The sequence below is a fragment of the Maylandia zebra genome, linkage group LG20 (assembly GCF_041146795.1).
Source record: "Maylandia zebra isolate NMK-2024a linkage group LG20, Mzebra_GT3a, whole genome shotgun sequence".
NCBI lineage: Eukaryota > Metazoa > Chordata > Actinopteri > Cichliformes > Cichlidae > Maylandia > Maylandia zebra.
In genome coordinates this window covers 29,523,144-29,593,083 of record NC_135186.1, presented here as the reverse complement: position 1 = coordinate 29,593,083, position 69,940 = coordinate 29,523,144, and the positions used below count along the sequence as shown (strand labels likewise).

General features: G+C 40.1%; 6 protein-coding genes across 6 annotated transcripts; 4 read left to right on the top strand and 2 right to left on the bottom strand.

Annotated features, from left to right (window-relative positions):
* Positions 1 to 5,300: 5,300 nt before the first annotated feature.
* On the top strand, positions 5,301 to 6,182 carry LOC106674848 (trace amine-associated receptor 1-like). The gene has a single exon (XM_014408184.3). It carries the CDS (start codon positions 5,301 to 5,303, stop codon positions 6,180 to 6,182), a length of 882 nt encoding a protein of 293 aa, XP_014263670.3.
* Positions 6,183 to 18,489: 12,307 nt separating this feature from the next.
* LOC101465093 (PAN2-PAN3 deadenylation complex catalytic subunit PAN2-like) lies at positions 18,490 to 25,297 on the top strand. The gene is made up of 23 exons (XM_014412743.3): positions 18,490 to 18,628; positions 18,948 to 19,315; positions 19,409 to 19,578; positions 19,667 to 19,784; positions 19,906 to 19,983; positions 20,061 to 20,316; positions 20,458 to 20,746; positions 20,924 to 21,020; positions 21,146 to 21,256; positions 21,388 to 21,507; positions 21,601 to 21,729; positions 21,843 to 22,042; positions 22,168 to 22,310; positions 22,489 to 22,595; positions 22,692 to 22,790; positions 22,888 to 23,016; positions 23,274 to 23,411; positions 23,499 to 23,558; positions 23,649 to 23,897; positions 24,042 to 24,185; positions 24,284 to 24,463; positions 24,571 to 24,664; positions 24,995 to 25,297. The coding sequence occupies exons 1-23, from the start codon at positions 18,490 to 18,492 to the stop codon at positions 25,177 to 25,179; spliced, it is 3,603 nt and encodes a 1,200-aa protein (XP_014268229.3). The 3' UTR covers positions 25,180 to 25,297.
* A 1,203-nt stretch (positions 25,298 to 26,500) lies between these two features.
* Positions 26,501 to 48,394, bottom strand: spats2 (spermatogenesis associated serine rich 2). Its single transcript, XM_004554502.3, has 13 exons — positions 48,278 to 48,394; positions 45,605 to 45,885; positions 43,183 to 43,262; positions 41,580 to 41,688; positions 41,015 to 41,064; positions 40,495 to 40,717; positions 39,504 to 39,683; positions 39,218 to 39,353; positions 36,714 to 36,772; positions 33,719 to 33,828; positions 33,383 to 33,485; positions 31,236 to 31,384; positions 26,501 to 31,152 (listed from the first exon to the last, which is right to left on the bottom strand). Exons 2-13 carry the CDS (start codon positions 45,627 to 45,629, stop codon positions 30,892 to 30,894), a joined length of 1,485 nt encoding a protein of 494 aa, XP_004554559.1. The 5' UTR covers positions 45,630 to 45,885; positions 48,278 to 48,394; the 3' UTR covers positions 26,501 to 30,891.
* A 1,935-nt stretch (positions 48,395 to 50,329) lies between these two features.
* Positions 50,330 to 53,487, top strand: pym1 (PYM homolog 1, exon junction complex associated factor). Its single transcript, XM_004554503.5, has 3 exons — positions 50,330 to 50,614; positions 52,233 to 52,326; positions 52,447 to 53,487. Exons 1-3 carry the CDS (start codon positions 50,584 to 50,586, stop codon positions 52,955 to 52,957), a joined length of 636 nt encoding a protein of 211 aa, XP_004554560.2. The 5' UTR covers positions 50,330 to 50,583; the 3' UTR covers positions 52,958 to 53,487.
* Positions 53,488 to 57,340: 3,853 nt separating this feature from the next.
* LOC101481755 (matrix metalloproteinase-19) lies at positions 57,341 to 61,145 on the top strand. The gene is made up of 9 exons (XM_004554504.4): positions 57,341 to 57,565; positions 58,001 to 58,089; positions 58,177 to 58,307; positions 58,386 to 58,598; positions 58,688 to 58,933; positions 59,018 to 59,119; positions 59,240 to 59,404; positions 59,518 to 59,645; positions 59,717 to 61,145. Exons 1-9 carry the CDS (start codon positions 57,449 to 57,451, stop codon positions 59,954 to 59,956), a joined length of 1,431 nt encoding a protein of 476 aa, XP_004554561.1. The 5' UTR covers positions 57,341 to 57,448; the 3' UTR covers positions 59,957 to 61,145.
* Positions 61,146 to 62,421: 1,276 nt separating this feature from the next.
* LOC101482041 (transmembrane protein 198) lies at positions 62,422 to 69,723 on the bottom strand. The gene is made up of 5 exons (XM_004554505.4): positions 69,497 to 69,723; positions 67,934 to 68,245; positions 65,189 to 65,764; positions 64,954 to 65,081; positions 62,422 to 63,305 (listed from the first exon to the last, which is right to left on the bottom strand). Exons 2-5 carry the CDS (start codon positions 68,085 to 68,087, stop codon positions 63,156 to 63,158), a joined length of 1,008 nt encoding a protein of 335 aa, XP_004554562.2. The 5' UTR covers positions 68,088 to 68,245; positions 69,497 to 69,723; the 3' UTR covers positions 62,422 to 63,155.
* Between the last annotated feature and the right edge of the window lie 217 nt (positions 69,724 to 69,940).

Here is a 69,940-nt window from a genome sequence, read left to right as displayed (position 1 = left end):
ACAATGCGGTTTTCGTCCTGGTCGTGGAACATTGGATCAGCTCTTTATCCTCTCAACGATACTTGAGGGTGCATGAGAGTTTGCCCAACCAGTCTACATGTGTTTTGTGGACTTGGAGAAGGCATTTGACTGTGTCCCTCGGTGGGTCCTGTGGGGGGTGCTCTGGGAGTATGGGGTTTCTGGCCCGTTGCTACGGGTCATTCAGTCCTTATACAACCGTTGCAAGAGCTTGGTCAGCATAGCTGGCAATAAGTCGGACTCGTTTCTGGTGGGGGATGGGCTCCACCAGGGCTGCCCTTTGTCACCGATCCTGTTCATAATTGTTATGGACAGAATTTCTAGCCATAGCCAAGTGGCGGAAGGCTTTCACTTTGGTGGTCTCAGGATCTCATCTCTGCTTTTTGCAGATGATGTGGTTCTGTTAGCTTCTCCGGGTGATGGCCTCCAGCTCACCTTGGAACGGTTCACAGCCGAGTGTGAAGCAGTGGGAATGAGAATCAGCACCTCCATGATCCTCAGCTAGAAAAGGGTGGAGTGCCCACTCCGGACGAGTTCCTGCCCCAAGTGGAGGAGGTCTCGGGGTTTTGTTCACGAGTGACGGGAGAAGGGAGTGGGAGATCGACAGACCGATTGGTGCAGCGGCTGCAGCGATGCGGATGTTGTACCGGTCTGTTGTGGTGAAGAGAGAGCTGGGTGTAAAAGGGAAGCTCTCAATTTACCGGTCGATCTACGTCCCTACCCTCACCTATGGTCACGAGCTGTGGGTAGCAGTGTTGGTCAAGTTACTTGAAAAAAGTAATCAGTAACTAATTACTGATTACTACTCCAAAAAAGTAATCCTGTTACTTTACTGATTACTTATTTTCAAAAGTAATTAATTACTTAGTTACTTAGTTACTTTTTAAAAACACGATTTGCAACCTGAAGAGGTGATAAAGCGATAGATCTTTCAGCAAAAATTTAAGCAAAAATGTAATCATATGCAACATTCTCTGACTTGAATAAATTAGTTTAACATTTAAACCTATTTTCTACACATTCCAGCACATAAAATAAAATATTTTTTGTGTTTACACTCACTCTTTCAAATAGATGCAAGTAAAACACAGCAGAAAATAAATAAAGTCAAAGACTAGCGGTCCTGTTGCTCTATTTTCACCTGTAAAGCAGGACTGCGGTAGGTTGAGGCTTACCCTGGTGCAGGTGTGCCGCGGTCAGTTGAAGAATCTGCGAGTTTCTCTGTGAATTTCCCCATTACGTCGTTGCGCACTCGGTGCTTGCTTGGAAGTTTAGGGGTTTTTTTCGCTGTAAAAAGAAGTTTTCTTCCCACGCACGATGGACGCTAATGTTTTTGTCACTTTTTATGGAATCAAACTCAGGGCTCTAGACTAACTTTTTGACATGGGCGCACCGGTACGCCTAACTTTAAAAATTTAGGCGTACCGGCACAAAAGTTAGGCGCACTCAAATTTTTCAACCGCATCGCTTAACACCGCAGTTTTACATTTGCACTTTCTTTGGGGGGGGAAGTCCATACAGACAATATTAATTTCTAAATTATTAACTAACAAACTTGTGCTTAAAGTGCTTTGTCAATATTGTAGAAAATGTTAAAAACTTAATCATCATCTTGGCCTCCTCTGACGACCTGTTTGCTGCTGTCTGCTGCTGAAAGGCCGTGGGGAGAGGGGACACTTGGGCAGTGCATTTACTGCAGCATATAATGTGTTTTCTGGATACACTGTGCTTTTTCAGCATTCAAATATTGATGGCACCGTGTCAGAGCATTGGCTATGAATTTCAGACAGATCAGGCCTTAACTTAACAAAAAAGTTATCAATAGTTCTTTTCATCTTTTCTTATTACCCACAGCTACAGTACATCCACTTCTCTCAGGCCTAGGCTGCTCACTAGGGCTGAGTATCATCACTGATTTCTATAATCCATTCAATTCCGGTTCTCAAAGTCCTGATTTGATTCAATTTAGCCTCAGACAGTCAGAAATATTATAATTCTGATCATTTATCAGTACTGATACACATGAGACTTCATCAGAATTGTGAAAATCACAGCAGATGCCTTTGTGTGAAAGTAACTGAGAATAAAACACAGGAAAACATGAAGGAGATTTTCCTGGTCTGGCTTTTTATAGCAGATAACCTTAAAAATATTCTGCAATTTTGCATAATTTTAAGAAATTTAAATTTCTTCAGTATTGAACAGCAGAAATTAGGCTTTCTTGTCCGAGGTCATTTAAGTGAAAAAAGAAAAAGCGCTGTAAACAACGCTAGACTGGTGGGTAATAAGCGAATGAATAATGCAGAAAACAGATTTGAGACGGGAAACTGTTCCTGAAGTACAGAGAGAGAGAGAGCTGTGCAGGAAGTGTGATTTTTATCGTGGTGGAAGCAAAACAGCAAAAGTCAGAGGGAATTCATGACGACATTGATCAAATGTGAAGCGCAGTTTGCTGCTTCTTTTGCTGCAGGCTCGGTGAATTTTGGTTGGAGAGAGGCAAAACCTGCAGCTCAGAATCAGCGCAAAAAGACGTAAACACAGCGCGGACCCGAAGAATCGCTAAGCTCCGACAGCGTGTCCGTGTTCAGGCCGTCGGGTGAGAAAGCCGAGAAAGACGAAGCTGATTCTGATGTGTTGGGTCCGCTCCGTGTTTAGGTCTTTGTGTGGAATCCGTTAATGAATTGATATCGCTTTATTCAAGCTACTCACCTCTCTCTTCCACCTGCACTTTCAACTGGACCACGGCCAATCAGAGAGGTCCCGCCCCTGACTATCTCTGATTGGTTTAGTCCACGATAGGGGCATAATGTGTGTCTGTTGTTGACCACACGGAGAGTTACAGAGATTTTTTTTTGTTACCAGAACAGTTGGTCGCACCTGTGCGACCAAATATTTATTTTTAGTCGCACCACTGAAAAATTTGGTCGCATTTGCGACCAAATTGGTCGCACTCTAGAGCCCTGAAACTCAAAGTAAGGTCAGTACTTCCACGCTTTAAACGCTGCACGCTCATACTGTCTCCCACAATCGATATATGATCCATTGTTGATCTGCAGACAGCTGTTGTCACTAACGGCGCACTCGCTTACGTCACTGTCGTGAGACATTCTCGCAAAAAATCACGGTTTTAGTAACGCAGTAATGCAGCGTTACTACGGGAAAGTAACGGTAATCTAATTACCGTTTTTGCAATAGTAATCCCTTATTTTACTCGTTACTTGAAAAAAGTAATCAGATTACAGTAATGCGTTACAAGTAACGCGTTACTGCCCATCTCTGGTGGGTAGTGACCTAAAGAATGAGATCGCGGATACAAACGGTGGAAATGGGTTTCCTGCGAACCGTGGCTGTCCTCTCCCTTAGAGATCTGCAAGGCTAACTTTATAGTGCTTTTATCTGAGCTCAATCTGTGCTCTCACCTTAGCTAATACTGTAACACAATCTAATCTGTTATTTACAAATTGGCTGATAACATATGTTTAGAAAGTACACTATTCTTTTAGACAGCTCATGAAATGAGGCATCCAAAAGTAAACAGAAAACCAAACAGGGCTGTCAGGAACTAAATTCATAATATGCATGCATTTTGCTCCTGGATCCAGAAACATATTTGCTTCATTTTTTAAAATTTGTGATATTTGCTTCAGATGTCATGCAGTTTTGTTTTGTCCAGTACCCTGAGATTGTATGCTAAGGAAGGTTACATGTTTTTGATATGTAACTGTTAAATTTATTATTTTCTTTGTTGCCTGATTACCAACAATTTAATAAAAATATTATTTTTTTTAAACAGGAGACTTAGTGAAAGATAGGGGCGACTGGGTTTTCTGTTCGACAAAGAGGGTTACCTAGATCTCTGAGACAGTCACCTGAGTAGTGAAGCTGCATGCTGGCAAGTTATCTTCAACAAACTCTGAGTTTCTCTCTGACTCCTCCTGTCCTGCTACAGCTGATCCAGCTGACTGACTTGGTTTCATTTCCTCATTCACACAGCCTTTGATAAAGTATTACTCTGCAGAAATTCCCATCTTTGCAAACATAATAATCTGGTTAGATGTTAGTTTCTTGTTATATTTAACATGACAACTTTTATTATTGGTCACTGGATAGCACTGATTTATTATCAACTCAACCCCACCCATCCCATATATGTCTTAACTTTAGCAATTACAGTTTAAAAAAATCTTTAGGATATGGGGCTCTGATTATTATGTTTTCAACACACCCTTTTTTCACAGGAAATTTTACAAACATTTACATCTGAATTCAAGTGTTATGACTGAATGTTAAATTGAAATATTTACTAATATAAAATTGATATTAAATCTAAATATTTCTTAAATCTAAATACACTGGCACTGATTAGTGATCAGTTATTTAGATATTTCTTTAAGCAACACTGAATTGTGCCCTAACCCTAACCCTAGTTGATGGTTGGTCTGTTTTCATTCAGCACTTCCTGTACCAAAAGAGTACGTAAGGAAGGTGACAAATCAAACTTAAAACCTTTGAGTCCTTAAAGTGAAGGAATTATCCATCAATTATCTACCCTACTACCTTATCCACCAATTTCAGATCAATTGGTGGATAAGGTAGTAGAGTAAGTTCACTTCCCTGGCAAAGAAGAGTCATTACAAAACCAGCATGATGCTCTGGATCTTTCTATATCCAGTGATAAACAGTTTCTATGCAGATGGCCCTGTTTCCATTTACAAAGCTTGAATCTATTGGTGAGTTCTGTGATGAAAATGAAAATAATGTGAATCCTGTGTTATGGCTTTAATATTTAGAAAATATGCCAAAACACCACAATTACCAGAAAATTGCATGAGAGAATGGCTTTTGAATAAATTATGATTCATCCTTCCAGTTCGTTGTTTACACGTTACCTTGTTTTTCATTCATATATTTTTTGTCACCTTTTCTGACAAGAGACTCCTGATTGAGTCCTTCGGGTATTCTGGATGCTCCCAGTTTTGTTTGTTATCCTTTGAGCTTGTGTAATTGACCAAATCTCAATGCTGTTTCCCTCTTTGACAACCTCTTTTAACTCAGTCTGGACTCTCGCTCTTCTTAGCAATCAGTAGTTGACCTGCACTGAAGGACAATCTACATCAAGTCAAGTCCCAGGTTAGTGCAGCAGAAAAAATCATATTGTTGGTTTAAGCTGCTTAATTATGAAACAAAAGGTCAGTATGAACATGACCAACATTGTAAATGATCTACATCCCTGTTATGTAATACAAGACTCCAAATACATGCTGACAAACAGCCCTTCCATTATGTGTGTATTCTTGTATGCATTCCTTGCATTATTGTCTGTTATAACAATATGTGGAAATCTCCTTGTAATAATTTCTGTGATTTACTTCAAACAGCTCCATACTCCTACTAATTCTCTCATCCTCTCTCTTGCTGTGGCTGACCTGCTCGTTGGGATTATAGCATTTCCTCTCAGCATGGCATTCTCTCTCAGCTCATGTCTTTATCATGAGGGTTTGTTTTGCAAAGTGCGAGGGACCTTTGATATTTCACTGAGCACATGTTCCATCCTGAACCTCTGCTGTATTTCTATTGACAGATACCATGCTGTTTGCCAGCCTCTGACATATCAAACTAAAATCAGCCATCGTGTTGTTGTGTTCATGATCCTGATGAGCTGGGGGGTTTCTGGGATAATTGGAATTAGTGTCACCATTGCTGGATTTAATAATGAAAAATGTGAGGAATCATGTTTGATTGACATTCTAATGGAAAGCACTGTTGGACCCATGTTATCATTTTACCTGCCAGTGACCATAATGCTTTGTATCTACCTAAAGATTTTCTTTGTTGCTTTGAGGCAAGCAAGAAGCATCCAGAACACAAAGTGTGGACAAACTGCCAGTATCAAGGAGAGAAAGGCGACCAAAACTCTGGCTATTGTTTTGGGAGTTTTTATATTTTGCTGGAGTCCTTTTTTTCTTTGCATCACATTCCCACCATTTACCAGTGATTCTGTACCAGTTCCTGTAATTGAAACTCTTAACTGGCTTACATTGGCAAATTCAATGCTAAATCCATTTATTTATGCTTTCTTTTATAGCTGGTTCAGGTCAGCCATCAGAATGATTATTTGCGGGAAAATATTCCAAGGGGATTTTACCAACACAAATATGACTTGATAAAATATACACATTTCACAAATCTTACAGTAAAAACAAACATAAAACAGCCACTGAACCCTACCTGAAGCATCACATACATAATGTCTCAATAGCGACTGAAAGAAATAATCTGAGTAGCAAATACGTTTTGTACAAATGTACAAACACATTATTTGATTGTTCAAATAGTTTTGCAAATATTGTCATCGCTTATCGTTATGGAGGGCCAGGAGTGACAAAATGAATGAATGAATAAATATTTTATTAATTAATTTCAAATTAAATTAATTATATTAAATAAATATTTCAATAATTATTGAAATAGCGCTCAAGCTGTTATACCGCCAGCAAAGTGCAGGTCCCGGTACACAACTGTCATAACCCCCGCTGACTGTCACCTCTCACAGGTTGAACACAGACATTTACTGAGAATATATCTATTAGGTCTTTATTTCCTGATTTTCGTATGTGACATACTTTGTTTCAGTTGCCAATTCTGAATTTAAACTAACAATAAGAATATGTTTAAGGGGGAGGAAATAAATAGTCAATAATCAGTGTGCCCTGTGTATTCACGCATAATCTTTATAAAAACAGATAACATTGTTGTTTCCATCATGTAGTAACTGTTAGGTTTAACTATACAAAGCTTGTTAGAAACACATACAGACTTCACGATGTTTGACTAATATTTTCATTGTGAATATTAAGCATGAGGGTAATGTAGAGTCGAGCTGCTGTCTCAGAGCCCTGCATACTACAGAGTGAGATCAGCATATCCAGGATATCTTTCCGTTATCTGGAATCACTGACCCTAACACTGGGAACTGGATAAACAGTCACACAAAGCTGGTTCTCAGCTCTGTTAACCCAGTGTTTCCCAGCATGGTTAAATAAAAGCGTTGGCAGCATCAAACTAATCTAACATCATCTACGAGTCTGATTAATTGGTCATATAAATACTCTTTTACAGAAAATCATCCTTATTAGTGCCAACTATTCCAGAGAAGTGAAAATCTCTGGAATAAAGAAAATAAAGACATACCAGCCAAACACAACACTGTTGTAAAAGAAATGAACGCTTCAGGAATGCATAGTGGAATGAACATGATTGGTTGAACAGGTGTTCCTGCATGTTCTGTGTTATCTGCATTTCCATCAGCATAAAAGACTCAGCAGCAGATTAGAATATAAGTGTTATAAGTATAATGTTATAAGTATAATATCATTTATACATTTAATAAATCACCAAATAATTAACGCATGTTCCTGTGACATGACGAAGGGGATGACCTGCCAATCTCTGGGGGCGAGATCACTGAGGCAGTTAAACAACTCTTTGGTGGCAGAGCCCCTGGGGTGGATGAGGTCTGCCCCGAGTTCCTGAAGGCTCTGGATGTTGTAGGGCTGTCTTGGTTGACATGTCTCTACAATGTTGTGTGGCGATCAGGTTCAGTACCCCTGGACTGGCAGTCCGGGGTGGTGGTCCCCATCTTTAAGAAAGGGGACCAGAGGGTGTGTTCCAACTACAGGGGAATCACACTCCTCAGCCTCCCTGGGAAAGTCTATGCCAGGGTGCTGGAGAGGAGAGTCTGTCCGTTAGTTGAACCTCGGATGCAGGAGGAACAATGCGGTTTTCGTCCTGGTCGTGGAACATTGGATCAGCTCTTTATCCTCTCAACGATACTTGAGGGTGCATGAGAGTTTGCCCAACCAGTCTACATGTGTTTTGTGGACTTGGAGAAGGCATTTGACTGTGTCCCTCGGTGGGTCCTGTGGGGGGTGCTCTGGGAGTATGGGGTTTCTGGCCCGTTGCTACGGGTCATTCAGTCCTTATACAACCGTTGCAAGAGCTTGGTCAGCATAGCTGGCAATAAGTCGGACTCGTTTCTGGTGGGGGATGGGCTCCACCAGGGCTGCCCTTTGTCACCGATCCTGTTCATAATTGTTATGGACAGAATTTCTAGCCATAGCCAAGTGGCGGAAGGCTTTCACTTTGGTGGTCTCAGGATCTCATCTCTGCTTTTTGCAGATGATGTGGTTCTGTTAGCTTCTCCGGGTGATGGCCTCCAGCTCGCCTTGGAACGGTTCACAGCCGAGTGTGAAGCAGTGGGAATGAGAATCAGCACCTCCATGATCCTCAGCTAGAAAAGGGTGGAGTGCCCACTCCGGACGAGTTCCTGCCCCAAGTGGAGGAGGTCTCGGGGTTTTGTTCACGAGTGACGGGAGAAGGGAGTGGGAGATCGACAGACCGATTGGTGCAGCGGCTGCAGCGATGCGGATGTTGTACCGGTCTGTTGTGGTGAAGAGAGAGCTGGGTGTAAAAGTGAAGCTCTCAATTTACCGGTCGATCTACGTCCCTACCCTCACCTATGGTCACGAGCTGTGGGTAGTAACCTAAAGAATGAGATCGCGGATACAAATGGTGGAAATGGGTTTCCTCCGAACCGTGGCTGTCCTCTCCCTTAGAGATAGGGTGAAATGTTCAGCCATTCGGCCTAAGAGTAGAACCGCTGCTCCTGCACATCGAAAGCAGCCAGTTTAGGTGGTTCGGGCATCTGATAAGGATGCCTCCTGGGTGAGGTTTACCAGGCATGTGCCACTGGGAGGAGGCCCCAGGGCAGACTCAAGACATACTGGAAAGATTATATCTCTCGGCTGGCCTGGGAACACCTTGGTGTAGCTGGAGGAGGTGGCTGGGGAGTGGGATGTCTGGGCTTCTCTGCTTGGGCTGCTGCCCCTTCGACCCAGCACCGGATAAGCGGAAGAAAATGGATGGATGTTCCCGTGACAATACCGGGCTTCGTTTCCGCAGTGATTTTAGCACAGTTGTCACGGTTCTGGGTCATTTTGCTATACTGATGTTTTTAAAAGTTATGTTTGACTTTGACTGTATTGTTTCTGTGATGCTTAGAACTCAAATTGCACTGCTGGAAATAGTTTATTTTGATGCACATGCTGTTTTTCTTTTGTTTTGTTTTTTTTGCATATTTGCATTATTCGTTTTTTCCTCCTGTATATAAAAATTGGTGTATCTCAAAAATAAAACTATGAAGACACATAAATTTCCCATGGTTGGAAACTATTTTGTATTTACAGTTTTGAGGGATAAGCCTTTTAAATTTCTCTAACTAGAAATATATGTTTAAAAAAACAAAAACAATTTTCAATTTTTTTGTAGTTTATTGCACTTTTTTGCAATTTATGCAGTTTCTATGGACTTAATGCATACATAGTATTAAAATTTGGGCTATAACGGTTGAATTGATATAATGTATAGTAACTTGAAATGCTCCCACAAATGGTGCTACAGCATGCAAAAATATAATAATAATAATAATAAAAATAATAATGTATTGCATTTACATAGCGCTTTTCGGGGCCCTCAAAGCGCTGTAAAATTCCACTATTCATTTACTCTCACATTCACACACTGGTGGAGGCAAGCTACAGTTGTAGCCACAACTGCCCTGGGGTAGGTACATATCGCGCCATCGGCCCCTCTGGCCATCACCAGTAGGTGATAGGGGAGACAGAGCAACTAAAGAAGACAGAGACATAAACCATGAGACAGAATTCAAAGAAACCAAAAAACTAGAAAATATGAATAATATCATACACTCAAAAACCCTGGGTCAACGACCCAGGCATCCTAACAGTACCCCCCCCTTAAGGGCTGGCTTCCAGACAGCCCAAACCAAAACCTCAAAATAAAAAAAACCAAAAACAACCCAACCAGGGTGGGCGGCGGGGGAAACAGGATGGAGGGCTCGAAACAAATGAAACACATTGAGCCAGAAACAAAAAAAAGTGCAAACACTGGAGCCCGGAAAGCAACAGAACAAAAAACAGGCTCATGACAGGCGCAGGCAGCCAGGAAAAACAGTTCACAAAAAGTTCAGGGGGCCGGCCCGGAGGCTGACAGCACAATAGTCCAAACCCGGGCAGTTCAGGGGGGCGGCCCGGAGGCTGACGGCCCAAGAGCCCAGAAAACAGTTCAGGAGGCCGGCCAGGCGGGAGGCACCGGTGGCGACGGAGCAGATCAGGAGGCCGGCCGGGCGGGAGACACCGGCGGCGACCGAGCAGATCAGGAGGCCGGCCGGGCGGGAGGCACCGACGGCGACGTAGTTCAGGGGGCCGTCCATGACAGCAATGATGTCCAGTCATCGGCCGGAGAGGACGTGCAGGACGAGCAGGCCGGACGGGACGAGCAGGACGTGCAGGACGAGCAGGCCGGACGGGATGAGCAGGACGTGCAGGCCGGACAGGACGTGCAGGACGAGCAGGCCGGACAGGACGAGCAGGCCGGACAGGACGTGCAGGAACAGACAGCATGGAGACCTCTGGAGCAGACGAAGCTGAACACTCGGAGGCTGGACCAGGCGGAGCTGCAGAGGCCGAAGCCGGACCAGGCTGAGGCGAAGCAGGAACAGAGGCTGCTGCAGAGGCTGAGGCCGGACCAGGCGAAGCTGCAGACTCGGAGGCCGGACCAGGCGGAGCTGCAGACTCGGAGGCCGGACCAGGCGTAGCAGAGGCAGAAGCTGGACCAGGCGTTGCAGAGGCAGAAGCTGGACCAGGCGTAGCAGAGGCAGAAGGCTGAACAGGCTCCTCGGGCCCTCCAGCTGACGTGGCACGTGGCTGAACGGGCTCCTCGGGCCCTCCAGCTGACGTGGCACGTGGCTGAACGGGCTCCTCGGGCCCTCCAGCTGACGAGACAGGTGGCTGAACGGGCTCCTCGGGCCCTCCAGCTGACGAGACAGGTGGCTGAACGGGCTCCTCGGGCCCTCCAGCTGACGAGACAGGTGGCTGAACGGGCTCCTCGGGCCCTCCAGCTGACGTGGCAGAAGGCTGAACGGGCTCCTCGGGCCCTCCAGCTGACGTGGCAGAAGGCTGAACGGGCTCCTTGGGCCCTCCAGCTGATGAGACAGGTGGCCGAACGGGCTCCTCGGGCCCTCCAGCGGAGACAGGTGGCCGAACGGGCTCCTCGGGCCCTCCAGCGGAGACAGGTGGCCGAACGGGCTCCTCGGGCCCTCCAGCGGAGACAGGTGGCCGAACGGGCCCCTCGGAGCCTCCAGCGGAAACAGGTGGCCGAACGGGCCCCTCGGAGCCTCCAGCAGAGACAGGTGGCTGAACGGGCCCCCCCTCGGACCCTCCAGCGGAGACAGGAGGCTGAACGGGCCCCTCGGACCCTCCAGCGGAGACAGGAGGCTGAACGGGCCCCTCGGAGCCTCCAGCAGAGACAGGAGGCTGAACGGGCCCCCCCTCGGGCCCTCCAGCGGAGACAGGAGGCTGAACGGGCTCCTCGGGCCCTCCAGCGGAGGCAGAAGGCTGAACGGGCTCCTCGGGCCCTCCAGCTGACGTGGCAGAAGGCTGAACGGGCTCCTCGGGCCCTCCAGCTGACGTGGCAGAAGGCTGAACGGATGACAGAGGAGAGGAGTGACGATGGCGTCGCTTCCTTCTAGATGAGGGAAGTGAAACTGGTGGAGATACGGAGACCTCCTCCTCATCCGACCACATGGCCGCCAGGAAAAAGGCAGGCGAACAAGGTCCTGGCTGGTGTGAGGAAGGAGAGGCAGTCTGAGGTAGCGACGAGGCAGGTGGTGAGTGTGTGTTGTCCTGGGGCGGCGGTGAAGAAGTGGAAGTGAAGGTAGAGAGAGCAAGCTCGCCAGCCCTGACTTGCTCCCTCCAGGCCGCTATGGAGCTGCCCAGCACTGTGTCCATAGAAAACTGAGTAAGCCGAGGGTTGCTCCGAATGATGGCATCCACAGCACTTAGCCCAACTGCCATGGTCCTCAAATCATTGGCCTGAGCAATGCGGTCAAGCAGGCGCACCAGCCGCTCCATCTCGCCGTTGAACTCAAAGGAAAAAGAGTCTGCAGGGTCCATGTTCTGGTCGCGATCTTCTGTTAGGTGGGGCTGTGTGCAGGCAGGAATAGGACCCAAGGTGCAGACTCCGGAGACAGACGTGAACTCAAAAAAGGCTTTAATTCTGAACGCAACATGACATAACTTGAAAAAACTCAAAATAAACTTACACCGGTGGACAGACAAAACACACAGCAAAATAAACGGTAGATCGCGACACGGACACAGAGAAACACAGGGCTTAAATACACAGAGGGAGCAATCAGGGAATGAGTAACAGGAGGGAAACACAGCTGGGACAAATCAGAACTGACGAGACCAAAGAAGCGTAACCTGAACACACTGAGAAAAGACAGAGACCTTCAAAGTAAAACAGGAAACACATAACACAGACTGAACAAAGACACAGCCTCACATGTAGGCACTACAGAGGGAACAGAGACGTGGGACCAGGGCAGACACAAACACTGAGTGGACACGGGGATATAGGAACTAAGGATACACATAGACGCGAACTAGACAAGGGGATGCAGGTGATAGGGGAGACAGAGCAACTAAAGAAGACAGAGACATAAACCATGAGACAGAACTCAAAGAAACCAAAAAACTAGAAAATATGAATAATATCATACACTCAAAAACCCTGGGTCAACGACCCAGGCATCCTAACAACATTTGCGTGGAAACCTTTGACTTGTTTAAAAAAAATAATCTTTAGTATATTACACAGGAAATCTGAATAATTTGGAACCAGCCATGTGGTCTCGCAACACAATCTTCATACCTTTAACCCCAATTTTTGTAGATAAGGAAATACCTTTACTGCAGAAAAAGTGTTGATGAAATTGAAGGAGAAAAACCTGCACTGCTAAGGCAAGAGGAGAAAGTGAATAACATTGTCTGAAGGAAGCCAGGAGACGTGCAGCTTTTTGAAACTCTCTCTTTAAGTTACCCTCTCACTAATTCGGCATAAGTGCCCTTCAGATATCAGCTCAGGATACTCAGTTCACGGCTCTCAGTTATCACACAATGACTCTCAAACCTTCCCAAATCATGTCTATTTATTCTGAATGTAACGGTTCCCTCTACCTGATGTTTCTGGTACTGCATGGAGATGTCATTTATCTGTTTGCCATCCGTTCTGTCCATATTTACCAACAAAGGAGTAGGGAACATTATTCTTCAACTTTTGTCACTCTTGTAGATTTAATGGTACATATTTAAGGGATTAACAGCTTGTAGCATGTGAAGGGTGTTAGATGTACACCATGATATCCTTGGGTATGGTTTTTTCTTTTTCTTATGAAGTCATGAAATCTAAGCCACAAGGTCCTGGTCTGGTTAGACAGAGTAATGGAAAACTCTATAATGCAACTCTATAAATTAAAAAAAACAAAAAAACAAAACAAAGCATACACACTCAGTATTGCAAACTGTTTATTTGTAGTAAATGGAAAGTGTGCCATTCAGTGAGAGAGGGAGAAAGAGGGCTGGGTAGTTGGGGACGGTTGATGTCTTTGGTCCATACTCTGGTGGAGGGGACTTTGATAAATCAGTGGGAAAAGAGAAAAAGGCACTTGAGTTTACAGTTGTCTCAGAAAGGTTTTTGAGAAGATGGACAAAGGGTTTACTGGAAGAAATTAATGAACTTTATGTTTTAACCTCCATTAGGCCTAATATGAATATCACATACAAAATGCCCTATGTGAGCACAAATTATATACCTACATATATGTATATACAGTAAGGAAACAAATAAAGGATTGAAAAAAAAAGAATGTGAATTGTTTGATTTATCCCAGTGGGAATTCTTTACAGGCAGAGGAAAAGAAGGAAAAAAAAACAGGCAGAAAAGTTGCACAGGACGATAGTTTCTTTGGCGATAACTTAATATCCCTACAGTTAGGAATGTAAAACAAAGGGTGGTTGAAGGAAGGCAGACAACTTTGCAGATGAGATAATTAATGAATTGTTTAGCATTTGTCCTGCAGCTTTAAATCACTACATACCGCAGCCTGTCGATGATGAGCTGGCTCAGATTTTGGTACAACTTCAGTCTATACAGATCTTTGTGATGATATAACCCCCCTACCAGCTGTGCATGCACTTAAAAGGAAACATTTTGGGAAATGCGCTCGCCGTCTTATGGAGTGTCCAGCAAGTTTGGATGAGAAGAGCAATTGCCTATCTGAACAGGGTTAGCTTTGCATAGCATAGGCCAGTCTGGCTTTATCCAGCTGTAACACAATGCACCTAATCAGCACATCCGACGCCCATAAATCACATTAAATGTTTTGAAGATTTTTTTTTTTTAAATTTACATGTGACTATTTTGCAGGGTCAGGCTGCGTGCCAGAGAACCATATTCAAAAGGGGTGAATTTGTTCCCGAATTAAAGATTTACAAAATTTGTAAAAAACAATAACTTTAGATTCATAACTTTACTGCATTTAACGATTCTAGTTTGTTACTTTACACAGCTGCAATAGGATAGCTCACAAGCAGTGTGACAGATGCATCCAGTGACTCTGTTATTGCAGCTCTATGCAGCTGTGACTTCTGTTATTGAGGTGCTTAGCAGACAATTTAGTTACACTGGAAATGAATTTGTATCATATTTTACAGTTATTTGCTTTGAGTCAGTGACTCAGTTGTTTTTATCATATCTAAATGTAAGCTTTTTATATCAGAGAGGTTTGGGGGGGGGGGGGGGGGGGAGTGATCATTCAAAATATGAATTTGAAGCTTTTTTTTTTTTTTAAAGAAAAAGACAAAATTGTTGCATGTAAATGAAGTCATCCTGAGCACTGTAAAATGTTTGTTGTTTGATACCAGGAAGTGGAGAATGTGCATGAATCCATGCAAATCTTGATTAAAACAGATTCCAACCACAATGAATTTAGTTAGTTTTTTTTCCGCCAGATTCTGTGAAATCTGTTGCACTGTTCATTTTCCAGCTGGATTTTTGTAGCTTTCTCAGAATTCAGATCAACGTAAAGTTTTTCAAAAGCTGTTATTTCTCTTCTATAAATGACACATTTAGCAAGTTTGAAAAAATTGTCCTCAATATTTCACCTCGACATCTTTAAAATGCTCTAACTGGTAAGGACTGTGCTTCAAGTGCAGCATTTACAGCCACCACCAAAAGTAGTAACTATACTTTAATAGACATGCTTCATTTAATAAAGCTTTAAGTCACATTTGAACGATTTTTTGATATAATGGTGCCCTCTGCTGGATGATCTGCACACTCTTACCGTTTCCACACAGTTGTTTCTAAACGTTTTTGACATTATTTTCATTGTTTTTCGGCTTGTTTTGTTTTGGGAACCATAAAATGAAATTGTTCGAGCTCCTTGTCTGGTCTTACCAACAACTCTACAAGTAAAACTCAACATACAGTTAGTAATGATCCAGTAGATATGTTAAAAAACTACACAACACAGTTATTTCAATGTTCCACGAAAGAATGTGTAAATCTACACAGAGTATAGTAATCCTGTTCAGCTGGATATGTGGAGGTCAGGGATGAATGTGTTGTGTAGTCTCAATAATATTAAAGCAATAGTGTGATCACAATACTGATAACTGGGAGGCTTAAAAACGAGCTATTACAGTCTCAGAGATATTGTAATATCGATAATAATACTAAAATAAATCAGTACGAATATTGTTGTCAATATGTGGCGAGTAAGACAGTCAAGGCCTTTGAACCAGTTCAAGGCTCCGAAATCAACAGATTCTGTGAGAGAGAGGAAGCATTTTTTCAGGGGTATAAAAGTCCAAAGAAAGCCGTAACCTTTTCCGTGCCAGAGTATTGTTTAAACTTAAAAGTCAGTCAGAAGTCACCAAACACTCAGGACTCTTCAGAAGATCGTGAAGTAGACTTATAACACTACGAATGGCTGGTGTGAAGCTGATATCCAGGTCCAGATTTAGTATCAGTCCGGGCAACGCAAAAACCTCTTTAAGCTGCTTTCGTGGTTACCCGAAGAGGTGCAATGTTAGTTTTATGATGAATTTACCCGTGTGAGTGGAAATTTCTTTGGGTGATGTACAGTGCGCTAATTCATGTGATTCATATACAAAGATGTAAACATTTAATTTCAGCAATTCCCAGCCAAACGCAGCGCAAAGCAGCGGCGTACACACACAAGAGTGTAAGAAGTTTTATAAAAGATTCTCTCTGAAAACAGTGTGACAGTTCAGATAAATCAGAGGATGCTGCAGGAGAATCAACACGGTTTTCTATAAGGATGAGCTCGTCTGTTAGAAATGGTTGGGACTGACGCCAAATCACCAACTTAAGTTGCGCGTGTAGCAATGTACCTGCGCGAATGGATCTTGTTTTTATTATAATAATAATAATAATAATAATTATTATTATTATTATTATTATTATTATTATTATTATAGCTTTTTCGATCTTTATTATTTATTTTATTTTATTTTAAATTACTACAATCTAAACAGACAGGACCGGTGGACAAGGAAGAGAAAGACGAGAGAAGTTGGGAAGAGGCTCCACAAAGGAGAATGGAAAGAAAATAGATGGAACAGAGAGAAAAGACACTAAAATTAACTGGATCACCTGCCAGGGGAAAAACATGCAAGAAGAGAACAACAAAGCAGGGAAACTACAGCAACAACCAACATAACCGTACATTACAGTGAATGCAAGACCGACAAGTTCAGCTCAGTTTTGCTGTTCCATAACTGATCAGAATTATTCCTGATGAGCAGAAACAGAGAGACAGAGCGGGAGCGCAACCTTTCGATCATTATTATTTCGATCCCTCTCTCATATTCAAAACATCAATGAAAGAATATCTGATTGGGACCTGATTGAAAAGCTGAGTAAAATGAGAAATGTATAAACAATTTGTTTCATTGTGCATATGGATGAAATATAATGTAGATAAATGGGATAAAGGTTGAACTGAATGTTAACATTCATCAGATCACAGCTCAGGTTGTGTCAAACCAGCAAGTAAAAACATTTTTGAGACACTAGAGGATGTTACCCTTCAGAGGTCCTAAATGTACTAAATGTAATTGATAAATATAAGTTATTAGCCAGTAAATTACTTGGCAATGTTCATGTAATACAAATATATGTATTATATTTTTCCTGGAGGGCAGTCATTTTTAAAAACAAGATGGCAGCTGCAGTGTAAGTCAGATAAAAGATCAGAGAAGACTTAAACAGTATTTAAATATTCAGGATTTTTCAACATTTAGAAAAATTGTGTTTGAAATTCAAACTAATCTGCTGCACACTTTCTCTAACTCTGCTGCCACAAGGAAAGATACAGGAAGTCGCTCAAACCACATGAAACTAATCTTTATAGTATTTGTTTTATTTTACTCCAGGAGCAAAAGATGTTTTCCAAAAATGGGACAAACTGTTGTTTAATTTTATGGTTGGTGTGGTCCTGAGAGTCGTTGAGCTTGTCTTTGTTTTTTAGGGTCACAGGTTTCAAGCTGGTATCAAGGTGTGAATCATAAATGAGCCCCGCCTGGTCTCCAACAAGCCTGCCCCATAAAAGACTTTTTCTTTTGTTTCGGCCCAAATCATGTCTGTGGATCTTTTCTTTGTTAGTAACACTAAACATGTTAAAAGCTGAATTAAGGCTACACAGGGTTTATTTCCTCGCCCGATGAGTTAAATTCTTTGCTAAAAAAGTTAAAAAGCTTAAATTTTCATGTTCTATTGCTGTGACACAGGTGAGTGGGTCAAACATGAAACAGGAAGTTGACCCAGAAAAGCACAGGCTGAGGAAAATGACTTAAGTGTCTTTATTGTAAGATCATAAACTTGTTATAGCTAGTTTGTTGAATAAACTGATGGAAACAGGAACATGATGAAATCAATAAAAATGCTAATTTTTGTGTTTTTGAATGTTGGTTGTCATTTATTTTATTCACACAAATGCAGTTTGGATAAGTGCTGATGGTCCTTTGTTAATTAAAACCAAACAATCACCATTCCAAGATTAATCAATACCACTGAAACAGATAACAGACAATAGCTGAAACTATCTTTAATCAACAGTCAACTATCAGCTTCAATTGAACTGACTCAACCAATGAGAGCATCAAATTTGGATTATATGGTTTCAGCTAGGACTAAACCAAAAGTTGTATTTTTCATTAATTGGATGAGAAAATAAAACCTGTAAAGTTTAAAACTTTAATTTTATTTAATCAATGTTGAACTCTGAGATTAATCCAGTAAATTTTTATTTTAATTGTTACTGAAATGTTGAATTCACCACTGATGATAATCTTTTTCATCTATATGGATCCATTTCCACAACTTTTTGATCACCACTTCAGAACAACAACTACCTGGATACACAGGATCAAGACTGAACTCTGACATTAATCCAGTGAATTTTAACAACAGTCACGCTAAAGGACCACTTAATTGATTAAATCATGGTTAGTTTGTTACAATATGTGTAACATAACTGTCGTCCGACATGCAGCAGATTTGTTGGAGAAGCTCAGAAGAATCAAACTCAACATCTGGTGCATCTCGGACACCAAGGAATTTGGTGCTTTTGACGACATGTTGACGACGGCTGTTAATCAAGGTGTGGATTAAGCGTGCTAAACGAGGTCCTCCCAGTCTGATCAAACTCATTATCTTGGTACAATTCAGAAACAACACGCTCAGGCAAAAACTGGGTCGACCCCCCTCTGACACCTTAATGTGGGCTTAATGATGATATGATGCCCACGTCTCCCAAAGAATTCACACCTGTATTCATGTAAACTCAGCCACACCCACCTTGATTCAGACCCTGAAACCTGTGAGCCTAACGTTGAATACAGGGACAGTCAACGACTCTTAGGACCGCCTTGAATCCCAGTGGAGGTTAAATACCCGGCTCTCTCCACTACTATTTACAGAAGTTCCAGTTCCTCTGCAGGCTGATTTAGCTGAACTCAAGAAGATTTTTGAAGCTCTCAGCACAAGATTAGGTGAATACTGGGCCAACCATCACAGGACTATGAACTCTCCTCACTGGACTCCTCACTGCTCTCCTCGGTGGACTCCTGGGGGACTGGAACCCTCCATGAACTCATATCTGAATCCAAACCTCCACCAAGACGTGGGAGTGTACACACAGGAGCTGGCTGTGACCGTTCCTAAACCTGTGCACGTAAGGAAGGGGATTTTTTCTGAGCTGCACAGTAAAGTTTCAGAAGCTGGCATCCCCGTCACTGCAACACATTTTGACCAGCAGCAGGAAATGCTCTGGATGGGAAACTACACGGTAAGAGCCAAAATGATGCTTCAGCAGAGTTTGTTTCTTCTACATTCACCTTAAATGTTGCACTCTGTAATAATATTTGTGCTCTTCTCTTAGGGTCATGTAAAATCCTTCCTTGGACCTACGATGGCACACTATTCTTCTTTCCAAGTGCACGCAACTGATGCCATCAGACACATACAGAGTTTGGAAACAGGCGTGCTGTTCCTTTCTGAGTGCAACCTCAGATGTTACACTCGTGGAGGCCTCGTCATGTTTGATTATCGGTAAGTGTTACATTGACTGTTGATGACCTGAAGCTGTGAAATTATTCCTTATGTTATTGAATTAATGGCCATTTTTGGTGCTTTGCAGGATGGAGAAAGGAGCTGATATGCACAGTCTCCTCATGACTGATAACATGCTGCTCATGGGGGGATTACAAAACTATGTGGTTGAAATTGACATGAACACACTTCAAGAAACTCAAAAAGTAAGACACCAGGCTTATGTTTATCAAAATCCACAACTATCTATGCTTACACCACTGGCACATCATACAACTGACTTCACAGCGAGTGTCTGACTGTCTGCTGTCTTGATTGTCCTTCCAGTTCACAGTGGAGGCACCTGGAGTGACACTAATGCGTCAGACCAATCATTTCTTCGTCTTTGGGCACCCTTCTGGCAAAGTAAGTATCCCCTGATTGGATCAGTTTGATGAGGTTTGGTTTATATCTCTCTAACACTGACCCTCTGCTGATAACAGGTGACCCTTCGAGACTTACGCACATTTAGGACACAAAAGTTTGACGCATTTCCTGGCGGCCTGTCAGACTTTGATGTTCACGGAAACCTTTTGGCTGTGAGTGGGTTCTCCAGCCGAGGGCTGAATGAACGTTTCCTGATGGTGTATGACCTCCGCATGATGCGAGCTGCAACCCCCCTTTGGGTGCATGTGGATCCATTCTTTGTGCGCTTCCTTCCTACCTACACGTCACGGCTCGCAATCATCTCACAGACAGGTATGAAGCTGGCTTCAGGATTCTTTAGTCCAGTTTTCTGTAGCATAGTCTTACTATGTTTGGCCAATAAATGTGACACACAATTTCTTTGTGTGATTTGTGGCTTTGCTATAACTGCCTGCATTCTGTGTCTTTTTCCAGGTGAGTGTCAGTTCTGTGAGCCCACTGGCCTCGCCAACATGGCGGATATTTTCCACGTCAACACAAACGGCCACTGTCTCACAAGTTTTGAGGTCTCATCCAGCAAACAAGCCTTAGCCTTTGGAGATTCGGGGGGATGTGTGCGTCTCTGGTCCGATACTCGGGACGTTATGTTTAACGTCTACTCCAGAGAGCCCTGCGTTGTAGATGCACAGCCTCAGCTGGCCTGGAATCATAACCTGCAGCCCTGCTCTCCCATCCCCACTGCCCAGGCTACACCCAGCTCAAGGTAACACAATCACTAACGAGACTGAAGAGTTTGCATTAGAGCGTTCATACATATTGTTTTCAGATTCAATAAAAGTTTGTAAGATAATGTCGAGTCTTCCCCAGTTGATATAAATGGTTAGAGTCTCACGTAGTTCCCATTAAAGGTTTCCATCTAAAACATGTTTCTTTTCAACAGGTGGGCTCCTGGGATGGACCCAGAAATCCCACAAACTATTGAAACTGTTGGCTTCAACAGTTATGTGGAAAATCCTTCTGCCTGCCCCTGTAACCAGGTATGTAAAAAACTTTTTCTCTTTTAAACTGTCATTTTTACAATATTGTAATAAATTTACAAAAAAAGTTAAACCCATCTCCACGTGGTGTATTTTAAGTTTTTTTTCCTGTTTGTTGTTTGCAGGTCCCTGCAAATAAAGAAGGGTCACCTGTTTATTACAACCACATCCCTGAATCTCCAACAGAGAGTGATGAAGAGCCGCTCCTTCACATTGTTCCCGAAAAGTACAGAAAGGTTGGACTTGCTACGTTTCACCCTGGTGTTCATAGAGATACAGTTAATTTTAAGATGTAACAATTTCTAGAGTGTTGCTACAAGCTTTGATTTCCCAAACATGTGACGAAGATGTGTTTGTTGTGCTTCAGGTGACAATTAAATACTCTAAACGTGGACGGGAAGATTTTGACTTCAAACATTACAACAGGACGTTGTTTGCTGGCCTGGAGCCGCAGATTCCCAACGCCTACTGTAACTGCATGATCCAGGTAAGAAGCTGAAGGTTCACAATGTGTACATTTAATTTTTAATATGAGACAATTTGTCAAATGTTCCATGGGTCTTTTATGTTTGCATCTTAGGTGTTATACTTCCTGGAGCCAGTTCGCTGCCTTGTTCAGAATCATTTGTGCCACAAGGAGTTTTGTTTGGCTTGTGAACTCGGCTTCCTCTTCCACATGTTGGATTTGTCACAAGGAGATCCATGTCAGGTAAGTTTCTTTCTTTCTTTGTTTTCAATCTGTTGGGGATTACAAGGCTCTTACTTTGAAATCTCATTTTGTTGTGACTGCCCAAAGTAACCTCTAATGTCTTCTTCCTTAAGGCCAGCAACTTCCTCAGAGCACTTCGAAACGTCCCTGAAGCCAAAGAGATGGGCCTGATCCTCTCAAACTATGAGGAGACGACAGGAACAGTCAAGCTAGGTCGCTTAATCCAGAGATGGAATCACTTCATCCTCTACCAGCTCTTCCAGGAGACACAGGAGCAGGAGGATCCACGGGCCTACAGGACGACCAGGAGCAGGTAAAACACATCGTTGTTGACCTGCATTCTTACTGGACACTGTCCCAGTCTTATCATTATGTTTGTTTATAAATGCAGAGTTTTCCTTCTGGTTTCTGAAACTGTGATTTGTGTTTGTGTTGCAGTTCTCTGGGCTCCCCTGGCGACTCTGTCATTAGAGAGCTGTTTTGTTCTGAAGTTGAGAACCGCAGCCCGTGTCTCTGTGGCATAGAAACAGTCTACTCCTCCCTCATGTTGCTGTTCAACATGCATTACCCCAACTCTCAAGGTGAGTCTGAGAGCACTGAGAGCATGGATATCTGTGACTGTGAATTACTCTGTCTTTGAAACTTGAACTATTAATGATTACATAATGGTTTGAATGAATTTAGTTTTTGAATGAGCAGAGGGAAATATCTGCTTGATTTGATGTATACACTGATATTCATTGTACTTTGACACTTCAGGAGAAAGAATAAAGGAGCACGACTTTGCTGAGATCCTGAAGAAAAGCATCTGCCTGCAGCAGAGATCTCACACATGGTGTGGAAACTGTGACAAGTATCAGCCCACAGTGAGTTACAGCTTTCATTCACTCATAATGACAATTCATTTATGGTTGGTTGTTACCTGTTGTGCAGGGTAATCATTTCTTTGTGTTACACTGTAGGTGCAGACACGCAACATTCGACGTCTCCCAGATGTTTTGGTGATAAACTGTGAGGTGAACAGCAGCAAAGAGGCTGAATTCTGGAAGGTTCAGGCCGAGGTAAGCCACTGATTCACCGTGTTTAAATACAGTTAAAAGAAAGTAATGATTTATCTGTTCATTATTTACATGATTGCCCATGTTTCTGTTTTTATAGTACGCCTTCAACAAATCCATGCAGAAGACAGATCAGGATCAGCGTCACGTGTGGATCCCCGCCACTCTCAAGATGTCCCTCAGCAAAAGTCAGAGACTGGAGATCAGCAGCTGGCCTGAGGGCGAGGAGGTGAGGACTTTAGATTTTCAGCTGATCTTTGCACTTGAAGAAATAATTGAGTAACTTTTCATCACCAAGTTAAAATTTCACTTCAAGATTAAAACCATATTTCCAGGAGCAATATTTTTAAAACATTATTACACTAATCTGTAGATATTGAACTATAGGTTGGTTTTAGTGTTTTTGTTTCTGTAACAACATGAATTTCTCAACTGTTGTGAAATAAAAAAGTTTATCTTACAGTTATTTGCACTTTCTGTTACTAGTTAAGTGCTGCTGAACAGGCGGAGGGAGCTTCTCTGTATGACTTGGTGGCCACGGTGCCGCACATCCTGGACGCTGGCGCGGGTGGTAATCTGGTCGCACACATCAAAGTGGGTGAGACCTACCATCAAAGAAAAGAGGTGAGTGATGCTTAGATAAGAAAATTTGACATCTGCTGACTACAAAAAGTTTCATTTTTAACATTCAAAATGATTTTATTATTTCAGGGAGTCTCTCGCCAGCAGTGGTACCTCTTCAATGACTTCCTCATTGAGCCGATTGAGCAGGTAAGGATCCTAGATAAGATTCCTGCTTGTTTATTCATGCTAACTTTAATGTGTGCAGTCATTTAAAAATGTTTCTCCTTTTGTTTTCAGACTGAGGCTGCACAGTTTGATGTGAGCTGGAAAGTGCCAGCCATCCTGTGTTACGCCAAGAGAAACTACCACACCAAATACGACCTCCGCAGTGAGTGTCAGCACAATCAGTCTGAAGTCAAATCCGACTTATATCGGACTCAGAAGCAGAGCAAGACAGACGCCACTTTCATCCCACTCACAGTCAGTGAGATGCCGCAGGCTGGTGACCTGGTGGGGCTGGACGCTGAGTTTGTAAAGCTCAGTGAGGTAAGTCTGGCTATGATACCATCATTAATTATAATATAGGATCAAAAACAATTTTAAATATTCCTAATACATATTTTCAGTAGTTCAGCTAATCTGACTCAAGTATTTAAAACAAAATTGACCCCTGAATGTGTGCGTTTGCAGGAGGAAGCAGTGCTGCATAGCGACGGCACCAAATCGACCATCACGCCCAGTCAGATGTCTGTGGCCAGGATCACCTGTGTGAGGGGTCAGGGACCCAACGAGGGGGTCCCCTTCATCGATGACTACATCTCCACTCAGGAGCAGGTGAGAAGCTGCAGAGAGAAAAGACCACGATGACCTAAAAGAATGAATATATAATGTTTCAAGGATCCACCCGCTAACTTGTCAATTTGTTCTTCCAGGTGGTCGACTATTTGACAAAATACTCTGGAATCGAACCTGGAGACCTGGATGCCACAGTATCCTCTAAGCACGTGACCACGCTGAAGTCGACCTACCTGAAGCTACGCTTCCTCATCAATGCAGGAGTTCGCTTCGTCGGCCACGGCCTGCAGAATGACTTTCGTGTCATTAATTTAGTGGTACGTTATTTCATCTGTTATATATTTCAAATTAGTTCATATAGTTTAGAGATGTTTTTTTATAGATGTGCTTTGATTTTAATGTTTTTTATTTTCTGTTTCTTAAGGTTCCCAAAGATCAAGTTATCGACACCGTCGACCTCTTCCGATTGCCCTACAAGAGGATGATTTCTCTGAAATTCCTTGCTTGGTATTTTCTTGGTAAGTTAGTAGAAACAAAAAAAACAAAATCAAATCCAAATAATCCAAATATGAGTCTTTAATCGAATTAAATCACATTATTACAGTGAGAGGGATTAGGATCCAAATATGTAAACTGAATAATCCGCTCATGTTACCGAAGTCAGTATAGTTCATGATGTTTTAGTTGTCATCAAACTCATCTTGGAATTAAATCTGAACAACAAAGTATTAGAGGCTTTTTTGAGTTCATGCACTAAAGCGTACGTGTCAATTCCTCATATCCACACTGTAATCTGAAGCTGAACACTTTCATTTTAATCATTCCTGACCTTTTTTTCATGTCCACAGGCCTCAACATCCAGGGAGAAACCCACGACAGCACGGAGGACTCATGCACGGCCCTGAAGCTTTACAGGAAGTACCTGGAGCTGTATCAGGAAGGAGGGAATCATTACGTGACGAAAGTGCTCTACGAAGTCTACGACAAAGGCTTCCAGTTGAACTGGAAAGTCCCAGATTCGGACATGAGATAGTCCGTCTGAGTGGACTGAATGCACTCTCCTTCCATCCACGGGTGCTGCTGTGCTTCCCTCTGTGATGGGACTGTGAGCAACACCATGACCTGAAGATGCTCGGGCTGCTTATTTTGTATCATATTTTATAGTTATTTGCTTTGAGTCAGTGACTCAGTTGTTTTTATCATATCTAAATGTAAGCTTTTTATATCAGAGAGGTTTACAGGGGGGAAAGTGATCATTCAAAATATGAATTTGAAGCATTTTTGTTTAAAAAAAAAAAAAGAAGGAAAAAGTCAAAATTGTTGCATGTAGATGAAGTCATCCTGAGCACTGTAAAATGTTTGTTGTTTGATACCAGGAAGTGGAGAATGTGCACGAATCCATGAAAATCTTGATTAAAATAGATTGAAACTATAATCCATGGATGTTCAGAGAATCATTTAAATTTAACAATTAATTTAGTTTGTTCTTTTCACCATCCACCTTTGAATCTGTTGCAATGCGTATACCATTTCTGGCATTATGCTATCGTTGCTACTGCATGTCTCATTCACTACTACAATATTTTTATTTCACTTACATTTGCATGGAAACCTTTGACTTGTTTAAAAAAAATAATCTTTAGTATATCACACAGGAAATCTGAATAATTTGGAACCAGCCATGTGGTCTCGCAACACAATCTTCATACCTTTAACCCCAATTTTTGTAGATAAGGAAATACCTTTACTGCAGAAAAAGTGTTGATGAAATTGAAGGAGAAAAACCTGCACTGCTAAGGCAAGAGGAGAAAGTGAATAACATTGAAGGAAGCCAGGAGACGTGCAGCTTTTTAAAACTCTCTCTTTAAGTTACCCTCTCACTAATTCGGCATAAGTGCCCTTCAGATATCAGCTCAGGATACTCAGTTCACGGCTCTCAGTTATCACACAATGACTCTCAAACCTTCCCAAATCATGTCTATTTATTCTGAATGTAACGGTTCCCTCTACCTGATGTTTCTGGTACTGCATGGAGATGTCATTTATCTGTTTGCCATCCGTTCTGTCCATATTTACCAACAAAGGAGTAGGGAACATTATTCTTCAACTTTTGTCACTCTTGTAGATTTAATGGTACATATTTAAGGGATTAACAGCTTGTAGCATGTGAAAGGTGTTAGATGTACACCATGATATCCTTGGGTATGGTTTTTTCTTTTTCTTATGAAGTCATGAAATCTAAGCCACAAGGTCCTGGTCTGGTTAGACAGAGTAATGGAAAACTATAATGCAACTCTATAAATTAAAAAAAAACAAAAACAAAAACAAAAAAAAAACAAAGCATACACACTCAGTATTGCAAACTGTTTATTTGTAGTAAATGGAAAGTGTGCCATTCAGTGAGAGAGGGAGAAAGAGGGCTGGGTAGTTGGGGACGGTTGATGTCTTTGGTCCATACTCTGGTGGAGGGGACTTTGATAAATCAGTGGGAAAAGAGAAAAAGGCACTTGAGTTTACAGTTGTCTCAGAAAGGTTTTTGAGAAGATGGACAAAGGGTTTACTAGAAGAAATTAATGAACTTTATGTTTTAACCTCCATTAGGCCTAATATGAATATCACATACAAAATGCCCTATGTGAGCACAAATTATATACCTACATATATGTATATACAGTAAGGAAACAAATAAAGGATTGAAAAAAAAAAAGAATGTGAATTGTTTGATTTATCCCAGTGGGAATTCTTTACAGGCAGAGGAAAAGGAAAAAAAAACAGGCAGAAAAGTTGCACAGGACGATAGTTTCTTTGGCGATAACTTAATATCCCTACAGTTAGGAATGTAAAACAAAGGGTTGAAGGGTTGAAGGAAGGCAAACAACTTTGCAGATGAGATAATTAATGAATTGTTTAGCATTTGTCCTGCAGCTTTAAATCACTTCATACCGCAGCCCGTCGATGATGAGCTGGCTCAGATTTTGGTACAACTTCAGTCTATACAGATCTTTGTGATGATATAACCCCCCTACCAGCTGTGCATGCACTTAAAAGGAAACATTTTGGGAAATGCGCTCGCCGTCTTATGGAGTGTCCAGCAAGTTTGGATGAGAAGAGCAATTGCCTATCTGAACAGGGTTAGCTTTGCTTAGCATAGGCCAGTCTGGCTTTATCCAGCTGTAACACAATGCACCTAATCAGCACATCCGACGCCCATAAATCACATTAAATGTTTTGAAGATTTTTTTTTTTTTAAATTTACATGTGACTATTTTGCAGGGTCAGGCTGCGTGCCAGAGAACCATATTCAAAAGGGGTGAATTTGTTCCCGAATTAAAGATTTACAACATTTGTAAAAAACAATAACTTTAGATTCATAACTTTACTGCATTTAACGATTCTAGTTTGTTACTTTACACAGCTGCAATAGGATAGCTCACAAGCAGTGTGACAGATGCATCCAGTGACTCTGTTATTGCAGCTCTATGCAGCTGTGACTTCTGTTATTGAGGTGCTTAGCAGACAATTTAGTTACATTGGAAATGAAAAGTTTTTTACTGTAGTCTAGGATGGATACAAGTAAATACAAAACAAACCCCCCCCCCCCCCCCCCCCCCCCCAAAAAAACAATAAAACCCAAACCACAACAAAAGAAAAAAAAACAACAAAAAAACCCCAAAAACAAACCACAACACCTGAGAGCTGCTTTTAAACAGACGGGTGGTTCATTACTGCCCTCCTGAGACCAGAAAACTGGAAACACTCATTGCAACTACTGCTGCTGCACAGGGCCACAGTTGCAGTGGTTGTTTATTTTTCCACCCAGTGGTCCCAAGGAGCAAGAATGGAAATATCATTGAAAAGACACAGAAGCAACCTTAATGCTGTAATAAAAGTAAAAAAAAAGAAAAAAAGAAGCACCTGGCATGAAAAGCAAAAACTGCTAGTTTTTTCTCTTTCTGAAGCAGCTGTCTTAAAAGAAAAAAAATGTTAGGAGGGAAAACAAAACAACAACAAAAAAAAAAACCCACAATCTGGGCCCGTTTAATGTGAAAGGAATCTACCCAATTCCTGGCTTGATGCCAGACCAAGCTAACTCATTGTTCCAGATAGTTTTGTCTTACTGTAACAAGCTAAAAGCTCATTTCCCATAACGCTAAATCATCCTTTCAAGACAAGCTAGAAAACATTTACCAAAGTTCAGAAACCAGTTTGCATTCTTTTCTACACAAATACTCACTAATTTAACTACGTAAAGAGTGTTAATCTCAATGGGGCAGGAAAAAAAAGCTCCATATGCCCAGAAACTCTTTTAAGAACCAAAAACCCCTCTTTAAAAAAAAAAAAAAAAAAAAAAAAAAAAAAAAATCTGCTCAAAGGAAGACAATATGTTATGAAGAAGATGCAGCAATAATGTAACAACCGATTTTCCACTACAGCCTTTCATATGTACATTAACTACAGGATTATAAGAGGAGGAATCACCAGGGGGTCCATGTCCCAAACTAAGAGCCCACTGTGAGAGAACGACTTCGAAACGGGTAGTGTCGAAGGATGAGCGACGAGGTACTTGCCAGCCTTTTGTTCACAAACTGGACACTACGATGAGATTGAGCCCCAACAGCAGCAGCTACTTGGCAGGGAAAAAAAAAAAAAAAAAAGATCTAAGAAATCAATACAACCCTCTAATGCATTCATCAGTTTACTCAATTTTACTTCCATAGATGCACAGAGTGGACATAAAAAGAAGAGCCAACTGACGCTAGATATCGACATATCAGCCAATACCCCCCCCACACACACACACACCCACACACACAAAATATGGGATCTACTGAAATTGAAAATACAGGGGTCATTATTAAGTTTCCAGTAATGTATTTCACAAACTAGGTCGTAACTTAATGTGGAGACACTTCTCGACTCCACACCTCCATCTTCTCAGTGGTGCAGCAGGCACTGCTGAGAGTTTTGTAAACAATGGAGTCACACTGCTGGACAAACTTTTAATTCTAGTACCCCAAGCATCTTTTTTCTGCATTATGTTGTTTAAAAAAAAAAAAAAAAAAAAAAGAGTTTCTGTATCACACAGCATACATGCCAATATCCATAAATCAGTGAATGGCTGATATCTATATCAGTCAGGCAGGAGAAGGGGAAGAATAGATCCTACACTTTGTTTTTGCACATATTCATAAATCACATATCTGCTCTATGAGTACCGTCTGTTTACAAAGCCATCATGATGCAGACATCCATGTTTCTAGAAAGGCAAATGTGAAGTCTGTGACTAAAGGCAAGCACGACATTAATATGCCATTCGTGTGCATATAACAAGAAAAACACAAAGAACAAACGGCCTGTGAATAAATGTTCAGAACTATGAAAAAGCATGTGCACCACAAAGGACTTTTCCTTTGTTGAGAGTTTTTACATATTTAACATTATTCTACAAAAGGTAATGAGCCCTCTTTGTTATAAAACAATGGACAGCTAGCTAAGAAAAAACAAAAAACAGCACACATGATAACTCCGGCGGCCAGTGGGAGGGCGATACATCACTGCCTTAGGCAATATTAAAAAGGAGTAGTTTGACATTTGACACTGGGATAGGCACTTCTCACCTCCATGCAGTCAGATGAGGAGGTAGATAACACACTTGTGCTTACATTAAATAAGGAACTACAAGCAGCAGCCAATCAGTTCAGCATTAAAGCCAGAAATGAGTAACAGCTAGCCTCAAACTTAACCCCCCAGAAAAATCCCAGTTTTGTGCAAAACCCCAGAAAAGATTGTGTGAATTAGTGAATTTAGAGGTGCAGTTTGCCACATTAAGACAGCCAACGCAGTTACTCTCCTTCTGCAGCCTTCACACCAAGCTAATCTAATCAGCTGCCAGATTCATATTTAGTGTACACGTGTGTTAATCTACTTATGCAACTCAGAGCAAAGAGTGAGGGAAAGCGCACTGACAAATGTTAAACTACTCCTTTCAAAAGGGTAACCATCTGTGTCCACAGTGTTACTCTCAATACAGCCAAGTCCTAGCGTTAACAAGTTCCCTACGGTTTGTAGCAGCCGTACAAAAAGCTCTGGATTACAGTTTGATATGTCTCTTTTTTCTTTACCTTGCAATGATTAATGACAGTTTGTAGTGTTGATTGCATGTCTACTCTTCAGAAGTCCCAGCTAATGCTAGAACTGCTTTTACACTTTCACAACGCTTTCCGTGGTGAAGGCATTGAAATGGTTCTGGGAGACAAGCAGAATAATAAGATCTGAGGTTCGAATCAGAGAGCTGACAAAGCCACAGTAAAAATAGAAAAAGTACTAAGAGTTCAACTTCAATAGTGCACAAATTGTTGCAGGTAATCATGTCAGTCTCTGGCAGTCTGCTTTAACTGCTAAAACTAATATCAGAGACTGACAATAGCATGACAGTAAGATCTCTCAAAAGGGGCCTAAAGATAGAAACTGTTAACCGTCATCAGGAGCGAGAAAAGAAAGAGGAAGAGCGATTATAGAACAGTGAGCGCTTTTCAAGTTTGAAGGATGAATTGATTGATGTGGCGAGGCGGCACTACAGCTCAACTGACAGAAATATGTAAACTTGTATTCTATTCTTCATTAAAAGGAGTTAGTAGGTGGGGAGGAGGTGAAGGGTTGGGGAAGGGTATGTGGAGAGAAGGAGGAGTTCAAGGGTTAGTTGATGGGTTTGATTGAGCTTGTGATTTTTTGTTTTTTTTTAATGTCAAGGACCATGTGTTCGTGGAACCCTTTGGGGAAGCCCATTGTGAGAGGGTCGGTCTTGGTTGTGAGAGGATGTGGAGGAATGCGAGGGACCTCTTGAGTTGTTAGAGTGCTGTGATGTAGGCCCAGAGGAGGCACCATCATTCTGATGGCGGTGGTTTGCACGACCAGCGTTCCTGTCATTGTAGGAACCACCGTTATACCGCTGACCACCTGTGTGATAACCTTGTCCGTGGAAGGTACGCCTGTTTCCTTGGAAAATCTGAGGGGGAGAGTTTAAAGTTTGTCAGTGAAGTAAACCAGCATTTGGTCTAATGTCTGACAAACTACAGCTTTCCAGCTGACCTGTTTGGCTGGTGGAGGACGGGTTTCACTTGGGTGGTTGCTCTGGATCTGGGTAGGAGCAGGCGTCTCCGGCAGGGTGGGGCTGGCGACAGAAGATGATGTGGAGCTACAGCGGGATCGGTTTGAGTAGCCTGTACGTGGGTGGTAAACTGTGAGAAAATCGACATAGTGAGTCAACACTCAGCGGAAACCTCTGGGGCTCAAAGATGAAGCAAATGCAGAAGTGCCAAAATCTACATTTCCTCTAATGGTTACTTAAAACTAAGTCAATGGCAGCATCAAAAAACACATTTACACCCTGTTATAGAAACTATTTGGGATCTATTAATAGTTTTCCTTTTGAAAAGATATTTAAAGTGACTCATTTTTTTCTAACTGTTGAGACTTACATTTACAGGTGTGTCTTAAAACAGGAAATTGCAGCTAATAGGCCTCACCTATGCCAGTGACAGTCACTGAACTGGACCACTCCACTGTGTTTGTTTTTTGGAGTACTTTAATGCCTTATCTAATTATTAACATGGCTTGCTGTGAGGTTTTTAAAAAAAAACAAAAAAAAAAACCCTCCCACAAGTTTATGCCTTAATTTTGGTGAGTGAAATTCTAGTATTTATATTTCTGTAACACTAATGAACATCGAACATCATGAATGATCTGTCCCAGTGCATTGCACTTGTACAGTTTATGAATACAACTTGTTAACAAAGCTTTTACAAGCCTTAGTCATCAGTCACAGAGGCATGAATGGTCAGTGACCCCAAGTGACCACTGCTTACTAGGGAAAGAAAAGTGCATTCTTAACAAATTAGAGAGTGGTTACCAATTGGTGAAAACAGTTGCAAAGAGGAGGCTTCACCAGAAATCTGGTTACTATGATTTCGGTTGCTAGTAGATTGCCATGATGGATTTCCAGCTTGTCTGCAAACGCTGTAAACTTTTCACTGAGCTGTAGTAAAACTTGGAAAAAGTGCAATGTGATTAAAGAAACAGCAGCATTCACCTTCAAAGTAAAAGTTTTGCCTTATCTCCAAACTAGACGTTTCATAAGGAGAAACCTTTGCTTTTCTCTGGGGAGAACATTCAGCTGTTGCACTTCTTAAAGTTTCACTACCACTTGGTGAGTAGTTGTAGAGCATTTTACAGACGTTATACAAATTACAAAAAACTGCAATTTGCACAGTGAAACTGCAACAAACTGCTAGCAACCAAAGTGGTCACGAGGTGGTTTCAGTGCAGCACCTCTTTCTGACTAATTTCACCCACCAACAGCAACCACTTGCCAGCAAGTTAGGCAATACGTTTCCTAGTTACCAGAGGTTGTCAGGTGGTCACCATCTGGTCTTGCACAGGCCTGTGTGACTGGGCTCTAAGGTGACAACTTAACACTGTACCAGTGGTCTAAATATGGCAAATTCTGACAGCACAAAACACGGCAGTAGCAAAAACACCAAGTTGAGTCTTCAAAAGGTGAAATCCAAAACCTGTACGTGAAGTCATGGTGTCTACGTCCCTCTGTTAAATATAGGCTATGGTCAAAAATGGTAAACCAAGCAACCTTTCTCACCAAGCAGAAAAAAAGTGTGCTAATTGCATAAAATAAAGTGTTAAAAACTTGTTTTAGACAGATCTACATTAGAGGCATTCTCAGAACCTTAAATAGCATGAAATCACAATTTTTGGGTTAAGATTTTAGAGTCAGATAAGACTGCTTAAAGAGTGCTCTGATTAGCACAGTCACGGTCAAAATACAAATAAACCAAATGTCTGACATGATGGGACAGCAGCTTCTGCAGACCGGTCCGAGTATGCAGAGACCAAGAAAGAAAAAAAGAACACGAACAAACCTCTTTCTCCCTCATAACAGCCAACTTGACATCCTCCTCTTCAGAGGTTAATTAATAAACAGAGCTGCTAACAATATTATCAAAGCTTCCTTATTGCTCCACTATAGTGTCCAACCATAAAAATAGCGCTCTGCTCATTCAGTACTGCATGCTTGCTATATCATAATAATTACTGCTTTAGTCATTTCTAGCCTGCTGGTCTTGTATTTTGTGATTTAAGGAAAGGTGTGTCCCAGTCGAGCGTGAGGCATAGCTGAACACAGGTCAGTAAGAGAAATAAATGAGATGACTTTGATACTGTACCTGATCCAAACCCTGCAATGCTCGTCTTCAGCGGTTCAAGATCAAATGTAAATCTTAGAGCTTTTCCAAGGTCCTCATCGTATTTACGCTCGCTCACAAAGTGCTGCAAATAAAAACATAAATAAATAAAAGTCAGGGAAAAAAACCCACCCACGTTGTGTCTCAAAATTTGTTGTTTTCATCTCTACTTTTGTAAGCATAAGTAGGAGAATCTGCCTTGAGTTGTAGATTAATTAAAAATAAACACCAATTTCCCATTCAGTAGGTTATGAAATAAAACACCACTTTGATGCTGAAAGACAGCATCAAAGTGGAGCAGCTGTGCTGTGCAGGTACCTTGATGTCTGCACGCAGTTCAGTCAGCTGCTCCTCTGACATGGATGCCGACTTATCTGTCAGCCGCCGGAGCTCCTCGGCTCTCTTCTGCCGGGCGTCCAAGATCATCACTGAAACGTAGCAGCAAAAATATGAACAGATGTGAAAGAATTTAAGGAGGGTTTTTATTATGCAGTCAAATGTCTGCCTGTATTATGTCTTCCACACATTTAAGCAAAAGTTTAAAAACAGAGCTGCACCTAAAGTGATTCTGAGCTGTTAAACTCTAAACTTTAAATTAGGAGGAACATTTCAGTTAGTCAGTCCAAAGCTGGCTGCATTAGCGCTCACTGTGAGACACGTCCAGCAGCCAATTTGGAAATTTGGCAGACAAAATAAGTCTGAGGCCACCCACTACTTTAAAAACTGTGCCTTCTCTTAAAGACAAACTGTCCTGTGTGTTAGGAAGCAAAGACAAGACAGAATTTCCTTTCTTCAAAAAGTAAAAATACATTCAAAATCGACCCTCTTCTTTTGCTTAAGTTTAAAATAAAGAGGTCTCGTAATCTTTCAGTTTCATCTAAATACTCATCACTCCGTCAGTTTGTGAAATGCAGCCAATCAAAAGAACAGCATCTTAAAGAGGAAGGGATGGGAACTAAAACAGGTTGTTTCAGGTAATGATAACCTGAGAGACAGCACCAGGGCCCAGTATAAGACAAAAGGGATGATAATGAACAATGACTCATCCAAAGCTGCTCTACTAGAATCAAAGAACAAAATATGAAGCTCAAACTAGAATAATGGGTCGCCCTGCAGAAATATGCAATTGGTCCCCAGTTCAAAGAAAATGACAAAGATTTCAGTTGAGGGCCCATTATGATGGCTGCCAACTGTGACCTCACCACAACCCTGACTCCATTCATACTGGTGCTGAGGTATGGCAGTATTCACCTGCAATACTGTCTTTAACAATAGGCGTCACCACTCACATCTCCACTCACTCTACATAAACGCTGGTCTAAATCTCTGAGCTTCTGCACTAATACAGCTTCTTATTTGATCAACTGTTCCCTTTATCGGTCACCACAACGGACCATCTGCGCACATCCCACCCCCAGCATTCTCTTCTGTGAGAAAAATAACATACCTCTGAAGACATGTCATCTCTTCATATCTTCACCAAACACAAAATTTCTCAGTACAGTCTCTTTTTCTATTGTTTGGCAGCTCCATATTGAACATCCTTTCCCCCCCAATATATCTATTATCCCTCCTCTGAACATGCTTAAACTATCTTAGCCTTGCTTTTCTAATTTTCTCTCTAAACTGCTCAATCTGCCCAACCTGGTGGTCACCATCAGTGAAAATCTTACACGCTGCCACTGGTTAGTGCTATCAGCAGGTGTTCACTACCATCTTGTTAACATTCTCCTTCACTTTCTGCTATACTTCTGTCACAAATCACCTCTGACGTTCTTCTCCACCTACTCCATCCAGTCCACCCTGTTCATTGCTTTGAATGACTAGTACAGGTACTTAAACTTGTCCACCTCTGCTCATTGTATCTTAACTACATCTAATAACTTTCATTTCTCTTTTCTCCAAAGCATAGGCTGAAAACACATACCCACACCTCTCCAGGCTCTCTTCCACCTCCACCTCACCAGCTTTCTTTAGATCCAAAAAGACAGTGCAAACATTGCATCTGCACTGGCCTTTCTCAGGATGAAGCCATACTGCTCCTTGTTAATTGTCACTAGCCTACTTAATCTAGCTTCAAAAATTCCTTCCCACATCTCTGTGGTATGGCTCACCAGTTTTATCCCTCTGTAGTTATTACTGTTCTGCACATCACCCTTGTTCTTGAAAATCAGTACCAGTACAGTTCCATTCCTCAGGCATGCTCTCACTCTCCAAGATTCTGTTAACCTACTTAATACTACTACTACTAATATCATCATCATCATCTACTAACTCCATAGCCCCTTTCTCCTAAATATCTCCATGCCTCCACAGGTATATCGCCTGATCCAGCTTTCTTTCCACTCATCATCATCTTCTTGGCTGTCCTCACTTCATTCTCATCTGAACTCCCTTACCCAACTTTCCTCCATCCAGCCTCCTCTGTCATTTTCTTCATTCAGAAGGTCTTCAAAGTCCTTCCATCTTCTCAACATAGTCTGCTCACTTGTTAGCACATTTCAATCTCTATCCTTAATCACTTTAACCTTTCCCAATCCTTTCTAGCTTGCTCTCGCTACTTAGTCAATTGATACAAGTCTTTTCCTCTCCTTCCTTAGTGTCCAATCACGGCTGTAAAAGCAACAATCATACACCTGTGTTTTCAACAAGCACATGACATGTCCCACTCAGACTAATCTTAAAGAGGACATCTGAAGTACCCACTGGTCCTTAGCACTACTGATACAGTCCCACAGCCAGGAAAGAGGTTTAACAAATACTTATTTTTTTCTCTATTTGAAACATATAATCTAAAATAAATATACATATATATTATCAGTTGTATCACTTTCTCCTGAAGGAAGAGATTCTTAGAGTAAAGTAACTTTTGAGAAAACCTGGCTTTTGTAACATCGGATGAGGACTAGAGTTTCTTTGCTTTTCTCTCAATTCACCACACGCCTTGCACAAAGACAGCATTGAGTCTCCCTTGACACCTGACACTATTCACTTTTTCCAGGCCTGGAACACACAACACTCTACACTGAGAGGACAGAATAAGAGAGAATGGCCTAGTTGTACAAATATGAGGCCTACATTGTACGTACACACGCACGCACGTACGCACGCTCTAGGTGTATCAGGACCTTAAGGCAACACTGCAGTTTAGAAGAAACTGGGACTTGCTGTTCCATAAGATTTCTTTTACAACCTCCAGAAGTGATTTAGGTCAGAGTCTTGGGGCCTTTGAGTCAGGTGATCATATCATGAGAAGAACACAAGCAGCTGCAGGGTGGTATGTGACAAGCATACTGGAAAATACAATACTTACTGGCATCAGCTTTCACTTTGTCCATTTCTGCCAGCAGAGTCACCTCTCTGTCCATTAAACTAGAAAAATAAAGAAAAGAGGGTAAACTTTCTAGAATCTTCTCTAAAACAAGATTGTGCATGCCGACTTTGCACTAATATTGCAGCAAAATACCAATATGGTTAAACAATAAGACCACTGGGGACAGCAGACTTCTGCCAAGGCTGAAAATTCCTCCACACCATGCACAAATTAAGCCAGAAGGATATTGGAATATTGATTAGTTTAATATTTTAAGAACATCAATAATGATTATTTTTATCACTTTAATTCAGCATACATTTATAGAGACACCAAAGGAAATGCACAATTTTGACTCCTCTCATGGTGAAGAATAGTTTCCAAAATTCCTGGATCCAGACTCCAAAAGTTGATTACTTCTAAACTGGACAAAGCTCCACCTCTGAGAAAATATCCATGTAAATCTGTTCATGACTGAGTAATCTTGCTAGACAACAAATAACCCGAACCTGAGAACACAACTGCTGGCATAAACGCTTCAGTCTTGATGGGATAACACATTTACTGGAGTTTGAGCTTTACACTCAGGACATCTCGCTCCGTTCTCTGTAGCATTACAGAGTCAGCCGTTACGTAGATGGCCATCTTGTATGCCTCAAAGGTTGCTGTGAGATACTAACGAGAATTAGACTACACCCATGGCAAACTTTGAGTGTCTGAGTAATGATGATAGATGGTATCATCATTACTCATAATAAAACGCACAAAGCAAATATGGAAATTAAAATTCTTGTCCACACTTGTAAATCTAATTATACCGCTTCAGTTTTGTTTCTCAGCTGATGGTTGTTCACAGATTACAAATAAAAGAAAGCCACAATGTAGCTTTTCTTTCTAAAAAGCTGAAATACGACACAGTGGTGCTTATCATCCATTTTCGACAATAACCAACTACCTGCTTTTGTACCGGCTGCCTCAATACAATCTTCTAGTTTACTGACAATAAAACAAAAAATTTTTTCATGAGTGTTTCACAGAAGTGGAAGTCTTAGGCACGGAATTGAAGTAAGAGCCTCTTAAGAGTTGTAGGTGTTGAACAATAACAAACCGATCTGTCTTTTATCTTTGTTAAAGTGAATAACTGTTAAAAGTTTTATAAGTCAGTGGCAGCAGTGGTCTGGAGCCAAGAGTGGAGCTGAATGGATATCCTCACAGTCAACCACAGCATCAGGTTTCAGCTTTTGAAAGATGAACAATGGCTGCGCTCTATGAGAATTTATAAGGAATACACTTTATCAACGTGCAAATGTTTCAGTTAATCTTTTTGCTTTGCCGAGTTAGACCTAATAACCTGAGGTTTTGTAGACGATACTCTGTAATTGCCAGCTTGGACTAAACCCAGATAATCTTCAACCAATTAGTTATTAGTGAGCTCATAATCTACTGCCAGCTACTTCAGCATTTACTAAAGTCTCATGAGAATGATCACGACAGTAATCTTATCCAGATGAATTATTAGGGGCTTAACGGGCATGGATTTTTCTTCTTGCTCAGACCAGCAGTACCTATGAAGTTTGTAAGCCATTTAAAGAACACCCTAAAGTAGACAAACCACTAAAACTGGACAATTAAACTGGTTTGTAAATCCAGTTAACATGAACTGTATGCCTAATGTGAAAAAAAAAAAAAAAAATTCAACTGCAAGTGTAAATCCAGGGATTAAAGACAAATTACTACAATGAAATAATATGTAAAATATTTAGTTTGTTATTATCTTTAATAAAGTGTTCTAAATCAGTCTTTTTTTCTGCACACACCAGAGGCTCTATGAAAGCAATCCAAGGTTCAACACATGGACCTCTTTTACTATTATGCAAAGTTGCACCACCAAGAAGGACAAAGGTAACTGAGCAGCACCTATAAAAATGCAATTATGTCTGAACTGCTTTAGTGAACATGCAACACAAATCTGAGAAATCAAATTGGAACAAAGATCTATTTTTACATTCTTCTTTGCTTTTCTGAAACAATTTTCTTCTTAATGCATCTCTTGTCACGGTCTATTTAGACTCAAAGATTCTAAATTATTTCAGGGTTGTCTTACGAATATAGAGGCTTGTTGACACTGTCACAGGAGTGACAATTATTTCCTGATTTGTTTCTACTCACTTACTTTAAAAAAAAAAAAAAAACCCAACAAAAAACCCCACTGTGGGTCCTGTTTAGCAAGACAAAGTTTAAAGAAGTTCACACAAAATTAAAAGCAGTGTTTTTACAACTTCAGACATTAATTTTAGATCAAACTACCTGAGACATCTGTAGAGACCTGCAGACTAGCTTTATGATTTTATGTTATTTGGAAGTAGTGTTTATAAATATACTATTAACAGCACAGAATATTGTCAATATAATATCAATATACTTTTTGATTGTTAAATGAAAAAACAATTTTACTTCAACATCAACTGTATGACAACAGGCAGATTTAAAATGAATTCCCATACCAGCTCTGTAGTTCAGCAAATGTCTGCTTCATCCTCTTTACTGAGGAGTCCATCTCCTCCTTGACCACCATCCTGTAGCGAGTCAGTGATGCAGTACATCTCTGCAGGTCCTTCACAGAGCGATCAATGTTGGAAGCTGAGAAGGAGAGAATAAGGAAAAGTTAAGCAAGAGTTTTGGGGCTATGACACATTTGTTTTCATGTTACCTTTGCCCTTGGTTGTGAGGCACAAAGAAACAATATGGATAGAATAAAATGGGCTTCTGGAAATAAGAGCCATGTCTAACCCATCTTCTTTACTCCTGATGATCCTTGCTCATCTGTGTTAGATGCTAATGAGGCAGGGGGATGATATGAATTTGAGTTTGGCCTTTGTCGTGACTTATTGCCTCTGGGAGCCTGGTGATTTCTTCCTCCTGGCTGAGAGGTGGGACTTGGAGCACTACCTTGACTTTCTGCTTCTGCACCTGTGAGAAAACAAAGTACTTGTCAGGACACAAAGTAAATAATTATAAAACTACCCTCATGTGAAGAAGCAGAATCTATTAGGGACAAGGTTCTTGGTATTTTCTATTTGTAGTACGCTTGTAGCACTTGCTGCACTGGTTTCTGACAGCATTTGAGCATGCTTTGGTTGCATGCAACTCTTATGAAGGGAAATGAGGGATGGCATTCACCAAAGCACACTGAAAGACCTCTGGATATAATTTGATTAAGAATTCTCTCTTTAAGATTTATTTGCATTTGTACCAACGACCAGCACACGGAAACAGTCAAATGGGCCTGAAGAGCTTGTGGCTAAATCATAAATAAAATAAAATAGCAAGTTGCCCACTCAGGCTAAGTCAGCAGACCATGTGGTTCACTTTAAAAGTTAACTCCCCCCACAAAAAAAACTGCCTAGTCACACATTTCAGGAGGACATTTTTAAACCACTAAGATTACAAGTACACACTTCCCCACTGAACTTTGATTTTGAATAGATAACACCAAATTAATTTCTTCAAGTTAAGTAATAAATAACTCTTTACCAGCATGTAGCAACAGGCTCTGCTCTAATCTAAGTTTCATTGATAAAAATCTAATGAGACTTTCACACTGTGTCCTTGGCTCACTTAAGGTAACCTTCCTGCAGTTAAGTCATATAACAAAAATATTTGTCCAGGAACAGATTTACTTTAAAGGGTCAAATAAGGTTCAGGTTGTAAGAGCAGCAATTTGCATGGCCATAAATTACTCTATCCATCCATCACATTTTAGCCGAACAGTTGCATTTACCGGTGGTTTCGGATGTAGCAGGTTCAGAGTCCAGCTCGGCTGCATCCAGGGAGGCAGAGTCCAAGTGTTCACTCAGCGAATCAAGAGACTCTCCGTCCATTACTGAGCCGTTGGCATGAAAGCCATTCAGCTCGTCCTTGCCCTCTTCGGGCGATGTGGCCTCAGGTGGAGCAGGTTCTGCTGGGGCTTCTGGCTGAGGTTTGGGCTTCTTTTTCTTCTTGGGCTGAACAGTAGGATATCAGTGTTAGCCTTCTTTTTTTTTTTTTTAAATCATCTTTTTAGTATCAGTGCAGTGATATCAACTAATTCAGTGCATGCAGAAAAGAGAAAGCTTTGATTTAAATGAAAATTAAGCTTTTGGCAGAAGAATTTACTAAACAAATCCATGCATTTTAGAACCAATGAGAGCAGATTAAAATGTCATCAATGATTTGAAACTAAATCTTTTACTAAGAAACAGTGACATAAATATGCCAACTCAACAAAGAGATGTTTAAGACGTAGGCTTTGTGGTTCTCACCTTCTTTTTTCCAGTGACATTCCACTCCTTCAGGATCTCAGCTGCACTGCCTGCGGTGTAAACCAAACAATGATGACGAAGGTACACGCTGACACATGGCAGATTGAAAATCTTGTAATACCATCTGAACATATGAATGCCTCGAGGCGTTGTTTAGACACGGCTAACTAAGGAAACAAAAGAGTAGTCTGACGTAGAGACACAACGCTCCTTTGCTATAATTAAACCTGCCAAACCAAAGGCATGCAAATGATATGCAACTACAGAATGCAAAGCATGGCAGGCATGATGGTGAAAACAATTTAAGGTTAAAGACAAAAAAAAAAAAAAAAAGTTCAGTGTACATGTTAACATGTACACTGTAATTACAGGACAGTTCAAAGAAATCATTAAAGGCACAGAATTACAGTGAAATTCATGCCCACGACCTGTGTATGTAAACACAACTCTACTTGTGGAGTGAGTGAAGTAAGCTCCATTAAATACCAAATTACAAATTCACTTTTACAGAAATATCCAGTCACACAACATCACAGTAACTTTCAGAGATTTGGTGTCCTCATACCTTCTAAAAAAGCCTGCACGGCCTTATCGACGCAGTTCTCAAAATGCTGTAACACCAGCACAATCTCATTGTTGCTTTTGTTGGGGACAACCGCCCTGACAGCACTGATCTGTGAAGCATAGTGAACATTAGCACTGACAAGCATAAGGGCCCTCAAACATTTACTGAAAATACACTTTAAGTAAGAAGTGGCTGTAGGACATGAATGCATACTCTTAATAATACACTATTAATGTAGAAATATACAAAGCTTTCATTTTGGTCAGTGAAAGAATGACACTCCATGGCAACTTTAGTCAATACAACTGTTCGACTGGTTCGAAAATTCGACTGTTAATGCAACTATATAATCAGACAAGCATATGATGCATGTAGACAAGGTCAAGACAACCTGTTGAAGTTTAAGCTGAGCATCAGAATGAGGAAGAAAGGTGACTTAGGAGAAGTGTGGTGAATGGTTCCTGAAATCATCTGAAACTGGTTTCTTCAACGTGACAATTAGTTCACTGCACTCAAAAAGCCTCCACAGTCAGCATAACGCAATCATGGATCTAAATCTAAACAAACACCAGAATCTGTCTGATGCAATCATGCTGATATGGACCAAAACCTGTAAGGAATGTTTCCAGCACCTTGCTGAACCAATACCACAAAGAATTAAAGTAGGGACTACCAAGTGGCCAGTGAGTGTATATATCGGACACTTTAATGAAATATTTTTGCTTTTCACCATTTAATTTAACAAAAATGTAAAATAATTTTTGGGATCCTATATAAAACTCCCCAGAACTGTTAAATTATAGTTTAACAGCTTTAAAGATGCTTCCTGGCATGGGATTAAGTGATACATACCTATATAGCTCTCATTTTTCAAGATAAGATAATCTGTTAAGCTGGTGAATCTGATTTTTGCTCTACTTCAACATAAATCATGCTCTGACAATTTGCCCTCTCATGTTTACTGTCGCCAAAAAGCTACTTTCCAGGAACCTGCTGTACACATCTCACAGTAAATGAAACTGAATGTCAAGCTTTAGAAGCGTCCAACTTTGGCAGCAGATAAGAATCCAATGGTTAGAGATGGGAATAGAGAACTAGTTTGAGATAGTACAATCCATCAAAATCATGCCTCCAATGTTATCAGTTCTATTTATCAATGCTGACATGCTAATTTTGATCTACTGCAAGACAGTGACGTCAAGCTCATAGCACTGACTCACATGCAGGTCTACAGATATCTGTTTACTCAGGTATTTGCATTTTGTTTCAGTTGAGCTTTTATGCAGTGTACATTATCTTTAAATTAATATAAAGCTCATAACTGTGTTCAATTATTGTGCCGATTTTTGCTGAAGAAAGAAAAAAAAGACGCAATTTCAGCAATTTAAAACCTCGTGTAATCTCTTGAATGTATTTTGTGATTCTTCTATAATTTCATTCTAATCTTAATTCCATCTACAGCCATATCCACAAATAAGAACAAATATTTTGCAATTTGATGTTTCAGATTAAGGCCTCCAAAAAAAAAAAAAAAAGAAACAAAAAGGAAAAAAAAAGAAAGAAAATTGCAGCACTACTCCTGAGGAGTGTGTAAATTTCTTACCTTCTCCTTCATCCTCTCAGCCGTTCCACCCTGGGACATGACCATTTTTGAACGGGTATCAAACACCACTCCGGATGTATCTGGAAAAATATAGTAGAAACTCAACTGCATTGTCCATTTAACCCTTCAATTGTACTTGCAAACCTCTGTAGAGCATCATTTGCAAAACAAAACCACCAGCAGACATCTTTAGAGATTTCCTGGAAAAAAAAAAAAAAAACAAAAAAAAAAAAACAAAGTTGCTGGCCACCTTTATAAATATACTAATCAGGTTACAGCAGCAGAATTATTATTGTGAAACAGACATGTGACGTGACATGTTAATCTACATGATAAAAAACAAAATATTTACATATGAAATTGAGAAAATAGATTTTGCTTCCTGTATGCAAATAAACAAATATGAAAAATGAAGATGCCAGCCTCACAGGACTGTGGAGGTGGAACGATGTGTTATTTAAGCATGTAAGCACAACTACTTCAGATACAAGCACAAAGGAAGCGCTTAAAAAAAAAAAGAAAAAAGAAGACTTCATCACATCTGTGCCTGAACTGTCTGGAACACGGATCTCATTTTAATGACTAATAACCAATGATAGCATCCAAAAAGACATTCTTTCAAGAAGGAAAAACTTCAGAGTTTCTTCTAGCAGGAGGAGAATAAATCTGGCTCACTGAGACAAGCAGCTGAGTCAAGGTAAAATGAGATCTCTTCCTGTAAGGTCAGATGACACTAATCTTTAAAATGATAAACAAAAGGCCTTCAGCTGAATGCGAAGAGTCAGAGTGAAGTCCACAGTTAATCTCTAGCCATTGAAAGACACAAGAGGGAGGAAACTGCTGAGCCCTTGTAAAAGTTGTTTTTCTCATGCATGGAAGTAGGTTAATGTCACTGTAAATATCCACAGCTCCAATTCGCTGTAAAAGTACAGCCATCTGCACATACTTTCAGGACAACTCCATTAGATTCTAGCTGAAAACAATCATGCATACATTTATTTGTTGAATAATTTATTGCTGTGACCCATCTGTAACTCAATTCTTGTGCACCATATAGAGATACAGTATTGTGCAAAAGTATTGCACCATCCTTCGTGTCCCTTTTGCTAGGGAAATGGACATAGCAATTCGTTGAAACGGGTACATGGAAATGCAGTATAAAGGCTATATCGTATTGAGAGAAAGTCAGCACTAGCATGACCACCTTTATTGTGTAACACAGTCTGAACTCTTTTAGAGAAGGTTTGTTTTTGTTTTTTTAAGTCATCTTCAGGAATAGTTCTCCAGGCTTCATGAAAGACAAAGCTCTTGTCTGGATGTTGTGATCAATTCTCTATCAAATAGATTCCACACTGCTTCAATAATGTTGAGGTCTGGGGTTGTTTTTGTATCCAGGTATCCTTTTTACAGCATTAACAACATCTTTGATCATTGTGTTGCTGAAGAATGAAGCTACTACCAATCAGATGCTTTCCAGACGGCATCGTATGACGTTTCAAAAACTGATTGTACTTTTCTGCATTCGTAAGTCCAATTTTGAAAAGGTCCCCAACACCACTGGCTGAAATGTAGCCCCAAAACGTTACAGAACCTCAATTGTGTTTTACAGATGGCTAATGATGATTATTTGAACCAAAACTTTTAAATTTGAATTCATCAGTCTATAAGACGTGTAATTTGCTATACATCAGCTGTTTCTCTGCCATTTTCCTTCCTTAAGAATGGCTTCTTAACAGCCACCCTTTTACTGAGACCATTTCTGTCGTTGATACTGTTCATCTGCTGTAGATAGATTTTTTTAATGCCTCCCAGTTCTTTTGACATCTGCTTCTCAAGTTTCCTCATTTTCAAAAAAAAAAAAAAATTTTAAAAGAAGAACACTCCTGAGATATGCCAAGGTTTAAGCTAATAGCACAAAATCACCTCGGTGGTGAAAAAAAACATCTTAAATGTGTTATCTTTGGCATTTTTCAAGGACTGAACTAAACAATGGGAACAAATGATGTGCTTTTGCAACAGGCTGCTAGTAAAAAAAAGTTCCTAAAGATGCAATATAAAATTGGTTCTTTGCAAACCTTTTCTGGTATATGTGGACACAACACTGGTTCCTCCTTTCAGATAAGCACCTTTTAATGCTTGATTCATATGACAGTGTTAAGTGGCTTGAAAAACAAACACATCATTCCTCTGAAAATTGTCAGGTAGAAAGACTTAACTGAAAACGGGTGAAAAAGCAGTCATTGTCCAAAGAAAAAGTTTGAAAGACCTTCAGAAAACCTGGAGAGCTATTCCTGAAAACCACTTTAAAATAAATAACAAAGTCTGGTTCCTTGGAAGAAAACTATAAAGATATGTGATTAAATCAAGAACTTTCCAAGTACTTTACAATAAATTACATTACATATTTTGTCTTAACCCTTACCTTTTTGGCTGTTTTTCTTTGCCATGTTGTCACACAGAAGTATCCAAGAAAATCTCTGCTGTTTATTTTCTACAGTGTATACTCCTTCAAATATATTCAAGCTGATGCAGAGCTAACAGGTCCAAATGTGACAAAACTTTCAGTTGGAGTTGCTTTCGGTAGGGAAGAGCTCAATGAGGCTCAGAGCTGGCAGAAGGGTTGGAAGAACAAGGTTCAGATCCAGACCGTCACCATTCAGTCAAAGATTTAAGTTTTCCCCTTTTCCTCTACCCTCACTAAATCTGTGGAATGAAAGAAAAAGAACAACTCAGAACTAGTGATAAAGAAGTGGTTTCGTGTCAGTATCTAAATGTAGGAATAATAAAATACATTAAAAAAAAAATAAATTTAAAAAAAAAAAAAAAAAGGAAACCCCAACTGTGGTCATGCTGTACCAAGTAAAAATGCAGATACCACCATTCCCTTTTCGATGATTTGAGGAAAAAAAAAGAAAAGAAAAAAAAGAATGCAAACTAAATCCATTTCCTCTGGCTATGAAATATGAATGAAAAACAGATTTCAATAAATTGTCTGTCTGGCGGAGAGTCCTCAAGAAAAATAAATAAATAAATAAAAAAAAATCTGCAGTTCATATTGTCCTTGGCAGAAAAGCTGCATATAGTTGGGAAGAAAAGTTTAGCAGGGTTTCAGATTAACACATTTTTAGGGGTATTTCCTTTTTCTCGGTTGTCTACAGGAGTGGTGGGTGATAATGCTGTGCTGGCAATGGTGTTGCAGTGTGCAGCGTTTGATTGGGCTGGTGACAACTGTGTGCAAATATCTGAAAGTGTATTTTAAAAAAAAAAAAATTTGTGTGTGTGATTTAAAACTACTTTGAATATTCTAAGTTTTCTGGCAGTCTCTATGACGGCTACACTGGGTCTGAAGTCTAAAATGACTTTTTTCTCCTTTTCTTTTTTAAAATACCTTTGGACACTTTTACAACTTATTTTCTTTACTGGAAATTAAACAGGAAGAATAAGAGTCGGTGATGTCAGAAATTACATAAGGTTTGGTTTTGGTATAATGACATGGGTTCTTAATTTAGACAAAACTACCGAAAGTACAATTTTGCAATTTCTTCATTGTGGGGAAAAAAAAGCATCTGCAAATCCCTATTACACTCTTGGAAATTTTACAGTCATCATGCTTAGTAATCAATATAGCAGACACATTCTCTTGCCCGTCTCACTGCTGCTTTATGTGAACTTTATTTAATTATGCCCACTCTAGCCTTAAAATTGCTTCAGTCAGACCTCCAGTAGTCTGGATCCAGTTTTATGGACCAGCTGTTTGTAGCTTATAGGTTTCCCTTTCTGATCCTGGTTCACCAGAAACGGAAACTTAAAAGGCTGTAGAAGCCAACACCCTCTTGATTAGGACTTGGCATGCCATAGTCCCAGTTCCACCACACCTTTACAGACGTCAAACTCACATATACACGCACGATCAACAAGTGACACTGCACAAGCCACTCATGCAAAGACACCGAGATGTACTGTGTTTATCAAGAGGGATGGTTCTCCAGCGTTCAAGAATGCCAGGTGCACTCCTGTTGAGTGATGCCATTAAGAAGAAAATGCCAACACAGCACTCATGACGTAAAAAAGTTTGGGCTTCAAGGAAGGTACATGCGTGTGTGGCAGATTTAAGAGGAAAAGCACTGATAAACAACACACACACAATCCAATCACCAGGTAGTTTTGTTTTTTTATTTTTTATTTTTTATTCTTTGCTGTAATTTAATCTCTGTTGAATTGCTGCCAGAGAAGCCAGTGATCGCTAGGTTCACAGTTAATTAAACCTGTCGGGCATGACTAGAAAACCTAGACTACCTCCTTTAATTATAAGACGTTAAGTGTAGCTGGCTAATCAGGGAGAGAGATATAAATACCCCCTCATCCGTTGCTGCATCTTAACTAGCATCTTGCATTATATTCCAGCTCAAAGCCTGAGTAATAAGGATCGCTACAGAAGCGGAAAGGCTTCCCCACAACCCCCAAAACCATCCCAATCTTTTGTGAAAGGACCTTCACGACAAAGATCGGCCATAAAAAAAACCCCCGAACTTCGCGTTTATTGTAGCGGAACGATCCGCTCAATTCAGCCTGTTATGTAATGTCACTGTTTTATTTGTTCGCTTTTAATGAATATCTACGCATTTTTGCAAACTCTTGACTGAAAGCAACTTGCACAATGGGGGTCTCGGTCCAGTCTTTCATCAGAGAGCAGCTCACTGCACGTATTTGGCTGAAGTCCGGAGGTTACGTTACCGTTAGCGTGCTAACATTACCTAACGTTTATAGCATCTCTGCAAGGCTCTGCCTCGCTGTCCGCAAAAAAAAAAATCTCTGTCGCATTAAATTAGCTCCCCAAAAAACACGGAGAATGTATGCATAGCTAAATACAGCACATCAGACAAACAACCCCTCTCTGGAGGGTCCTCTGGATGCCGCTTTGGCTAACGTTAGCGCGCAGCTAGCAGACCGCTTGGCTTTTATTAGTCGGGTTTGTGCTGTAAGTCTAGCCATCACTCGGCTGCTTAACTTTAGCGTTAAATACTCCGCTGCTGTTAAAGCATGTTTTTTCAGTCTAATAGCACAAAAATATGATCTAAAAATCACGAATACGTACTTGTTGGCGGCAGCAAGTGAACAGTAGCTTCTGGAAACGAGTGTCCGCAGCTCCTACCACCAGCCGTCTTTAATGCCAAGTAGTCTTGCTGTGGGCAATATTTTCCTCGACCAGACTACTTCGGGTTGCCAGATTGGATTGAAAGAACGCCCCTTATAACATTCAAACAGGATGTGAAATGTGCTACAGCATAGTTACTGTAGTTAGGATTGTTTGTATTATTTCGCTTTACTTTTTTTTTTTTTGCAAGATCGACTAGCTTTCTTAAATTTAGTTTTTGTTCTACAAGAATATTTGGTTTTACTTTTTTTATGTAGGATTTCCTTTGTAAATAAAAATGCTGAGTTATTATCTATATTTAGCGAGGTGGTTAGCACTGTTGCCTCACAACAAGAAGGTCCTGAGTTCCACCATCCATCATGTGCCAAGCGCCTTTCTGCGTAGACTGCATGCTTTCTTCGGGTACTCTAGCTCCCCCCCCCTATCCACATACATGCAGTTAGTAGGGTTAGGTTAACGTGAGTGTCTTGCACGACATGCAGAGCAGTCGTGTGGACCCTAAAGACCCTGATATTACAGTCAGACAAAAAAGTATTAACTAGTAGTTAACTCACATGTAGAGTCAACAAACGCACATTTCCTGTGTTTGAACTTTACTCATTTTATGAGTATATATAGTTTCATTGAGTTTACTTTTTCGCTAGTACATTTAGTTTTTAGGTTAGTTTTAGTATATATATATAATTTATTTTTTAATTTTTTACCGCAATTCTTTTTACAGCTGCATGGAACTGCATTAGTGAATAAACTCATGCATTTTTTGGTTATTATTCAAAATAATTAAGAACAATGCATTTAAGAAAAAGTGCAAAATTCAAAGTGAAACTTTAAAATATTTCAGACTAATTTCCCCCAGTACATTGTAATTACACTTGATGCCCAGGCTTATGTCAAAACAACATAATAAAATAGTAAACAAAATAAATAGAAGAATAATTAAAAGTTTTACAGGCACATCCAGGGTCCTTTCCATCAGTGGATGAAGCAATTCATTGTTACCTGAGCTAATAAATTCCAATTGTGTCTGGCTCTCTAACAGTTACAGAATAATACATAGTGAAATGGTATTTGTGCTGAAAATGAATATTTTTATACTTTGCATGAAAATAACTCAGAACTATTGCAAATTACTTTTCTTTTAATCAACGAAGTGAACAATTGACTAATTTATGGCAGCTCTGCCATACAAATGTTTAATAATCTATCAAAGTAATATCAATCTGTTATCTTTTAACAGCTTTTCAAAAGGAGTTATTCTTTTGGTTTAAAAAAAGATTAAGTGTACAAGATCGGGCAACAAAAAAACAGCACGAGTACATACTGGAAAGTATAATCTGGATCTTTGTTAGTTCAATAGAGAGAAAATAGAGAAGGTTTTTTTTTTTTTTTAATCAAATTGATATTGACAGCAGTTTCTTCCCCTCTGCTGTTGGACACATGAACAATAACCATATGACTGTTCCCACCACTAACACATGACCCTACGCTGTGTCACTGCATCATTCCATGTTTGGCACTGATCACCACCTGCACTCATGTATATATCTTTCTACGTAGCACTCTTAATTCTTATTCTCATGTATATATCTCATGTATAGCTCATGCACATATCTTTCTACGTAGCACTTTTAATTCTTATCCCTACTTTTATTTTTTCATGTCTATTTAAGTGCTATTTATGACACTATTTAAGTGCTATTTATGACACTATGTTTGCACTGAAGCACCGCAGCAATTTCCTAATGTTGTAAACCTGCTCAACATTTGGCAATAAACCCCTTTCTGATTCTGATTCTGATTCTGATTAGATTTATCTCCAAAGGACAGACTTCCAAAAAATACAGAAAGAAGAAAAAAATAGCATTTGGAATAGAAAGAAGGGAGGTTTTTAAGAACTAACAAATTTAACACGACTTTTCTTTTTGTATTTTTTTATTAACGTGAGAACAATACGCATACTGTCCAAACCTGGCAACCCAGAATCCACGTCGTCATTTCCGAAGTCGAAGAATAGGGTACGCTCGTTGTGTTACCTTGCACCGCCCGCCAGCCTCTTTAACAGCCATACACATGTGCTGTCATGATCGGGCACACATCGAGCGGCGAAATAACTTTAAAGCAGATGTTTAAAAAGCTGTAAGTGTGGTGCTGTGAGTGAGCGAGGTAAAGGAGGGGACCTTTGGGTATACCATTACCGATAGATAGTAATCCAGAGCGAGGGGAGCGGAGTAGCTCACTACACCAAAATGGCAACCCCCTATGTGACAGATGAATCTGGTAAGGCTGATGCATGTGCCAGACCTTTGTCTCAAAGAAAATGTATCTTACATTTTAAATCTTACAGCTACAGGGGAGAGATAGCCCGTCTTTCGCCTTTGCAGCATTCATCGTTTATAGTTCCCCGACACCGCCAACTGAAGGTTTTCTATGTTGCAGCTGGCTAATGCTAGTAACTAAAAATGGCTAAGTCTTCCGTAAAGCTAGTTAGCGTGTTGCTAAACACTCCAGGCGCACTTTATTAGTTATTAGAGTTAAATCACCGTTTAACATAACGCTTATAGGTGTCAGACACACATTTCCATGGTGCTTAGGAAAACATCTGGATATTTGACTTTAAATTCCGTGTAGAGGGATAATCTGTTAGTGGCCGCAACAGCTAGAGCTAACGCTGCTGATGCCGTGAATTAAGCTGATGTTGTCTTAGACTGTCACTGTATTAAGTCCGTTTAGAGGCTGTAATTTAATCCAAAGAACATCTGTAGTAAATAAAAAACATTTTTTGACTGTACAATTGTTAAAAATAACGGAGAGTTGTGAATTAATAAAAGCAGATCAATTTGATTTGTTATTCACTTATTTTCCAAACAAGCACAGTGACATCTAGTGGTGTGTAAACCTTATAACAGTCCTTAAACAAGTTTTACCTCTGTGTGCAATAAACTAAATATGTCCCTGCATTTAAAGAAAACTCTAGCACTGTTGTTGAGATGATCTGCAGTAAAGCCACTTTCACACTTGCTCACTGTAATGATTCTGCATGTGTTGTGTTTTGGTGTGAAGTTTCTGTGACTGTGGGGTCGTTCGATTGATATGTGTACAACTTTTTAAGTGGTTCACAATGTGACATGAAGAATGTATTCTATGCACATACTTGTAAACTAAGTTGACTGGTTAATGTTCTTTTCTTTATTTTCAGCTACATCAAGTTGTTGTCTTGGATGCACATATTAAACACATTAAAGGGAATGTATATTGCTATAAGTCACCTGTTTATTTTTTACTAGGCTTCATGGTTCACTGCTTAGACCTTGGCTTTGTTTGTGGTATTAGTGCCTTTTGAAACATTTTTTCCATGCACTCAAAAATATAATGACTTGCAGTGTGCTTATTTGTATTAAGCTGTCCAAAGTTTGGTATGTAACTTTGAACTGAACCGAACAATGCAAACCAATTTAGAGTCCACAAATTGGGGAAAAAGTAAATGCAGCTGAAAATGTCTTTATTTTCCTCTCTTAGCATAAGGATTTGTTAGAGACCTTTAAAGTTAGAGTTAGCTCCTTGGTTTATGGTGGACTTTTGAGATTTGCTAAAATAATCTTGCAAAGTAGGAACATGTTAGTATCACATTTTATGGGTTTTAAAATGCCTAAAATGTATGGAAATCCATAAAAAGCACTGTATTAACGTAAGATTCACAGTTAATACATGTAGTTGGTCGGGTCCTTGGGGCTGCAGGAATCTCACACTGTCCAAGTCTTTCTTTTAAATCATCAGTGTTGCCTTTCTGGGAAAACATGGAAAATATCCAGTGAGAATAGAAGCAGTAGACATTTTCAGGTCACTCCTGCACAAAGGTGTATGTCATCTCTAAAATGCTTTGCCTGTTTCGCTTCAGGGAAATACATCGCTGCTACTCAGCGACCTGATGGAACCTGGAGGAAGCCGAGGCGAGTGAAGGACGGTTATGTGCCCCAGGAAGAAGTCCCTGTGTAAGCGCCCTTCTTCTTTCCCTACAGTGTACACACTTTCTTTTTGTGCATTTGTAGGGCTGCATCGTTAATAAAAATTACTCATATACTATTATTTAAATTGCATTTCTCTTGCTTTAGGTATGAAAACAAGTATGTCAAGTTTTTTAAGAGTAAACCAGATCTGCCCCCTGGTTTGAACCCAACTGATGCAGCACAACCAACACAACAGCAGCAGCAGAAGATCCCCGGGTGTGGGGACAGTGACACAGCTGGTCTCTCAAAGTCTGCCAAACGCAACATGAAACGTAAGGAAAAACGAAAACAGCAGCAGCAGCAGGGCCAGGATGGAGATGCGGACGTGGAGTCGGTGAGCAACGCTGTCGAGAATGTGTCCATTTCAGAGAGCGACAAGTCTGCAAACAAGACGGCGGCGCCTGTTTCTGCGGCTTCTTCCATTGACTCTTCAGCAGCGGCGGCTGAAAAGGCTAAGAAGATCAAAAACGTAAAAAAGAAGCTGCGACAGGTTGAGGAGTTGCAGCAGAAAGTGGACTCAGGGGAAATAAAACAGCCAACAAAGGATCAGTTGGAGAAGCTGGGTCGGGCAAAGGCCTTACAAGAGGAATTAGAGCAGCTGGAGCAGGATTCCTGAAGCAATAAAAGACAGCAGAAGAGTTGGATGAACTCAACGTACAAACTACACACAAGAAGGGACCCTTGCAGCTTTTGTGATCATAGATTCCATTAAACATATTGTACCTATTTGATATTTGTTATGAACTTGGGAAGTGAACACAGCCCCAGCACCGTCTGCATAGCAGGTGTCGCATCTTAACCACGGACAAGGTTGTTTTATAGATTCTGATAAATAACATTGTGATTCCTCATATACTTGTACAGGAGAGGTTCTTCATCCATAAATATGTTTAAACGGATAATTGTGAATTGTTTTGTGCGTGTCTGTCCTCTCCGTTTTGTACTTTTCATCACATCACGAGGACTCATTTACAGAAAAAAATAAACATGGAAAAAATAATTTTTTTGTCAAAGAAAATCTGGTTTGTTAACCTTTCTGTTTTGGAAATTAACATTCTTGTCAATGGTTGGATGCCCTCTTGTAGTCTCACTAATGTTGAGTCTTCACAGTCACTACTTTTATTAAAATACAAGCTGTGTAAAGTGCTTTTGTGTTTTTAAAGTGGAATATGTTTTAAAAAGCATTTACTTGCTCAGAAAATAAGACTAGGGGTGATGATCTATATTTTTGTTTTTATCTATAAATTACATTTAGAAGTCGGCCATCTTGATACAACTTTTGTTTTTTCAATAGTAAGAGGGCCATGTGACACATCAAACTTATTGGTAATGTCACAAGAAAAACAATGGTGCTCGTGGTTTCAACGTAACTTTATTCTTTCATGAGTTATTTACAAGTTTCTCTTTGTTCACAGCCATTGACATGTCGAAGAGGTTAACACGTGAGGAGCGGATCGAAATTGTGTTGATATCTGGTGAACGCAGTAACCGGGTCATTGCAGCAGATTTCAATGCAAGACACCCTACGAGACCACCCATCTCCCATACTACAGTTAGCAAACTGCTTGCTAAGTTTCATGAAACTGGTTCAGTGTTGGATTTGCCAAAATGTGGAAGCAAGAAAACTGTCACTAATGAAGAAACATCAGTGGCTGTCCTAGCTTCATTCAGCAAGAGCCCACAGCGTAGCACTCGCCGCATGTCACTGGAGAGTGGCATTAGTCGAACATCCCTTCTGTGGATATTAGCTACTCACAAATGGCAACCTTACAACTCCAGCTACTGCAGCATCTCAACGAGGATGACCCAGATCGGCCCCAGAATTTGCAGAATGGGCAAAACAAAAATTGGAACAGGACCCTCAGTTCAGGCAGAAGATTTTGTTCAGTGATGAGGCAAACTTTTATGTGAATGGTGAAGTTGACAAACAAAACCACCGCTATCGGTCTGACACTAACCCACATTGGATGGATCCCTCCAAGACTGTTGGAACAACAAAAGTGATGGTTTGGTGTGGTATATGGGGTACAACGATAGTGGGTCCATTCTTCATCAATGGAAACCTCAAGGCCACTGGATATTGAGTTTTTCCAGCAAGATGGTGCACCACCACATTATGGGTGCCAGGTCCGAGCATTCCTAGATGAACAGTTTCCTGGAAAGTGGATTGGTCGTCGTGGGCCAGTTGAATGTCTCCTGACCACCTTAGACTTTTATCTTTGGGGTCATCTGAAGGCAATTGTCTATGGTGTGAAGATACGAGATGTGCAGCACCTGAAACTACGGATACTGGATGCCTGTGTTGGCATTTCTCCTGCGGTGTTGTTATCAGTGTGTGAAGAGTTGGAGAAGAGGGTTGCATTGACAATCCAACACAATGGGCAGCACATTGAAGACATTTTATAAGTGGTCAGAAACTTGTAAATAACTCATGAAAAAATAAAGTTACGTTGAAACCAAGCACACCATTGTTTCTCTTGTGACATTACCAATAAGTTTGATATGTCACATGGCCCTCTTCCTATTGAAAAAACAAAAATGTATCCAAAGAGCTCCATTGCTGTTCCAGCACTTTACAAACAGACTCATGAGCCATGTCTTTGACATGTTCCTCTACTCCTTGTATGCCTTTGTGCAGCTTTGCTACCATTACACTAAGTGCATAGATGATATGCCATAGTGAGCCTTGACTGGAGCAGCTGAAACAAATACACTGATTAATCCTTTTGAGTAACATTTGCTTTAATATGAAAAAAAAAACCATTAAAAAATACAGAGGGTAGGAAGCACATTGAGTGATCTAGAGAGCCACCAGGAACACCAGGACAGAGACACTTAATGCTGGACAGGCCAGACAAATTTGGACTACCCCTTTCATGCAAAGGGTTTGGCATAGGGTCAAAACTAACAAAAAAAAAGTGTGCTGTTGTAGAATTGTTGATAGCCTATACTTGAGGGATGAGTGGTCCTGATGAGGATGTTATATTAATGATTTTTCTGGCTCAAAATGGACCGCTGGGATGTAACATAAAGTAAGAATGAGTCATCCACATGTAGTCAAGGCAAAGGGGTCTGTATTAACTTAAGTCGATATATTCTTCTGTTATGTTTAGTCATTTGATAAAAATGTACCTTAAGCTTAAATAAATTAAACCCCACTTATAAAAACTTCAAAGTCATCGTTCTGACGATTGTCCAGTATTTGATATAAGCAGGAAAGTCCCTATATAGGCTATCTTTATTATTAATATGTTTGAATGTCTATACTGGTAGCTGTTTTCCAGTCTGAAGCCTGGGCAGGCTCACAGGGATTACCTGTACAGTTGTGGCCAAATGTTCATATGACATGAATGCCATAGTAATTTGGGGCTTTTAAAGATTTCTTTAACCCGTTCTTTTTCCAGGTTGGAATGATCGTACAGCATACAATTAGGTGTGCAAGTTTGGATTTATTTTGGGTTTTCTTTAATCCACACAGGGTACACAAGTATACAACATACAGGCTCAGATATTTACATAAAACTTGCTCTAGTAATTGACTAAATGTCCCTTAGCAAGTTGCACCTCAACCAAATGCTTTTGGTAGCCATCAACAAACTTTGGTATAATTCTGGCTGATATTTGACTAATCTTATTGGCAGAGTTGACAGAGTTCTTTTAAATTGGTTGGCTTCCTGACACAGACTTGGCTTTTTTCAAAGTCCACAAATTTTCAGTAAGATTGAGATCAGGGCTTTGCGAAGGCCATTTCAGAAGCTTAATGTTTGCCTGCTTTATCCATTCCAAGTCATTGCGGCCAGATGGGTCCAGATGTGTGATTGGAGGTTTGAGCCTTGGTGGTTCCTGTGTTGTTCATGAATATCCTAATGAGTGTCCTCTCATCTGACGGTGACAGTTTGGATGTATACTTTTGACCCCACTTGGATTAAAGAAAAGGTGTATGCTGCACAATCATCCACCCTGGAAAAAGCAGTTCAAACAAATCAGTAAAAACCCCAAATTGCCCTGACATTCATGCCCATGATGCGTGTATGTAAGCTATTAACCACACAATAACACTGATCTCATTTTTTAAACTTTGTGTTTAATAGAGGCATCCACCATCTTGATGGTGCATACAAGAAAATCATGATAGATCCACTTTAATATGTTTGCTTTCCTCCATTAGAATTAGTCAATCAATGACAAAGCTTATGCCTTAAAGAGCCAGAGAGGCTAGATAAAAATTCTCTTTCTTGGTGAGGAATCAGGGATGGTCTCACCAGGAGATGTAAATGTTTTAAACCCCAGGAGTTTTGCCGTCTCGGTTTTTATGAGCCTTTATTCCACAATGAAACAGCAGAGGAGGAGGCGTACTCTGTCTCAGACACGATTTGTAGCAATGGTTACACGGGGGTGTCATTGTTTTTGCTTGAATGGGCTCCTACTTTGAGAACAATATAATTAGCTGTTGTCTCATTGAGGATGTGTGGTTTGTTGTTGTTTTTTATATGGCAACCACAGGATAAAGAACGCTCAGATATTGTGGAATAAAGTGCAGATTTCACAAACATGAATCACATGTGAGCAACTCGGTAGCATTTCTGTTACATCTACCACAGACATCCGTTATAAAGTAATACAGCTTAATTAAAAATCAAGAAAGTGCTTGTCTTCCACCACAATGACATAACTGGTCGCAAGACGGCACCTTTATTAGGTAGTGGGCAGCTCATCCACATTCTAAAAAAAGTTCATTCTTAATTTATTTGCTTCCTTTGACGTAAACAACATTACTCTGAAGTTATTCTTACACCCTTCAAGACAAATGGCTCTAAATGATGGTGTCAGAAGGCGTGATCAGGTGGTTAACATCTGAAATATGTGTTGGTGTTTTGCAGTCGACACATCACATTCCTTGTAAATATTTATTATGTGGTTTCGAGGCAGGTCCTGAACAGACACTTGACAGTATAAATACTAAGACACCAACTTTGACACAGTTATAGAAGAACGAACACAGAGAAGATGGATAAAATGATGTTTGGAAAGACACACAGCTTATTTATCAGTTGAAAAGATCAACTTGCCGCATTGGATTCAAAGTTGTTGTTTTTTCTATCTAGTAATGGAAAAAGACCCAAACTGGAAAATGGAATACAGACTGGAGTTAATGGTGCTTCTTGTTTTGTTGATAACAGCTTCATCTATCGCCCTGAGCAGAAAAGATACCACAGAAGCCATGGTAAGAAAATACAAAACAAGCTGGATCTGCTGGAATATAATCTAAAATATTAATGTAAAAATCACAGTCTCCGAGTCTAGAATTTGCATACAATTCGCTGAGAATTAAAATAGAAAGACTTGGAGCATGCACTGCTGTCCAGTTTTAACATTACTTCCACAGAGATCAGCAGAAACTGGATTTTTAATTGTCTTAAGCTCACCAATGTCACTGTAAGGCCAGATCTCTATATAATTGGCACAAATGGAAGTAATTCCTCAGCTGGTAATGGAGCATCTATATTCAGTCAACCTCACCTCACCCATGCTGAGATTATTTAGTTTCAGTGACCAAAAATAGTCAAGTAACATGTCAAAAAAGAAAGAACAATTGTTTTAATCTGTTTAGTAGAGATCAATAATTTAATATCCCTCACACTGTCTGCCATTCTTTTAGGTTTACTTAAAGAAGTATGGCTACCTGCACATCCCACTGGACAGTAAAGTTCAAGATTATTCACATGAGCAAATGGCGGAAGCTTTAAGGTTAACCATCTTATCAGTTTACATTGTCCTCATTTACTATTTAGACTTCATTTCAATTGAAAGTTCAAACTTTTTTTTTAATGTCAGAATGTTTCAGAAAGTGACCAACCTGCAGGTATCAGGAAAACTGGATTTAGCCACGCTGGCAATGATGAATAAACCTCGATGTGGCCTCGAGGATTCTTTCGATAACAAATCTCTCAAATATCGAGTCCTGGGTAGGTAACGGTATACATATTGGATTTTTAATGTGTAGTTTATGTGCATATAAAGGATTTTGAATTATAATTTCACAGGTTACTGGCGTAAGAAAATGCTGACGTACCGCATTTACAATTACACTCCTGATCTGGGTCAGGGAAAGACTCGCATGGCCATCCAGAATGCTTTTAAGTACTGGAGTGATGTGTCACCTTTAAGGTTCAGAGAGTTGGATCAAGGAAGAGCAGACATCAAAATCTCATTTCACAGAAAAGACAAGACGTGTCCAGTACCCTTTGATGGCCGAGGTAGGACCAGCATATGAACAAAGAAACTCCAAAGTTTTGTGATCTGAGTGACTTCTGGTATTTAATTAGAATCCTTGCTTCATCTTTAGGCCGTGTTTTAGCGCATGCTGATGCCCCCGAGTCTGGCATTGTGCACTTCGATGAGGATGAACTGTGGACAGAAGGGAAGAGTTCTGGCTCCAACCTGAGGATTGTAGCAGCTCATGAAATTGGCCACGCTCTAGGCCTGGGCCACTCACAGTACTACAATGCACTGATGGGACCTGTTTACAATGGATACCGCTCTGACTTCAAGCTTCATCCAGATGACATACAAGGGATCCAAGCTTTATACGGTATTGCCAAAATGTTATTACAGCACCATATGAATATATCTTTGAAGTACTATTTATGCAACCTGCAATGCTATCCCTTTTCAGGAAAGCCAGAGAAGATTCCTGAATCCAGAAATCCAGGACAGTCAAGGCCAGGAGGAGTTATTCCAAATCCATGCAAGGCCACTGTGGATGCAGTTATGTTGGGTACAGAGACTCTGATGCTCTAATACAAATTCCTTTATATATGCTTTGCTCTGTATTTTGTTTAACAAAACAGGAAGATGCTTCTAAAGATATTTTTTCTCCTACATTTTGCCCCTGCAGGTCCTTTGCGTAAGACATACTTTTTCAGTGGGCAGTATGTGTGGACAGTGTCCAACTCTGACTACAACACTCCCATCCAGATTTCCGCACTGTGGAAGGAGCTGCCAGGAAGTCTCAGTGCAGCTGTTCACTCTCCGCGAACTGGCAAATCCTACTTTCTGAAAGGTTTATTCAGTAGTTTTATCAGCAGCGTTCAGAATGTTTAATTCCAGCTGTGTGTTCTGTTTGGTGTGTTTTCTGAATTCAAGTGTCTTTCCTCTGCAAACATCCTTTCACAGGAGACAAATTATGGAGATACACAGGCTTCAAACTTGACCAGGGCTTCCCCAAACGTTTGTCCAACATCCCTGCAAATATTGACTCTGCTTTTTACTTCAATAAGAACCAGAAGATTATCTTTTTCAAAGTAAGATGATTTTCAGTCTTTTTGTTGTTTTTGATATCTGAACTCAGTCAATAATTTGCTCTTTATTTCAGGGCTCTGGATACTGGCAATGGGATGAAATTGCTCCGACGGATTTCAAATCATACCCTAAACCAGTTGGACAACTCTTCAAAGGGATGCCCAGCAACACTGATGCTGCACTAACGTGGACTAATGGTTATGTATACATATTTAAAGGCACCGAGTATTGGCGTGTAAACCAAAACTACCAAGCAGTGGAGAAGACCTACCCTCTCAACACTGCCTTGCGCTGGATGCAGTGTGACGACTGAGCCACCAGAGGCCACTGGGGACTCAACATTAGCCTTATCTGCACAATGACTTGATTTAATAACAGTGAAACAAGCTCACAGTATGGGTATTGGTTATGTGGGTGTGTGCAATGATATTTGCTTCTCAGTCCTGTCATGTTGAGCAAAAAAGGAATACTAAAGCTTCCACTTACCTAATTAAACTAACAAATAAACTAGTAACTAGTTAAAATAGTTATCTTTAATTATACATACTTCTGCTTCTCTTCCACTTTAACATTAAATAAACAGACCAGTCAATCAGGATAACAGAGGAGAGGACATTAATCACAGAACACGTGAGGAATACTTCTCTGTAGCCTTCCCCCGGTTGCATTTTATTGGTGTATGTGTACATTATGTCAGTATATTATATGAGTTATATCAAATGTTGTTAGGGTGCCCTTTTTAACGTCTGGCCACAAATGCCAGATAAAGGAGTCTTGGTAAAATCTAAACGAATCAAATAAAACCAAAACAGATTTTTGTGAAGCTCACGCTGCTCTTAACAAAGCAGGAGTCTTAAGAAGTCAGAGCAGGTGGAAAACACCTGTGTAGTTGTGCATGCAGTGTCTTTGAAGGATAAGGTCACTTTACATGATAAGAAAGTCAACTTCAGACACGTGAACAAGATCAGCAGGCGGTTTTCACCACATGGAGATCTTCCAAATACCTAACTTCTGTGTTCACTTTTATTTAGGCACCAGTTTATTATAATTAATTAAAATGAAACTAAAAACTACAACTCGATGTGAACAATTGAAATAACTGAAATAAAAATCAGACTTTGAATAGGCTGATTGAAAATTATATTGTGCATTCAGAAAACTAAGAATTAATTTTGCTGCCGTGTGGTTCTATTGGAAACATCAGAAGACTTTGTTGTATGTGTTTTTCCGTGACCGTAATTTTTCGATTACACTATTGTGTTCTAATATCTATTCTGGACTTCTTAGCACTTGCCCTTAACAAATACCACCCACATAAAAAAAAAAGACTGTATTAAAACTGGACATCGTCAGACCATAAAAAGCTCAATTGTGAAATGTGCAAACCAGCGGAAACTAGCTGAAGCTACACTGAAATGAAAACTTTAATTCAAAATGAAATGAAAATTAGAAGGAACAAAAAAATTGAAACTGTATTTACTCAGACAGAAGACAACGGCTCAAAAATGTGAAAAATGTCATTTCCACTTTCTTTTAAAATGTCTGTGGAGAAGTTTTTTGCTACGATAAACATCATTCTGTACAAAAATGTCCATAATATCATTATGCATGTACAAGGACAATAAAGGGCTATTCTATTCTATTCTATTCTATTCTATTCTAAATCCTTGCACGTAAAGTGCAAAGTTAACATAGCTGAACAGTAGCGACATTAACTGAAAAAACAAAGGGTGGGAAAAAAGTGGAATTAACATTTAAACAAGTGTGAATAAAGGGAAGGTTAAGAACAAAACTGACATATTCATACATTAAAATTAAATTATAATTAAAACAATGTTCCAGAAATCTTGGACCCATTTTCATAGTGTTCATAGACTTCTTGATTTCTTCTTTTCTGCTAACCTGAACCCCACAACCATAAAACTGTACAGAACAAAGTGCATTGACCAAGTGGCAACATCCAGAAGGGACTGCAAATCGAAGTCAACACTGCAGTTCCTCAAGTGACCACTTGAGGCTGGCTCCGTAAAGTGAGTCTGTACTCAGAGACTCCAGTGTTAAAAGGCCAAAGTTTAGCTATGGCATATTTACAGTCTAGTACAAAAATGGCTTTGTTCTCTATAATTAAATCCCTCATAATAATTACAGGTTTTTTGAACTGTTTAAACTTTCAAGGCTGGTAGCTGTCTATTATCAACTCTGAAAAACTTCTCAAATCTGTTTGTATCTTTTGGAGCATTTTTAATACATTTATATACCAAATCACATGGCTCGCTTAGCACTAATTATAAGGTATCTGTGTCTGCATGATGCATCCATGCAGTTTACGGATCAAGCTAATGGTAATATTAGTAGATAACTCAGCCCATTTGTCCAAATTTGGTCACTTCTGATTCCAAAACATGCAACATGCTAAAGAAATGCTGAAGTAAAAGCTTTAAAACTGGATTTAACATTTAGACACAAGAGGTTCTTGTTTGTGAAAGGTCAGAGAATGTAAACATGAATGACATCTCGCTCTGTAATGCTGGCCAGCTGCATTCTTCTTTTATAGCAGTGACAAAATGGTGTACAGAAAACAGCTGTACAATTACTCCAAGAAGGCGTGTGGATTTTTTTGTGACCTAGTCATGATTTTTTGGAGGAGATACAGTTTCTGAGTCAAATGTATTTGTGACCTACAAATAGGAGAATTTTGATCTAGCCTCTCCAGAACAGATATCTTCAAAGAAGGACAACACACCAGAGGAGTATAGATGGATTAATAACAGTACAGAGCAGAGGAAAAGCATGTTTTATTTAATCTCTTAAAAATAAGGATGTAACCTTCAAAGATGAAATAACACATCATCTGGTTTTCAAATTCAAACTTGAACTCATAAACAACTAAACACACTCTTCACAGTTTTAATACCATCAGTGTTTTCGATGCTGCTGACATTCTTATCTTTGGTATGATTGCATAAACATCACGTTGCTGATTTAATGACTCTTAACATAAGACAATACCCAAAACAGCTGACTGTGAAGCTGTCTGATCAACATTTTATTGGTCTACCGTTCAGAATTATATGTTTTATGTATATCCTTGGTTTCATTGCATGTGCTGGCACACATTTATCTTTTGTAGCTGTAATGATTACATTTCAGTGCAATCTAGATGTGTTACTGATCTATGTATGTACACAGTGACATAAGCAGAGTGTTTAAGATTGTAATGATATTGCATGAAACAAAAGAACTCATCTGAGAGTTAAACTGCTCAAAGGATTTAGTAGTCATGGGCCTGATGCTGTGTTGAGGTTGCATTAATTTGTCTTGTCATCATTCAGGGGATGATCTCCAAGTACCTCATATCAGTCTGAGCATGCTGATTGTTATCTGATGAAGCCAGTAATAAGGATTCAAACCACAAGTTGAAACTGTGGAAAGGTGTTTGTGATGGTCAAAAATTCAAATGATTAATTATTCCTCAGACATATGTAACCTATAGTTGCTTGAAGCCATGTTAATCAAACTGTGAAGACTGGAGAGGAAGTGGTCAGAGGCACCATGGAGCCTGTTTCAAAGTCAAAGTCAATTAGAGTGTGTGTGATAGTGCTGACGGTGCTTTTAGAGGAGCCGGTTCCCATCTGACGCTCCTGAAGGCTCTGAAGATAACTCTGCAAGGCAAACAAAAGGAGGATGCACTGTTGTTAAACTGGCCATTTACCATGGAGACAAATTATACACAGTGAGAACCTAGAACACTCTGGTGCTCCACAAAGCTGCAGTGGGCCTTGTTTACCAGTTCATGTATGAAAAGTGTGCTAATACTAATGTATACTTGTGTCATGTCAATTTTATTTATCTAGCATATTTTGAAAGAGACAGAAGATAACCCAAATCATTTCCAGGCAAACGTATTTACATTCAAGGTCTCCAGCAACCCAATTTCAAAACCCAAAACTACCTAAAAACTTAAATTAAAATACGATAAATAAAACAGCAACAGAGCAACATAAACAATTGTATACTTAAAAAAAAAGAATTCAAAAACAAGAATAAATGATAAATAAAATCCATCCATCCATCCATTTCCACTGCTTATCCCTGGTTGGGTCGTGGGGGTAGCAGAGAAGCCCAGACCTCTCTTACCCTAACCACCTCCTGAAAGGAGGCCATCATCTGATGAAGCCAAAAGAACCACATCATCTTCAAAAAGCAGAGATGAGATCATTAAACCACCAAAGTGGGAGCCTTCTGTCACTTGCCTAGAAATTCTGTCCATAAAAAGAAGTGCCCACCACAGCATATCCCGAGGGATGAAGTCGATTGCCTTCACAAAACAAATGTAAACTGATTGGGCAAACTCCTGCTCACTTTTGAATATTCTTGAGAGGACAAAGAGCTAATCGGGAATTCACGGCCAGGACTAAAACTGCATTGCCCCTCCTGGATCCAAGACACAACTTATGGGTGGACTATCCTCTCCAGCACCCTGGCAAAGACCTTTCTGGGGATGCTAAGAAGTGTGATCCCCCATGACGCTGGAGCATGCTCTCCAGTCCCCCTTCTTGAGGAGAGGAACTACCACCCAGGTTTGCCAATTCAGAGACACTGTCTCTACCTTCCAAAGGCATGTTGTGGGTGTCAGTCACACAACATCCAGTGCCTTAAGAAGGAGTGGTTTAACTATCATGGTGACCTCACCTTAGTGATGGCCAAGTTGCCCCCTCATCCATCCATGTCGATGGGATTGATGTGATCCTTGAGGTATTCCTTCCACTGCCTATGTGCTGAGTTGAAGTTTGCAGCTCCCACCTGCACTATGCACCATTTGAGTATAATACTGCTTTCTCCTCTTGAGTTGCCTGACAATTTGCCAGAAGCACTTTGGCAGCCCTTGATTGCCATCCAACACACATTGTGTCTGACCCCTCCTCTGGGTGGTGACACCACAAGAGGGTAGCCCTATATTGTTGCTTCAGGCTATGCAAATTGGGAAATTGCACTGTATATCAGGAAGTTGCAGTAGTAAAGGTGGGAGGCAATAAAGCAAAGGATAACTAAATCCTTTAGGTACATAGCTAAGTTTAATATTTATTAATGACTTAGAGTTGGTAAAAATGCTCTTCACAACATTACTGACTTGATTCTTATAATTCAAGGAAATAGCAATAAAAACATAACGATTTTTTTACATTTTTGACTTATGTAGATATGGATAAACAACCAAGTGCCTTGGCATCTGTTATTATTATTATCTGGAATGGATAAATAAAATATGAACCAAAAAGCACATCAACCATTTGAATCTCAGCCACTGACCGGTGCCAGGACATCCCCAGCATAGCGTTTCAGGGGTGGAGGCCTCCGTTGGCGGTGATGCTGAGGTCTTCTCCTTGACTCTTTATTTGCATGTTTTTTTGCATATTTCTTCTGTTTTTTATGTGCACCTGGATGCATTAAAAGGGGAGAACAAAAAAACACAAAACATGAATACACAACATCAAATAGGGAGGTTGTGAATACAGCCTTGAGTTAGAGATTGAATTAAACTTACTTCCATTGTGTGACATTCCTTTGGCAGTAAACCACCATTGCACCAGCACCCCGGTGAGACTCAAAACAGGACAGATTCCAGTGACAGCCCAGTCAAACCAGCAGAGTGGTCGTGGAGCAGCTTGAGAAAATATATCATACACTTGATCTGGCAATACAAATGCCCCCACCAGGTAATCTGCACACAGCATGACTGCAGTTGCTCCAAACACAGAAGTGAAGATTATGCTGAATAGTTTCTGCCACTGGAGTGTAAAGACAGCAGCGGCCATGCTGGCAGCTAGAACAACACTGAGAGGCACCCAAACTGGAGTAAGGCTGTGAAATTGTCCAATAACCACCAAGATGGAGAGGGAGAGAAGGCTTCCCAGAAGTAAGCCGCTGATGAGGAGTCCCACAGTTGTCATTAACATGGTCAACAGTCCACACAGCACAGCCACACCAAGGCCAATGCCCGCCTTGGTCTCTGCCTGCAGCTGGGTGCTCAGTGCAGGTTCTTTATGGTACAAGAGGAGCATGGCTGCCGAGCTTAACAGGAAGCCTGAGAAGAACATGACCATCTTGAAGCAGCGGTATCCTGGGGGAGGGTAATAAAAGAAGGTTAGAACCAGCTCCAGTGTTAGTTTTAATACTGATTAATAAGCAGGCAAAGCATAGGCATCACTGGATCAATTAAGGAATATTGGTTTGTATTTGTAGGTTTTGGGTTTAGCTTATGTGCTTAGATCACCTAATATTTTTGTCATGTTTCTTCAGGATTTTGCAGGATGTAATGGGTTAATGTAACTACATTTTATTTGTTAGTAATGCAATAATGTAAAGCGCCACACTTCAGTCATTTATTATGACCCCTTAACTGTTATATTAAAGTTACAGTTATGTAATTGTAAAAAATTGCATTGCAAAGATTCTTTTGTTAACTGTGCCCAAAACACATCAAACAAACATGTTTTTATTCTTCATAAAATCAAATAAACTTTATTAGTCTCAGAGTTGGGAAAGTCACATTCTTACAGCTGCAGTGTGAACAGAAATAAAGTGACGCACTGTAACTTAGCAATAATAATAATATTATTTTAGTTTTATTGTAGTTTTGGTGGGATTTTTAAATGTGCTTTGTTTTAGATGTAGCAGTTGGAGACCCAGCATGTCTGTCTGTTTCCCAGCTTTCCTCCCTCCCATACCCACTCTTTTCTCTCTCTCTCTCCTTTTCTTTTTCTATCTTTCATGTCCTTTCTGCTTCAGCATAATATCCACATAGATAATAGCATGAATAATAAAAAATAAAATAAATAAAACAATAAGATTAACAAAAGGAGCCTACAAGACAAGCCTAACTAACTTGTCTTGTAGCACCTTGGTTCCTGGAGGAACGTTGTTTCGCCTCACTGTGTATTTTTAAACTGTATATGGTTGAAGTGACAATAAAGTTGAACTTGAACTTGAACTTGAAGAGAGCCCATAGTGCTCCTCTTGGGAAAGCAGATGTGTTTGGCACAACAAAGCATTCAGACCATGATTCTGCTTGCTACAAGGACAGGACAGATGTTTAAGAAAACAAAAACAAAAACAATAAAAGAATCTGTAAAAAACAGATTAAAAATGTGTATTATCCAAGGTAGATGAAATATTAGGTCCACTATTTTTTTTTTTACCTTATATGAGCCACAACAATAAGAGCTGATTGGATGACTCTGCAGATGCTGATGGTTCACACACTAAAATACCTTTTCATTCACAAATTTGTTCCAGCATTCATCTCCAGCTCCAGGTGGGGAGACTACAGTGATTGCTCTCGTTCCTTTACAGTTTTGTGGCTAATACCACAGGTTACCTTTAGTTATAGTGAGAGACATGTTTACTAGTGTCTATGAATACAAAAGATATTTATTTTGTGATATGGAAAGGCGTATGGTGAAGACAGTTATGGCAATGTTTTAGATTTCTGATGAATTTTTTTGGGTGGATGGTTGTGGATGATAGTAGACAAAGCTCATTGTTTGCAGTGTAATTCTGCTGTACATTTGCCCAATGCTTCACATGACTCATTTGTATTCTGGTGTCCTTTGAGTCTCTGTGGGCAGGCCACTTGCATGTGCATGGCAATCACTAACCACAGAGTTGCATAAGTGAATACAACTATGACAGCACTCTCTTTGTCTGCACCGCTAAAACTGCTTTTTTTAAATTCCCCATTATTAATTATTGACAGTTATACATTTCCTCACAGTGCGTTAGTGTTACTGGAAAAACAGACTTTGGCAGCATGTGTGTTTGCGTAATGTCACATGTTTTAGGCTGCAGGTCCTTGTGACACAACACTCTTTATCACACTCAGTTTTTGTGTTGATTGAATTTTTCTCTGCATATTTTCTCAGTAGTACCAAATAAATATTGGTTTTAATACTGTAGTATATTTTCTCCCTGTGTAGCTCTACATAAAAACAAATCACTGTCAGTGCTGACAGGAGCAGACTTCAGCTTTAACTTTAGACCATGAGTGTGTAACAGGTAGCACTTCATATATGCTGTCTCTGTCAAATTCAGACACAGGACTACCCATCTGCCTTCTCTAGCTTTGGGCTTATCCACCCTAAACCCCTGGCAGCCTGCAGACACCTGCCACTGAGGCTTTAAGCCATCAGGTGAGCTCTTGAAACATTTAAAAGCGGAGTGGACAGTTAGATGTAAAAAATTTAAGTAGTCTTTCCTTAAATTTGACGTTAATAACATTATGATTACGTACCGGAAAAGCAGTAGATGAGGCCAAATGAAAGGCAAACAGAGCACACAATAGATGGGATGACTTCATACTTCATATTAATCTCAAGTGTACATATGTCCACTTCACTTAAGCCAGCTCCTGGTTTCTCAGTAACATAGAGTGAAGTGAGTGCCATCTTGGAGGGTTATTACTTCTGGTGGTGAGCAGCTGGTGTGGACGTGAATCTGTTTTGCTCATTGAAAGGACAAAACTGGAACGGCCTGCATTTTGTATCCAGGGAAAGAGGAAGCTCCTGAACCAAGAGCATGTACTAAACTGTTTCCTGTTGTGCACCTGCAGAAAGAAAAGACTGTTTATGACTTCTACAGCAAAGACAAACACAGACCCAGTTCTATTTTTTCCTGCACTAACTTGAGATTTATTAAACATCAAGTCTCGTCTATCCCGGAAATTTCTCCAATGAAAACACAACTTCCATTCCATATGAGACATCATAAAGTTTTTAAATGAAGCATCAGTCATATTTGGGTGAATTTATGAGAGGATGTTGCTCTTTCCCATGTCCAATTCCCTGTTCAGGAACCAAAGGAGGAAACTGGGGGTCCCCTTGAGTTTCTCTTTTGTTCAAGAACAGGATACAGATGAGGAAATGACCTTGTGACTTGATGCCATCGTAATACGTATGCATTGTCCTGAACATGTGGTTAAGTATGGTTAAGTTTAGTGCACAAGATAATGAAAAAAAACAGCTCAACAATAATACAGTATATTCTATATGGTGGAATAGATGTACTCTAGCCTCTAGCATAAGTAAAACTAGCTAAAACAGTACAGAAACAAATCAGTTCTGCATTCAGAAAACCCTTTAAGTACATAGTGATTTAAAAGTTTGCATTCTGGAGAAGGACTGTAGCTTATAATTAACGATGCATCACTTTAATGTTGTGGATAGTTATTATGAATATTCAAAAGAAAAATATTTCCTGATTAATTTGAGTGAAATTGGGGTATACAATTCAAAGATGGAGACATTTATGCAAAGCATAAACCTATTTTCCTCCACTAGAAAAACAGAATAGGATTACTTATCAGCTAAATTAAAACTATTTTGTTAGATATTTTATACACTCATTATTAACTGCATAGATCGTGTTTACACACTCTTCATCTTGGCTTACAGTGCAGCTGTCTAGCTACAGGGTGTATTATTGTAAAGACTTTATAAGCTGTTCAGGCAGGTCCTACAGTCAGCAAATGGAATTATAGGGGCTTTAGCAGGTGAGGGATCCTCCTGTCAACTCCTGTGTCCTCTTATATAGATAAAAGCATAAACACATTTTCTAGCAGCTAAATAATCCTTGTAACATTAAAAACATAAAAAAAATCACAGCTTCAATACAGGAAAAGCCACTAAAATAATTATTTTTCTACTAGTTTGTGAGATTCAGTGACAAAAAAATTTTTTGTTTTCATTGCAGAAACAGTCAGTATGATTATCTATAGAGCTGAACAGAATAACTACAAACAATAAAGAAACCACAGTCTCTTAAATGAAAACATAATTTTAAAAATTCTGTGACCTACCTCAAATGCCACATATCTTCACACTGTAGAAGTAAACTTTCTGCGAAAAACAAAATATCCTCATTAGCTGTTAACCCCAGGGAAGAAGAGAGAGGTCCATAGTTTGTCAAAAGTTTATGTTGTTCTCTCTGAGAGCTGTGTGTGAAATCAATGTCCACCGCAGTAAGTCCCTCATCTGTGCTTGTGAACAGCTGACGCCTGACTCTGAGAGAGAGAGAGACCATCTGCCCCCAGCGTCAATACAAAGCTGCTACCAAGTCCAAGGCCGGACCAGCTGAGAGTTCAACTCTCACTACCCAGGATCCTGCTGGAGCCACAGCACAGTTCAGAGTTTATTTCAGTCAGTGTGACTTTTCATTAAGGTTAAATTCAGTTTGCACCAAAACAATATTGTTTTAGGCTCTGATTTGTGTTTATTCATAGGATCTCCCCACAAAAATGTAA

What these genes read in the sequence shown, in the direction of transcription:
- LOC106674848 (XM_014408184.3), top strand. Translation starts at nt 5,301, where the DNA reads ATGTGTGTATTCTTGTATGCATTCCTTGCATTATTGTCTGTTATAACA.
- LOC101465093 (XM_014412743.3), top strand. Translation starts at nt 18,490, where the DNA reads ATGTGTAACATAACTGTCGTCCGACATGCAGCAGATTTGTTGGAGAAG. An exon ending in CTCGTCATGTTTGATTATCG is followed by an intron (nt 19,579 to 19,666) that starts GTAAGTGTTACA and finishes GGTGCTTTGCAG; the next exon opens with GATGGAGAAAGGAGCTGATA. An exon ending in GCTGGCCTGAGGGCGAGGAG is followed by an intron (nt 23,017 to 23,273) that starts GTGAGGACTTTA and finishes TTCTGTTACTAG; the next exon opens with TTAAGTGCTGCTGAACAGGC.
- spats2 (XM_004554502.3), bottom strand. Translation starts at nt 45,629, where the DNA reads ATGGCAAAGAAAAACAGCCAAAAAG. An exon ending in ATGTCACTGGAAAAAAGAAG is followed by an intron (nt 40,718 to 41,014) that starts GTGAGAACCACA and finishes CCTACTGTTCAG; the next exon opens with CCCAAGAAGAAAAAGAAGCC. An exon ending in TGCTACATCCGAAACCACCG is followed by an intron (nt 39,684 to 40,494) that starts GTAAATGCAACT and finishes GTTTTCTCACAG; the next exon opens with GTGCAGAAGCAGAAAGTCAA.
- pym1 (XM_004554503.5), top strand. Translation starts at nt 50,584, where the DNA reads ATGGCAACCCCCTATGTGACAGATGAATCTG. An exon ending in CTATGTGACAGATGAATCTG is followed by an intron (nt 50,615 to 52,232) that starts GTAAGGCTGATG and finishes GTTTCGCTTCAG; the next exon opens with GGAAATACATCGCTGCTACT. An exon ending in CCCCAGGAAGAAGTCCCTGT is followed by an intron (nt 52,327 to 52,446) that starts GTAAGCGCCCTT and finishes CTCTTGCTTTAG; the next exon opens with GTATGAAAACAAGTATGTCA.
- LOC101481755 (XM_004554504.4), top strand. Translation starts at nt 57,449, where the DNA reads ATGGAAAAAGACCCAAACTGGAAAATGGAATACAGACTGGAGTTAATG. An exon ending in AAGATACCACAGAAGCCATG is followed by an intron (nt 57,566 to 58,000) that starts GTAAGAAAATAC and finishes CCATTCTTTTAG; the next exon opens with GTTTACTTAAAGAAGTATGG. An exon ending in TCTCAAATATCGAGTCCTGG is followed by an intron (nt 58,308 to 58,385) that starts GTAGGTAACGGT and finishes ATAATTTCACAG; the next exon opens with GTTACTGGCGTAAGAAAATG.
- LOC101482041 (XM_004554505.4), bottom strand. Translation starts at nt 68,087, where the DNA reads ATGGCACTCACTTCACTCTATGTTACTGAGAAACCAGGAGCTGGCTTA. An exon ending in CCTCATCTACTGCTTTTCCG is followed by an intron (nt 65,765 to 67,933) that starts GTACGTAATCAT and finishes ACCCTCCCCCAG; the next exon opens with GATACCGCTGCTTCAAGATG. An exon ending in CTGGGGATGTCCTGGCACCG is followed by an intron (nt 63,306 to 64,953) that starts GTCAGTGGCTGA and finishes TTTGCCTTGCAG; the next exon opens with AGTTATCTTCAGAGCCTTCA.